General features: G+C 39.2%; 2 protein-coding genes across 2 annotated transcripts; both read left to right on the plus strand.

The window, feature by feature from the left end:
- The first annotated feature begins 6,331 nt into the window (after positions 1-6,331).
- Positions 6,332-48,014, plus strand: prelp (proline/arginine-rich end leucine-rich repeat protein). Its single transcript, XM_055160618.1, has 7 exons — positions 6,332-6,899; positions 29,211-29,664; positions 33,651-33,836; positions 42,842-42,999; positions 43,611-43,807; positions 46,194-46,269; positions 47,348-48,014. The coding sequence occupies exons 2-7, from the start codon at positions 29,215-29,217 to the stop codon at positions 47,436-47,438; spliced, it is 1,158 nt and encodes a 385-aa protein (XP_055016593.1). The 5' UTR covers positions 6,332-6,899; positions 29,211-29,214; the 3' UTR covers positions 47,439-48,014.
- A 2,690-nt stretch (positions 48,015-50,704) lies between these two features.
- il19l (interleukin 19 like) lies at positions 50,705-55,156 on the plus strand (the record flags this gene model as incomplete). The annotated part of the gene is made up of 5 exons (XM_020937037.2): positions 50,705-50,812; positions 52,120-52,182; positions 52,461-52,613; positions 53,307-53,369; positions 54,862-55,156. Coding segments are annotated over 5 exons (486 nt in total), but the record flags the coding sequence as incomplete, so codon positions are not given.
- Between the last annotated feature and the right edge of the window lie 16,933 nt (positions 55,157-72,089).

Below are 72,089 nucleotides of genomic sequence, written 5' to 3' on the forward strand. Positions count from 1 at the left end.
CTGCTTTTTTTATGTTAATGTGAAATGAAGTTGCAACAGTTTGGAATACATCTGGCAGACAAACAAAGTAAATGAATATAACGTGTTTAGTTTATATCAAATGATCCCCCAGAACAAGAGAAATTTATTCTAGAGTTCATCTGTGTTTTCCAGTTCTTTTCCAGACATGTAAAAGTCACATTTTACTTCACAATTTCATATATTATTCATTCTCTCCACACTTGTTGGTGGTGTTGTTGTCACAGCTGTCCTTGGGCAAACTGATGGAAGAGAGGCTGCCAATCTGTGTCATTGCACACCACCAATAGCCAGGCTGGCGCCACCTAGTGCCTCTGCTCAATTTCATTTCTCTCCAGCGACTAGGTCAGGAATCAGAATACACTAGAACATTTGCAAAAACCCCAGGAGTGTGAGTTTCGGGCACCAGCCATTCAGTGAAGAGCCATATATTCTGTGTTGTCAACGATTCCCGAGATCGAGGATTTAAAGCTGGAATAAAGAGAATGTTTGGTGAATTTTATCAAGTGGAAAGACATTATTGTCCTTCTTCCTACGGGATTTGGGAAAAGCTTAATATACCAGTTAGCCCCGTTGGCAGCGCATTACATACATCTCGACCAAATTACAGCGATTGGTTAAATGATAAAAAATACCCGCCTACTGTCAAGTGAACGAATTCTAACACTGTGAGGTCAGACGGTTTCTATGAAGTGAAACTGGCTGATGAATCAGGCTACACCACCAACACTCAACGGATGAACTTCACACATCAAGTTGAGATGGGTGCGTGGGAGGAGAGTGAGCAGCCCAAGAACATAGAGAAAAATCCAGCACACCTCTTACTTGCAAATTGTGAGATTTATTAGAACAAACCGTGCAACGGTCCAATGAGATTAATTTGATCTTCCGATATTTTATTATTAGGTTCTTTTTACGGACCAGGAGTTTGTTTTCATACCTGACAGTTTGGACTGCTCACTAGCGCTCTTCCTCAGAGTGGTCACGTGATGTTGCTGTGACGTGTCGCTCAGCTGATTTAAACAGGTTTTGGCGCCGTCTTCCTACCAGTGGAGGCAGGACGACAGCGCCATCTGCAGTCCGACTTCCTCAGGACAGTATCCCAGGTGTGTGAGAGTAAAAAAGCCCCCTCTTCCCGATTTATCGTCCCGTGGGCACATTTCCGTATTTTGATTGCCTCTTTAATCCAGCTGAGATATTTGTTTTCCTCTGTCCCAATGATGTCGGCTCCGTCCCAGAAATACATTCTGTTCTTGTGTACACCACCAACACTCACATACACCACATTCATACTTGGCATTATGGGTAAGTGTCTTGCCTAAGGACACAACAACTGTTTCCACTAGAGCCACAGTAGCACCTGATATTCCCACAGGTCCGAAGTACAAACCAGGCCCAGTTCTGTTCAGCTTCTGTGATCTGACATCAGGAGATTTGGCAATTCTGTCGATATGACCCACCCTCGAGGAAAAGAGAGCAGCAGAATAAACGTGCCTCAGAAACACACAAGACTCCTTTGTTTTACATGTTTGGGTTGGGGGTCTTTAGGAAAATCAAATCTTTTTAAAAAACCTGCTTTCTCTTTTTCTTCATCTGTGAATAATTAACATCAACCACGAGACAGAAGCAAAAAACTTCACCTGATCACACTGGAACTGCAGCAACTCAGGAATAAAGCTGCACTATGTCACTTTTCTTGTGGACAGTCGGCAACCTGCTCGTCTCCATGGAGATGTTGTTGCTTTGCCTTGAATGTTGAGCAGATTCTTTCTTTTTCTCCCTTCTTTCATTTGACTTTACTTCGCCTCTTCCTCCTTCTTTCTCTCTTCTCTCTCTCCACCCTGTGGCTGTTTATCAGTCTGTCTCTCTCTCTCTTTCCCTTCTTTTACTTGACTTTACTCTGGAATGTCCCGCAGTATGGCATTAAACTTGTCTCTCTCTACACATTTGTGTTTGTTCAGCCCTAAAAACAGCTGCCTATAAATCGATCAAATCTCCATGGAAACGAGCAGAAACACCAGAAAAGTTACTTAGTGGATCTTTAACTTTTCGTGCAGATGAGTTTGAGATTGCAGCAGCTGTTTGGTGAGCTCATCCCGCTGAAGAGAGTAAACATATTAAAGGATTGTGTTTTTATTCCCCCTTTGGAAATAAATGAAGTAAGAGAGAAAGAGAGAAAGCGAACACCCAAAATGACTCATCTGTTTCTGGGTTGAAAATGGTTTGGTGTGATGTGATAGTGTCTGTCTCTCTCCTCTTTCCTCTCTTTCTTTTTCTCTCAACGTCAACTTTACTCAGAGTCTTTTCTTTCTCTTCTCTCTCTCCTCCCTCTGTATGTTTATCTGTTTGTCTCTCTACCCATGATCTTTCTTTTTCTCCCTTCTTTTACTTGACTTTACTCCGCCCCTCTCTTCTTCTTTCTCTCTCTCCACCCCATTACTGTTTTCCTCTCTCTCTCTTTTTCTCCACTCTTTCACTTCACTTTACTCTGTCTCGCTCTCCTTCTCCTCTCTCTCTCTCTCTCTCTCACTCTCTGTCTGTTTATCTCTGTCTCTCTCTCTCTCTCTATCCATGATCTCTCTTTTCCTCCCCTCTTTCACTGGACTTTACCCCGCCTCTCTCTCCTTCTCTCCCTTCTCTCTCTCTCCACCCTCTGTCTCTCTCATTATCTCTCTTTTTCTCCCCTCTTTCACTTGACTTTACTTCACCTCTCTCTCCTTCTTTCTCTTCCCTCTCTCTCTCTCCCCTCCACCGTTTGTTTATCTGTCTGTCTCTCTATACTTTGCCTCTTTCTCCTTCTTTCTCTTCTCTCTCTCTCTCTCTCTCTCCATATTTTGCCTGTTTATCTGTCTGTCTCTCTCACTATCCATGATCTCTCTTTTTCTCCTCTCTTTCACTTGACTTTTCATCACCTCTCTCTTTTTCTTTCTTTTCTTGCTCTTTCTCCACCCTCTGTCTGTTTATCCGTCTGTGTCTCTCTCTTCCCATGATCCTTCTTTTTCTCCCCTCTTTCACTGAACTTTATTCTGCCTCTCTCTCCTTCTTTCTCTTCTATTCTCTTATCTCTGTCTCTTCACCCTCTTACTGTTTGTCTTTCTGTCTTGCTTCCCATGAGCTCTCTTTTTCTCCCCTCTTTCACTTGACTGTACTCTGCCTCTCCTCCCTCTTTCTCCTCCCTCTCTCCTTCTTTATCTTCCCTCTTTCTCTCTCTCCACCCCATCATTGTTTATCAGTCTGTCTGTCTCTCTTTCACTCCCATGATGTAGTTCACTTGGAAAAAGCGATAGTATCTCTCTTTTTCTCAGTCTCTCAGTCTCACTTCTCCATGATATAGTTTTCTCTCGTTTTTTCTACTTTCTCTCTCCACCCCTTTACTGTTTATCTGTTTGTCTCTCGCCCCTGATGTGGTCCACTTTGATGCAAAAGGTAAAAGTATCTCTTTTTTTTTCTCTCCTTTTTCTCTTTTCTTCAGCTTTATCCTGTCTTTCCTTCTTTTCTCTCCTCTCACTTCTCTCTCCCCACCCTTTTCTCTCTCTCCGTGATCTCTCTCTTTTTGTCTCTCTCCTTCAACTTTACTGTTCTCCACTTGTCCATTTCTCTCTCTCTTTCTCCCTCTCTCTGTCTCTCTCTTATCTATCTATCTATCTATCTATCTATCTATCTATCTATCTATCTATCTATCTATCCCCTTTTTGTGTCTGTCTCTCTCTCTCTTTTTCTCTCTTCTTCACCTTCACCTTGCATCTCTGTCTCTCTCTCTTCACCCAGTTTGACTTGTCCTCTTTCTTTTCCCTCTCTCCATCCTTTCCCCATCCCTCTTTTGCTTCTTTCTTCTTATCTCGCTTCTCTCTCTCTCCATCATGTGGTCACGTTGCATACAAAACGCGATACCACCTCTCTCCCCACAGCTTTACTTTGCTTTTCTTTTCTTTTTTCCTCTCTCCCCATTATCTCTCCTCCTTTCTCTTATTCTTGCTTTCTTATTGTCTTCTCTTTGTCTCTGTCTTTGTAAGATGTGGTCCAGTTGAAGTCATGACACACCCTCTCTCCTCTTTTCCTCTCGTCTCTCTCTCGTTGCTCTCTATCTTTTTTTTTTCTTTCTGTGGTCTGGTTTGAGTCCTGGAGGAAGGTGATAAACGGTAATTGCAGTGAGAACATTTGTAAAAACTACAGACGCATTGTTCCAAATGAAAGATCTCCCCTCTCATTTTCTCTCTTTTTCTCAATCAATCTAGAAGGAAAGTTTAGGGGGAGTTCAGACCTTTTACTGACAATGTGAACCCACATTTCTCTCTACCTCTCTCTGCCTCGCTCTCTCCATCTCTCTTTCACTCTCTTTCTCTTTCTCTCGCACAGATTTTCTTAATCAGGGAACTGCCCTCCCACTTCCTGAAGCAATCAGACCTGTGCCATTTCCTCAACAACATATTTCCACACTAAACACAGCAGAGAGAGAGAAAGAGAGAGACAGAGAAGAGAGAGAGAGAGAAAGAGAGAGAGACACAGAGAGATGGATGGAGACAGCGAGAGACAGAGCAAGAGAAGAGAGAGGCACAGAGAGAGAGAAGAGAGAGACACAGAGAGAGACAGAGCAAGAGAAGAGAGAGACAGAGCAAGAAGAGACAAGACAGAAGAGGAGAGAGGCACAGAGAGAGAGAGAAAGAAGAGAGAGAGAAGAGAGAGACAGAGAAACAGAGAGAGAGAGACAGAGGAGAGAAGAGGAGAGAGACACAAAGAACGAGAGAGAGAGAGAGAGAGAGAAGGAGAGAAAGACAGAGGGAGAGACAGAGAGAGAAACAGAGAGAGAGAGAGACACAGAGAGACGGATGGAGACAGAGAGAAACAGAGCAAGAGAAGAGAGGAGAGAGACAGAGAGAGAGCAAGAGAAGAGTGAGGTATAGAGAGAGAGAGAAGAGAGAGACACAGAGAGAGCAAGAGAAGAGAGAGACAGAAAGAAATAGCAAGAAGAGAGAAGAGAAGAGAGAGAGAGCAAAAGGAGAGAGGAGTGAAGAGAGAGACAGAGAGACAGCAAGAGGAGACAGGAGAGAAGAGGAGAGAGGCACAAAGAGAGAGAGAAGAGAGAGAGACACACATAGAGAGAGACAGAGCAAGAGAAGAGAGGAGAGAGACACAGAGAGAGCAAGAGAAGAGAGAGAGAGAGAGAGAGGCACACAGAGAGAGAGGAGAGAGACACAGAGAGAGAGAGAGAGAGAGAGAAGAGGAGAGGCACAGAGATAGAGTAAGAGAGAGACAGAGCATGAGAAGAGAGGCACAGAGAGAGAACAACAGAAGAAAGACAGAGAGCAAGAGAAAAGAGGAGAAAGGCACAGAGAGAGAGAGAGAGACAGAAAGAGAAGTGCAAAACAGAGAAAGAGAGATGTTGATGTAAATCTGTTCTGTGTTATCAGTTAATACTCCATAGAAGTCAAATAGTTCATTTTAACCAAATCATTTTACTCATAAAACTTGATTAATTCCACAGGGCAATTCTGAAATCAATCAAGATTTTTTTTTTTTTTTTTTTTTTCTTTTTGCTGGTTTTGTTTCTTTGTGATTTTGAAACATAGAAACCAATGGTGGAAGAAGTAAAAATAAGTAAAAGTGCAACTACAGGAACAAATAATAATAATAATACTTGAGTGAAAATATGACATGAAAAAAATCTACCCAAGTAAAAATATTGAAGTAACTGTTTTAAAATTGTGTAAAAAGAGAAAGTATTTTTCAAATATAGAAGCTTTTGGTGGAAGAAAGACTCAATTTTGTTACTTAAGTAAAAGTACAGATATTGGAACAGAAAATACTCAAGTAAAAGTAAAAGTATCACTTGAATAAAAAAAAAAAAAAGTAAAAGTACTGAAGTAACTGTTTAAAAATGTACTTAAAGTGTAAAAACTGAAGGTATTTAGAAACCAGTGGTGGAAGAAGGACTCAATTTTGTTATTCAAGTAAAAGTACAGATACTAGAACAAAGAATACTCAAGTAAAAGCAAAAGTATCACTTGAAAAAAATGTACTTCAAGTGTAAAAATTTACAGTATTTCATGCAGATTTTAAGGTTTAATAAAGCTCCAAATGTAGTAATTTTGATTTTTGATTTGTGTTCTGTAGAGATCATTGAATTGGTAGTTTTGTCTTAGCTGTTTTTAGTTTTTTATTATTTTATTTGCTCAAATTATGAACTTGAAAGTATATTATGAAAATACTTTTACTTTTCAGCCCTGTTCAAAAATGTAGTGGAGTAGAAAGTGCAGATATCTTCGCTCAAATGTAATGAAGTATAAGTAAAAAGTATCCTCTGTAAAACTGACTTAAGTAAAGTACAAATATCTAAAATGTATACTTAAGTACAACTACCTTTACCCGATTACCTTCCACATTTGATAGAAACTGTCTACGCCACTAAAACACTCCAAAACGTCTTGTGTTTGTTGCGGTCTCTTTGTTCAACTTAAAACTTCTTCTTCTTCTTCCTTGCTTTTTTCCCAGTCTATCTCTTTATTTATTTATTTTTTTATTTATTTATTTACTTTCCTCCTGACCCTCTTTCATTTCTGTTTCCCTCTATCCAAACGTTCTCACGCGGCGTCACAGTCGGAAAACCGCGGCGACACAAACACAAACAGCCCCGCTTTGAAATCCACTAATCTCCCCGAGCCGAGCCTCCTCCTCCTCCTCTCTCAGACCGGTACGATCTGACCTTGACGGAGAACAAAATGAAAAAAAAAAAAAAAAAAGAGAGGCAGAGAGAGAGAAGAGCGAGGGAAGAGAAGAGGAGAGGAGAGAAAGTAGAAGGAAGAGGGGTGGAAGGGAGTTACTGGAGGAGCACACAAGAGAAGGCAACACAGGCAGAAGCTGAATCAAAGAAGCAAAGAGGGCAGGTACGTCTAACTTTACACCGCATTTATTTACACCTTTTAACTAGCATGCAAATTCACTTAGGATACAATCATTTCAACTTTTTTTTGAGCTTGTAGTGCATTATTATATGCATGAACCTCACACATCTTTATCTTTAATATTCCTGGATGAAAAGTTGTGTTTTTACCCAAAGAAATTGCGTAAAAGTTGCACATTTTAGTGATTGCAGAAGCTATTTTGTTGTCTTGGATCTAAAGGACACGCTGGATGTCAAGGCACTGTTAACTCTAAACTTTTTGTTGAATTCAATTAAGTTAAGCAAAGCAAAGAAAGTGAAATTTTAAGAGTTGCAAAATAAAAATAAAATTTGTAGTGAAGGAAAAGAGACTGTAAAAATACTTGTTAGGAATCATGTTAGGAATATTTGTTTATGTTTTTATTTTTTAAGTTCAAATTTTACCTCATCACGTTGCGTCAAATTCTGTTGAAGAGTTTGGAAAATGTATCTGAAATTTTGGAATATTGCGAAGGGAGAGATGTTTTCCAGATGGGATAAATCTGATGTTGTGGAGATTGAAGAGTGCCCCACCCACCGAGGAAATGTCTCTGGCAACTGCAGGGCTGCAGTCTGCTGCGCTGCGCTGCTCAAGAGCACAAACACACATTATATAACATGTTCAAATAGGAGACATGACATATTTATCTGAGTATTTTTGGCGTGTGTTCAAAATAGCCAAAGTTGGAAGGAATTTTCAAGAGTTACACTGCAAAAACTCAAGCCAAGTGAAGAAGACTGGAATTTAGAAAGATTTAGTTTTAAGGCTTTTTGTACTTAAAATATGAGATGTTGTTGCTCTGTCTGGAATGTTTCACAGTATGGTATTAAATGCTTTTATCTTCATGGAGACCAAACTAGACCAAACTACAGATCAGATCTGTGGAGAGGTGATCCCGCTCACAGTCAGAAAGGTATTTTTGAGCATTAGAAACACCTGTATTGGAATAACTGAGAAGTAGAGCTATTACTGTGGAACATTCTAGTCAGAGCACCGTATTTTTCGGGCTATAAGTCGGTCCGGAGTATAAGTCGCACCAGCCAAAAAATGCAGTATGAAGAAGAAAAAACATATATAAGTCGCACCAAGCTATAAGTTGCATTTGTTGGAGGAAATTTATTTGATAAAATCAGAGACCAGGAACCGACATTTGATAAAAGTAATAACAGAACAGAGAACAACAGACTGTTAACGTCACATATGAACAGTTCTTCAGATAACTGTAACATAAACAACAGAACAGAACAAGTTTACCAAACTCTCCATCTCACTCCAGATCACTAAATCCATTAAATTCTTCATCCTCGGTGTCACTTCTGAGCAACTCCACGACATCTTGAGGTAAACAGAGCACCGCTTTCTCTTCTGCGTAGCTTGCGTCAAACTCAGCATCAGTTTCAGTTAGAACTATTTCTGAATCCCGACAGGATGGTTTCGGTGTCACTGAAGTCCAGGCTTTGTCCATCCATCCAGTGACTTCCAGTGGCTTTCCGTCAGTCTCTCACAAGTTTCTCGCTCACTCCAAACTTTCTTTCTGCTGCTCGATTACCGTTTTCGGCTGAACATTTCACTACTTGCAGCAGGACAGAGGCTTTTTCTAAGGAGACATGTGCAGTAGAGCGATGTGACAGTTGTACAGGAGTAACAGGAGCAGCAGATCCTGACACACAAGCCTAGAGCCTCTCATGGCTGTCAGTGTGAAAATTTTAATATGTAAGTTGCATCGGAGTATAAGTTGCAGGAAACACCCAAACCATGAAAAAAGTGTGACTTATAGTCTGAAAAATACGGTAATGACACATCCATAGGAACAAACAGGTGACGGATCCCCCACCGAAAAGTTACACAATGAACCTTTAAGATGACTTTCACTTGACGAGTAAAAAGATCCACCAATGAGCCAGACTTTTGTACTTCAAATATGAAAACACATCTTGGTACATTTAAAGGTGCATTGTGTAACTTTTCCGGAGGAGGGTCCATCAAATGCTTGTCTCCAGTATGGTATTAAATCTGTCTAAACCTTCAATCTTCATGGAGACCAAACCAGACCAAGTTACAGGTCAGATCTGTGGAGAGGCGACCCCGCTCACAGTCAGAATGATGTTTTTCTAGATATTTTTGAGCTATAAAACCAGCTGTAATTGAATAACTGTAAAGTAGAGCTGTTTAATGTCATACTGTGGAACATTCCAGGCAGAGCAATGACATCTCCATAGAAACCAGCAGGTGACCAATCTCCAGTCGAAAAGTTACATATTGAACCTTTAAGATGACTTGAATTAAGAAAGTTTTATCATGATTTGAGTAAATTTCAATTGACAAGTAAAATGGAGCAAGACTTTTGTACTTCAAATATGAAAACACATCTTGGTACATTTCAAGGTACATTGTGTAACTTTTCTGGTGCAGGTTCCGTCAAATGTTTGTCTCCATGGAGATGTCATTGCTTTGTCTGGAATGTTTCAAAGTATGGCATTAAACCTGTCTAAACCTTCTATCTTCATGGAGACCAAAGCAGACAAAGTTACAGATCAGATGTAAGATAGATCTGTTTAATGTCACAGTACTGAACATTTGAACAAGCAGGTGATGCTCCGCAAACCAAAAAGTTACTCACTGCACCTTTAAAATGACTTGGATTAAGTCATTTGAAAGTTTTATCCTGTTTTGAATAAATTTCATTTGGCAAGTAAAATGATCTACCAATGGAATGAGACTTTTGGTACTTCAAATACAAAAACACATCTTGGTACACTTCAAGGTACATTGTGTAACTTTTCTGGTGCAGGTTCCGTCCAATGTTTGTCTCCATGGAGATGTTACTGCTGTGTCTGAAATGTTTCAAAGTATGGCATTAAACCTAAATTTAAACCTTCTATCTTCATGGAGACCAAAGCAGACAAAGTTTAGATCAAATGTAAGATATTGACCATTTTAGGCAGAGCAGTGACATCTCCATAGAAACAAGCACCCCAAACCAAAAAATTACACATTGCACCTTTAAAATGACTTGAATTAAGAAAGTTTTATCCTGTTTTGAGTAAATTTCACTTGGCAACTCAAAAGATCCTTTGGTACTTAAAATATGAAAATACAGCTTGGTACACTTAAGATAAGAAAAACAACTATTTGCACTTAAAATAAAAAAAGAGAATCTAATATTGCTTGACTTAAGAAAAACACATTTATTTTATTAGTAAATCCTTTTATTTGACAAGTGAAATTTACTAAAATCACAATAAAAATGTCTTAATTCAAGTTACTTTAACTTAAAACTTAAAGCTGGATTTGAGTTTTTGCAGTGTACAAGTCAAATCTCTCTGGTCGAGGTTTAGGGCTGTAAATATTTGAAGATTTGAGAATTTTGAAAAGGATTCAAAAATTCACAAATGGCAAAACCAGAGCTCTTTTTTTCTCAGAGGTTATTTTCTTTGTAAAAATGACAGAAGCTGTAGCTCTTCAAGGACAAGGTTTAAAAGAAAAGAGGGAAATTGGGCTTTAAAATGTCAAATTGCACAAAATGACTTGACAAAAACCCAACTGTCCACTTTGTTGTTGCCATGGACATGTTACAGCTTTGCACTGAATGTTCCACAGTAGTACGGTGGCCTCTGCACAGATCTGACCTGTAACTTCAGCTAGGAGTCACCTGCTTGTTCAGTGCCATTGCTTTGTCAAAGAAAGTTGGTCTTTAATTTGATCTTTGTTTTAGCGAAATCTGACCACAAACGCATTTTCTTGTCTGTGTTCTAATGTCGTTTTCTCATCACAAACAGACCTGGAGTTGTTTTGTTTCATTCACACTTGTTTAACACACAAACCCTGCACATTTAGGCTGAGTTCTTCTCTCAGATGTGTAAATGCTGCGTTCATGTGCTCCTCAGGAACTGGGGAAAATGTTTTTACGAGCTGAAAAATGCAAATTAACGCAGCGAGTCGGAAAAACAACTCAGGCCATAAACGTCTGCTCGACTTTCACACCTGACGTCACAGCTCCTGCAGAGTGAAAATCAGCTGATCTGTCTCTTTATGTAACATGTCTGAGCTCTTGGATTAAAAGTGATTACATTTAGGAGTTTATTGTCAGTTTCCACAAGAAACTACATCTGTTTAATATTGATGTAATGTTAGGTAAAGTAAACCAATAACCCGATGTTTAATTTTGAGAAGACTACAGCAACCTCCGCTCTTAAAGGGCCCATCTCATGCAAAATAACTCTTTTAACATTGTATCTTCTGCACATATACAAGCACAATTTGGGTTTTGGTACATCTATTACACAATAGTTATGAAATCTTACTGATTTCTTGGAGGCAGTGACAGACCAGGAACTATGAAAGGCCGACTATTGCTCATCTCCCCACCCGTCCTGAGAAAGCACAGGCTCCGCACTCCAAACGTGACGTAGGCTCTGAGTGAGTCGCTCTTCCTCCGCACATCTCAGGGAGGGAGGGGGAGACAGGCGTGCACCCTGATAGCAGTAGGAATAAACTTTTATTCATCATGGAGATACAGCGCGTTCAGCCGCAAGTGTTGGACCCGGAATCAGACGAGGACTTTGAGGTGCACGAAGCTCAAGCACTGCGTCGACATCAGCTGAACATTACTGACTGGTAAAGTATTAATAAACACTAGTAGATCAACTTATTATATCTTGTAAACTGTAAACTGTAGAACAGGGGTGCTCAATACGTCGATTGCGATCTACCAGTCGATCGCCAAGGTCGTGTGGGTAGATCGCTGTGTCTTGTCTCGGACTCGCGCTTAGACTCGGTCTTGTCTCTCACTCAAGGTCTGACACTCAACAAGTGCGATCATATTTCATTACAGCCGCTGCTGTTGGCAATAAACTTGTACCGGGGTGCAGGAGCGTGTGGGGCGTCTCAGTGCAGCCTGTGCGCTCATTTGAAACCTGCGGAGACTCTACGGCACATCACTAATACACACGCTCCCTATGCACGGCTCGTCTGCAACAGCGTGTGCCCTCGTGTACCAGCGTGTATCACAGGGCAGGTTAAACTTCCTAAACATCCTACCTGTCCATCTGCCTCACGTCAGCACGCCGCCCCTCGCCTTTTCACGCTCTCGCTCCTTCCTGCGTACATACAGCGAACACAAGCCCCTCCCACAGTGCGGCTGATTAGAAGAGCAAGACGAAACGTGAAGCAAAAACGAGTCTAAATTTGTGTTACAGTGTTGGCACAAAGCAGGTCTACAGCATAGAGCAGATCTACAGAACAGACCTACTGCCACATTTGGCTGAAGTTTGCCTAACGAAAGTGCACAAATGCATCTGTGTTTGTCACGATGTGCGTTTGGTTTGGTAAACGTGCAGAGGCTGGTAAATATCACTGCAAAACCAGAAAAGAATGCAACTCCAGTTTGGAACTTTAAAAAACAGGTTTAAAAATCTTCCTTCACTTTTTTCACAGTTTTGTGTAAAGTGCCAGAGGAAGTTCTCTTAAAGAAGGGGTTCTCAAACTGTGGGTGAGGGTCCAAAAAAGGGGCACAGAGTGTTTCAGTGCAGTTTGCTTGGCTTTGTATTAGGTAGATCATTATGACTTGGTCATTTTGTAAGTAGCTCGCATGCTGAAAAAGTGTGAGCATCCCTTCTGTAGAACAATGAGCTTATGCTGTCGCTTTTGTTTAGGTGTTCATGTGGGGATTGTCAGTCGATGTGGAGTGGAGGCAGGGCAGAGACGGTGGAGCGGGGGAGGGGAGCGGGAGCCTTCTGCTATGTCAAATGTGTCATAGGTGTAGCTGCTGCGTCATCGTTGTAGCAGTTTTAGTTCGTTGTCACGTGGGAGGGTGGAAGAAATACGCTGCAATTTGTTAAAAAACAAAACAAAACACAGAATCGATCTAAAAACCACTTCGACGACATATACAAGGCCCACACATCACTCTTAGAAGGTAGAAAAGTTGATTTTGCATGAGATGGGCCCTTTAACTGGTGAGCGCTGTTAAACTGTGTATCGATGGAGACTTTCTGAGATAAAAGCTCATGAACACAAACAAGTCTGGACCCCAACATCTCATCTCAGAACCCAAAGTTCCCGAGGACGCAGCATCAACTCCAATCAAAGGATTCTAGTGAAAGTGGATGATTTCAGACCTGGAACTGACAATCTCTGTTAAGCCAAAGTTAAAAGGCAGCTGTTAACCTAGAAACTACCACTACATGACATCACAAGGTGGAACATTTTGAGTTTTTGAAATGTAGACTACTGTATTTTTTGGACAATAAGTTGCACTTTTTTCATGGTTTGGGTGCTCCTGCGACTTATACTCCGGTGCAACTTATATATTAATAATAATATAACAGCCACAAGAGGGCGCTCTAGGCTTGTGTGCCAGTATCTGCTACTCCTATCATGCTCTTACTCCTGTACCACTGCCACTTGGTGCTCTACTGTGCATGTCTCCTGCAGAAAGAGCCTCTGTCCTGTCTGGGATTGTGTCGGTGTCTTGGAGGATTTCAGCTGATTTCTGTCTCTCCTGGGGGTGGGGATAGGTGCATAGATCAGGTATGAGTGGATGTGTGGCTGCTGAACTTTGAGATATTTCACCTTATCATTTACGCACCCACCTGCATTTAACACATGCGGGTAAACTGATAATCATTCTGCTGATTATAAGCTGCAAGTAGTGAAATATTCAGCTGAAAACAGTAATCAAGCAGCAGAAAGAAAGTTTGAAGTGAGTGAGAAACTTGTGAGCTCAGGATACTCAGGATTTAGTGATTTGGAGTGAGATGGAGAGTTTGGTAAACTTGTTCTGTTCTGTTGTTTATACTATAGTTATCTGAAGAACTGTTTATATGTGACGTTAACAATCTGTTGTTCTCTCTTCTATTGTTATTACTAGAACTTGACTTTTGAGATGAAATGTCGGTTCTTAGTCTCTGATTTTATAAAAAGAAATTTCCCCCAAAAAGCGTGACTTATAGTCCGATGCAACTTTTATATATGTTTTTTTTCTTCTTCATTCTGCATTTTTTGGCTTGAGCGACTCATACTCCGGAGCGACTTGTAGTCCAGAGCAACTTATAGAGGCTTTGCACCGTCACGTGACCCCTATAACAACGGTACCTATGCCACCATGACACCGGGCACACTATGCCATTGACTTCAGCAGCATCGGAGAAACATGGGCAGGTTTTGTTGTGTATTTGGTTGTTCTAGATGCTCTGAAAGGGATAACATGAATAGTTTCTTCACTATTCCTCTAGAAATTACTCATCAGGAGCTTAAACAAGGGAATTATCGAAAAAAAGACACGCATTATGGCTAGAGAACATAAATCTCCAAGAGATTTCCTATGGTACCATCAAGACACCCGAAGTTTCATCAAGGTAGTTGCTATTTAAATTGTTTCATAGTTTATTTAATGAGAGAAGCACATTTACTGAACTAAAATTTCATTAATTTATCCAAGAAAATTCATACTAGTTTACGATTCAATGAACCCACACTGGGCTCCTATGATCAACATGGCACACGAGTCAAAAAGCTCTGTGAGCAGAACCTCGAAAGAGTCGGCCATGAAAAGATCCTCGCGAATGTTAGAAAGATCCGCTCACAAAAAGCGATTCATTCTAGAAGACATAGTTGTGGTTAAGCAAGGCAATAAAGAAAACATGGGTCCTACGACGAGTGACATGTTTATATGTGCGTTGGAAGATACAGTTTCTACTGCCACTCACACTGCAAATGTTTTCTTTTTAAATTTTAGTTCAGTAAATGTGCTTTTTTTTGGATAATTCCCTTGTTTGAGCTCCTGATGAGTCATTTCCAGAGGAACAGTGAAGAAATGAATTGTTTTATCCCTTTCAGAGCGTCTAGAACAACCAAATACACAACAAAACCTGCCAATGTTTCTCCGATGCTGCTGAAATCAATGGCATAGCGTGCCCGGTGTCATGGCGGTGTAGGTACCGTTGCCATGGGGGACACGTGATGGTGCAAAGCCTCTATAGTCCGAAAAATACTGCAGGATTACTCAAACATGTTTGAATGAAACAAAACGCGACTGAAAGCATGATTTTGCTGAGGTAACAACTTTACAACATGGTAGAAAGCTAAAAAAAAAAAAAAAATCCACTTTGCATAATCTCCCTCTTTAAGTCGCAGGGAGACAGACGGGGTTTGTGTGCTCGTACCTTTTTGGTTTCCACCTCTCGATGATTATTTCCTGCAAAAACAAGCGTAAAAGTTTGAATAACATTTGCGGTCGTGAGCGGTGTTTTCATTTGTGACGTCATGGGGGAAAGTTTGGCTCTGAAACAAAGACAGCTGTTAAATTTAACCAGAGAAGAAGAAGAGCAGATACAGGTTCAGGAAATGAACAGAGCGAGGGAGGAAAGGAGGAGGAAGAAAGAGGCTATTGTCTGCTCTGGCCCATAGGGGGAGCTGTGGAGGATGGGAGAGGGCAAAGGGCTAAATCTCAGTGGGCTGCGCTCACGTGACACTACAAAAAGAATTTAAAGAGCCTATTTTACACACAGAATGTTGTTTCCTCATCACAAACAGACTTGGAGTTGTGTTTTGTTTCACATGCTTAACACTCAAAACCTTGCATAGGGGCCCGGTCAAGCAGAAGTAAACAGCAAGGCCCAAAATTCAAGTTAATGCATCTGATATAAAAATGTATTCAACAGATAGCATATGTACTCTAGTTTATGAAACTGTTGACCTTTTTTCTGTACCATTTTTGGTTCTAAAGCTTCATATGTTTTAAACAGACCATGTATGAAACATGGAACAAAAATTATTTCCCAAATTTCAAAGACCTGCAAATCATGTAAATAAGATGATGTATTTCATCATATTTTGTTTTATTTGATCTTTGAACTGTTGATGAAGGTACATGATTTAAAAAAAAAAAAAAAGTATTTAAAATGATAAAAATTTGCTTGGAAGGACTGACATATTTTACAGAAATAGTTTCCTTTCATTTTGAAGTAATATTAAAGTATTCAGAAGAAAAAAGCTGACAAATTATACAAAATCATGCTGCACCTTCTACTTGTGTGCACAATTTTCTCTCCGTTACCATGACCTTTCTTAATAAAAAAAATCTCATGACTCAAAAAGTAAGAGGTTTTTCAACCTAATCTTGTACCATATGGTAGAAAACTACATGAAGCAAATATTCAAACCAGTTTGTTAAGGATATGTAAGTGAAAACCGCTAGTTATCACTGTTTGTATTTATTGCCCAAAAAGTGCTGCATATTTCCTTCCCTCCATTACCGACATGAGTTTTTAAATTTTTTGTCAACAACTTGAAAGAATATCACAGGTTTAACTTTACCCTGTTGGAGTGTAACTCTTTCCTACATTCTGATACTTTACTTATTTCAATAATCCCTCTAGTTTCTGAATAAGAGCTATTTGAATGTAAAAAATCTGCCCCTGTTTCCCTCCGTTACCACTTGACCGGACCCATATTTAGAGTTCTTCTCTTGTGATGTGACCTTGTGATGTCATGTGGTAATACAGGAAGTGCTCTACTGTGTTTTTAAAACTCCATACACTTCACTAGAATCATTTGGTTAATTTCAGCCTTGGCGTTGCTGATCTCCAATGAACAAAAAGTAAAAGGTAACTGTTCTTTTGAAAACCACTTCATGACATCACAAGGTGGAACAGAGCATTTTGAGCTTTGGAGATGTAAAAATAAAGGATTACTCAAACATGTGTGAATGAAACAAAACACAACTGTGGTTATGTTTGTGATGAGGAAATAACATTCTAACACTCACAAGAGACAATTTTGCGTAATCAGTTTTTGAGGTCTGGAAATCCACTGTGCACTGTCTGCATTTAATTAAAGTGGTGTATAGTCTGACAAATCAGGAATTGCACTGATAGCATGTTAGTTGTTGTTACTGTTACTGCTCTGGTTTTAGAAAGTTGTAAAAAGTGCTTATAAACTCAATGTGGTGAGTAATTAGGATGCTCAAATGCTACAAAACAATACACTACAACTTCACAAACCTGATGCGATGTGTAGCACTTTCATTAGGATGATGCTGATGATTTCAAAGAAGAAAGAACACTTGGACTTTTCCATGTATTATTATTTATTTTTACACTTTCAAGTGAGAAACACAATTTTGATTCTTCAGATGTTTTGTATGAAGATTGGACAATAAACTTTTTTGAACTTTTGAACTTGAACTGATTGTAATGTGATAGCGCTCTGAAGGGGGAGTTACTTAGGTGGAGAGCAAAGGGATGGGAGACGTATAAAACATGGTAATACCTTGTTTTTGGAGTATAAAGCATTTTCAAAACGCTCTGTTCCACCTTGTGATGTTATGAAGCTGTAGTTTTCAAGTTATCATCTCCTTTTACCTAGCCTGATTCGTCAGCCGGTTTCACTTCATAGAAACCGTCTGACCTCGCAGCGTTTTGTTCGCGCGACATTAGGCAGGGACTTTTTATTTAACCAATCAATATTTAACTATTTGGTCGTAACGTGTGTAATGCACCGCTAACGGGGCTAACTGGTATATTAAGCTTTTACCAATTCCCGTAGGAAAAAGGACAATAACGTCTTTCCGCTCGATAAAATTCTCCAAACATTCTCTTTGTTCCGTATTTAAATCCTTGATCTTGGGAATCGTTGCCAACACAGAATGTATGGTTCTTTGCTCGCACTTCTGGGGTTTTTGCGAACCGTCTAGTGTATTCCAATTCCTGACCTTGTCTGTTCTATAAAATGTTTATGGAATCAGTTTTAACTTTTTCATTGGGAGCTTCTCTGCTAAAAACAAGAACTCCCTGAATCAGTTGGTTAAATGGGTGAGTGAGGTGATTGTCCATCCTCAGAGCAGCCTGGACTCACTGTACTCAAAACAGTTACAGAGGATGTCCCAGAGTATTCTAAAAGATGTGCAACATCCACTAAACTCAGAGTTTCAGCTGCTTCCCTCTGGTCTGAGGCTTTTAGTCCCAAGATCTAGAACAAACCATTTTAAAAGGAGCGTCGCTCTGGCTGCTTTGTACTTATGAATAAATTGTCTCTATGAAGTAAAAGTTGTAATTTTTACATTCAAATAGCTCTTATTCAGAAACTAGAGGGATATTGAGTAAAGTAAAGAGTTAACACTCCAACAGGGTAAAGTTAAACCTGTGATATTCTTTCAAGTTGTTGACAAAAAATTCAAAAACTCATGTTGGTAACGGAGGGAATGAAATATGCAGCACTTTTTGGGCAATAACTACAAACAGTGATAACTAGCGGTTCTCACTTACATATCCTTAACAAACTGGTTTGAATATTTGCTTCATATCCTCCTGACTACCAGAGAAAAAAATGTATTCCAATTAAATTTTTTTTTAGTTTCCCCAGTTATTTAGAAGACAGTGACTATACTGAAAACTTTTTTTTTCTTTTTCAAGTTTTTATTTGAAAAATACAGCATGTCCACTATAGCGGACATCAGAACTTTATTGATGTACAAATTTAACAATTTCCATAGAATTCAATTCCATAGAGAGTAACTGAACTCAGGATTTATGTCCCTCAACAACCTCAATACGATGAGGTGCAAGATGTGTAGTGCATTTATTTTGGAACATTGCACTTTGAACTTTTTCTGGTTTACTTTGTGTGATATTTGAGGAAGCAATTCCCCTTTTTTGAAACACACAGAAAGACTTGGCACTTAGTGCACATCACATAGGTTTTGCTGTTACAGCCAGATCTACGACACCTTGATGCATGTGGTTCATCCACCATTTTTGCAAGATGTAGCGCTCCATATTGTCTTTGAAGCCCAATACATTTGAATGTTTGGATAACCCAGTTTTCTACCATGTGGTACAAGATTAGGTTGAAAAACCTCTTACTTTTTGAGTAATGAGATTTTTTATTAAGAAAGGTCATGGTAACGGAGGGAAAAGTAATGGAGGGAAAATTGTGCAAGCAAATAGAAGGTGCATGATTTTGCATAATTTGTCATCTTTTTTCTTCAGAATACTTTAATATTACTTCAAAATGAAAGGTAATTATTTCTATAAAATATGTCAGTCCTTCCAAGCAAATTTGTATCATTTTAAATACATTTTTTTTGAAAAATCATGTACCTTCATCAACAGTTCAAAGATGGAATAACACAAGATATGATGAAATACATCAGTTATTTACATGATTTGCAGGTCTTTGAAATTTGGGAAATAATTTTTGTTCCATGTTTCATACATGGTCTGTTTAAAACATATGTAACTTTACAACCAAAAATGGTACAGAAAAAAGGTAAACAGTTTCATAAACTAGAGTACATATGCTATCTGTTGAATACATTTTTATATCAGATGCATTAACTTGAATTTTTGGCCTTGCTGTTTACTTCTGCTTGACCAGGCCCTGTCTTTTTTATATATTTAATATTCATTGTGATTTTAACCCAGCATGATGGATGAATTTAACAAATTGTTGATGGAACAAACCATTCTGCTCTGGAGCTCTGTAACACTTTATTTTTCTAACTGTGTTTAGTACGTGTTTATTGATGATGATGTGGATGAGTGAAATGCGTAATGTGGGACCTGTCTCTCAAATCTGCAAAACTACTGGGTTGAGTAGAGACTGACAGTTCCAGGGCTGAAATTATCCAAATGATTCTAGTGAAGGCGTATCACAGTGAACACTTATTACCACATGAATCATCAGCCATGGAACTGAGTGTTTTCCATTTGAAAAACTCATTAGCAGATCACAAAACTCCAACTTATGAGGTTTTAACATTAATAACAAGACATTGTGATGGAGAATGAAGGCTTGAGACTGTGGACAAAACTCCATGAGAACAATATGATGTTAATTATAAAATCATTAAGGAGAATATAATAAGCACTAAGGGTGTTAGACTATTTGGGACTTTCAGCAGATTTTTTTATTATAATTTCCAGCACATGTTTGGGCAAAGACAACAAAAGAGCAGAGAATTATAAAGCAATACATTTGTGAGTTATGGGCTGGACTCCCCATCTGTGCTCGTGTGGCAGAGTGGTTATCTTGTCTCCTGCCTCTCACTAAATCCGTTGTGGGTTAGTCTCCTGATCTCTGTTTCTGCATGTTCTCTCTGTCCCTGTGGGTCAGTCAGGAGTTTGAGTACACTGGTAGTTTAGCTGCTGTGCTGAAATGGAACTATGAAGAGAAGTCAAAGTCAATGGAGGTGCTACATTACATGCGTGACCAGCCAGTCTCTTTTATTGACACTTTGCAGCTGATGACATCAACATTCTCTGGGGGTGTGAAGCTAACTGTAGGCTCTGTTCTGTCTGAAGTTACTCAAATTAGGCTTTAATCTGAGCTTTGTTGTAATACAATCTGACCATAAAGACCTGACTTAGTTGGAAGTACAACAGGTGAGAGGATTTGTGCTGTTACACATGTCTGTCACACATAAAATTACAGTCACAAACTATCTAGTATTAGCCAACAGTTTTTCAGTCTCTCTCATCTTTCTGTTGAAAATCAGACTCCTGAATCAGGCTCCTGAAAAAGTGTTGTTTAAATCCATTTTGTATTTTCTCTTGAGTTTTCAGACCGTCTTAAATCTTTGTTGGCAGTGTTTACAAATGTGTACAATGTGTCACCAGGGTAACTCTAAAACATTCCACCATGATGGTATGTTCGATTATCCATCCGTGTTTCCCACTCGGATCTTGGATATGATGTCACATCCACGCTTCAAGTGTTTTATTATGTTTTGCACATAGACCGTATATATAAATGGACGTAGCTAAAGCACTAGTCACTCCGTTTCAGTTTTGTGTATCCAACTTGGAGAAAAACGTGTGTTGAACGTGTGTTCAATATTGACCTCACTACAACAATGACCAAACCCACAGACAGTGATACACACGCAGTAACGTACTGCAGTAATACAGATGCAGTAAGGTACTGCAGTAACACTACCAAACCCACAGACAGTGATAAGGACGCAGTAAGATATTGCAGAAATATGAGTGACTGAAATTGTCTTTTAAACCACCAGAGCATTCATACTTAAAAGTGACACAGGCACCACCATCCTAGATTCTCTGGAATCTCAGAATCCTTCCTTTGCTTCCTCAACATCCTTGGACCTCTGAGTCAGATATTCAAACACACCATTAGAGATACATGTAGAACACACCCAGTGTGATGTCACTGCAAAGTATCAGTTCTGTTGGGAATCAGACCACTGAGAGTTGGGACGGTCCAATCACCACTGCTCATTTGTAGCATGTGTCAAATGTATTCAATTTAAAATAAAATATATAATATACTTCTGTTATCTGAGATTAACAGAGTTTGGCTTCTCCATTGCTGATTCAGCAGAAATCCCCTTTTTTTCCTTGTCCTCTGTGTTGTTTTTTCATCCTTTTTTACTTGTAAGCAGCTGTGTTTGTTTGATTCAAATGGAGCATGCGTCTCTCTGATTGGTTAATCCAATTGTTAGTCACTGCCTCTGATATCAGGGAGACAGGATACAGCTCCAGACATCTTTTTTTTGTCAGAGTGTGCTTCTGGGCTTGGACGTTCCAGTCTGGTCCCTGTAGTCTGTTTGATAAACTGTTTGGAACTCATGGAGCTGGAATGACGCTAATGTTGGAAAAACACATTTGGTTACTTCCTTTAAACACATTCACATCTTACTCAGACTCGACGAGGACTAGACCGGGTCTAGAACTGGAATAAACCAAGTCTTCATCAGGACTAGACCAGGTCTAGAACTGGAATAAACCAAGTCTTCATTAGGACTAAACTGGGTCTAGAACTGGACTAAACCAAGTCTTCATCAGGACAAAACCCGGACTAGAACTGGAATAAACCAAGTCTTCATCAGGACTAAAACAGGACAAGAACTGGATTAAAACAAGTCTTTATCAGGACTAAAACGAGACAAGAACTGGACTAAACCAAGTCTTTATCAGGACTAAACCAGGACTACAGCTGGACTAAACCAAGTTTTCATCAGGACCAAACCAGACCCACATTGACCAGAGCCATGTTTTGGTTTGTATGATTGAAACTGTATTTTGGCTCTATCCAATAACAACAAATTGCTCAGATGATTCATGTATCTGAGTGGAAGAAACAAAGAGGTTTGTTTAACTGATTTTAATGAACCCGTCATGGTTTGACGATGAATGAGTCATCTTGTTCTATTTTGAGGCCAATCCGACCCAGCACATGAACTTACCGTCCTGCTTAGAGAAAATACAGGTCACAGTAAACTTACAGACACCTGGTACTGATGTTTCAGTATTGATTTTTCTCTGCTGTGAGATGATCCTTCTTCTTCTAGCTGGAAGGTACATTGATGTTACAAATTTTATTTTATGTTGTTATGTTATTTAATTCATTTTATTTTTTTTTATTTTTTTATTTCATTTCATTTTATTTTGCTGCCTTATTGAAATGAACAAGAAAGAATGTTTATATCAATACCTGGGGGCAGAGGTGTGGATGAACTTAGAAGTTGTGACTTGAACTTGGGTCAGATCTGAGTTACTCATTTGATGTGCTGTAACTTGATGTTTCTCTAAAAACTAAAAAAAAAAAAAAAAGTATTTGTGGAATTTTACAGGAACAAACTGGAACATGTCCCTCCCCAGTTCTTCACATGAATTCAATCAATTGGTAGGCTATAAAAACCTGAAAGAACTTGAATCTCAAGAGCTGGGCAAAAAAAAGATTTAATCAATTAATCAAATTTGAAGTTCAAATAGATTTGTCTGGAAGAAAATCAAATTTTATTTTCCCCACTTTCGTGCAATGAACTCAGTGACTTTATGTTTAATGCAATAGTTCAGTTTTTTCAGTTGTGACCTTTTTCTATAGAAAATTAAGTAGTAAAAATTTAGTAAAATTATAATATAATAATTTTTAGTGCAGAGGGAGGAAAAAAAAATTAAATTGGCAATTTTATTTTCAGGTAAAATTCCAGCCTTATCTCGAAGCAGAAGAGACACTGGACAATAGAGTAGATCAGGGTCACTCCTAGGCATCTGGAGGCCCTAAACAAGATTTGAGTTGTAGCCCTCTAATGAATTCACAGTTTAAAAAAAACTGATATGCGAATCATAACAAAAGAATGATTAGAAAAATAAATAGAAAGCATATTGTATTAATCAAAAACTAAAACATTATATTACTCCAATTGTTTCTTTATTCATCCTCCAGTCCCCTACACCTACACTTTTTTAAGGAGCCATTCCATATTTGATAACACTGATACCATGTTCAAGTTGTTTTCTTTTTATTTCAAGTACATGTGATGTGAGGTCAGTCCACAGTAGTTTTCTCTGAGGAGAGGTGTCTCCTCTGGTGTTTGTGTTAACATGTTTATGCCACGGGCCCTGGACTTACTTAGAGACTTACTTATGACTTAAACTTTACACAAGGGGTGTGTACAAATAAGCTCATGCTGGGCTACTTGTACTTGTACTTTTTACTACAGCCTGTTAATTCTAACTGCAGACAGAAAGTGAGACAAAGCCTGCACACTTACTCTAGTGTGACCAGATGTCCCTATTTACCTGGAACAGTCCTAGTTTTGAGTCCTGTGTCCCTTGTCCCAGCAGATTTATACAAAACCAGTGATTTGTCCCAGTTTTATACAAGAAATGTCTCTGGTGTCCCTATTTTTAACCACTTTGATACAGAGGCATAAATTATCCTTTGTTTAGGTAAAATATAGAAAAGCTGCTTAAAAATGACCAAAACACAAAGAAAATGTTACTATACTGACTCAAATGTGAGTCATGAATGTGCTGAGTGCCTAACAATTTTCCTTAATTATGTAATTTTTCACTGTTTTTATTATGACCAGCCACCCCAAGACCGGGGTGTCCCAGTTTTTAATTTAAAAAAATGATCACTCTAACTTACTCCCAAACTGCTTTTCAGTGCATCTTCAGATGCACTGATCGAAACCTTGTCATTCATTAAAAGCAGTTGTATGCAGTTTCACTTTCTATGTTCACTGTAGTCGCCCTGAACCGGTGATGTGCATATATCTACACCTTTTACTATATTAATTCTAACTAAACCTGGTATAGTAAATGGTCACATTTTTATATAACACTTTTCCACCTTCAAGACACTCAAAGCTTTTTACAACAAGGAACCACTCACCCATTTACACACACACATTCATACACAAGTGTACACAGACACTAGGGGCGAGGTGGGTTAACTGTCTGGTCCAAGGACACAACAGCAGCATTCATCTGACTGCTCAACCAGTGATGTTTATGTCGAGACATTGTGTATAACATTGTGATTTAAAAAACACACAAAGCTGTTACGATTTCCATAGTCGTCATTATTCTCAACGTGGAGCTTCTCCCTCCAACAACACACTGTTAAGAATCTACACACAACTCTACACTATTAGTCATGTATGTTTACTGATACTGAAACTTCACACTCTTACTCATACATACACACTCTCACACACACACACACACACACACACACTTTACACCTTGTCTGTTGTGGCGGTGTATGCATTTGTATTGTATTGTCCTATCCTGTCTAATGTCTGTTTGCATGTTGATGTTGCAAAAGAAATAAAAAATAATTAATTTAAAAACACACACACACAAAGTATGCTGAATACTGATTTAATGTATAATTGATAAAACATTGAAAACACATTTTGGGTTCTTTTTAAAGACAATATTAAGGATTTTGCGTGATGACGTGGCAGTCATACAAGGCACAGCCATACTAGAGGTCAAGGTTGGTCAAGGTTCAGTTACTACTACTACTACTACTTTAAAAAGCAGTATAAGTATTTGGGCCTACAGCTCGACCACAGACTGAACTGGTCTAAGAGTACAAACCTGCTCTATAGAAAAATAGAGCAGGATGTACCTTGTCCCAATTCATATGTCCTAAAACTCAGTTTTGGCTGTTCTTACACAAATAAAATGCCTTATTCTATGACATTACAATACAAAACAAAAAAAACAAAAACGTAAAACTGTAAGAAATTGTCAGCTTGTTAGATCAGCCATCATTAGAAAGATATAATGCTAAAGTCATCCTCCTGATTCCTGATTCCTCCCACTTCATAACACGCTGATGTGCAGCCAGCAGTCCAAGCAGAGGTAAAATGTGGTCTGGGCGCAGTTTGGGAGTGTTCAGGTGCCAAGCCCCTCCCTTCACCTGTAAAAACATACAAGTGTGAGCTTTCTCCACTCAGAGCCATTAGTACAGCAAATACTAGTTTAAAATAGTTTACAATTCACACTTTGTTTAGTAATGGCCCCACCTTTTGCAAAATATTAAAAAGATTAGTAATATTAGCTTGGTTTAATATGTAAAAGAAAATTTGGGTTTACAGTGTGGGTTGTGGAATAGATCCCTCTGTGCCCAACCTCCAGTATTCAGATATTTAGAACTACTTAATTCATTCGACATCATCCTACACCAACCAAGAACTGAAAAAGTTACAAGAGGTTAGCGGCTCATAAATATTTTGTAGTGGGATGCGTGAGAACTTTGTGGATCACCGAGCCATTACATCTGCTCCTGATAACAGCCAGGGGAAATAGAATGGGGGTCAAAATCAGAACCGTAGCTATCCCAGGCACTGGAAATTATCGGGGGAGATTCCATGCTGGTGAAAGTGAAGACCAGGGCGGGCAGGATTCTGTGCCGCCGAAAGTTAAAACCGCACAACGCGTCCTTATTTTATCACACACAAATACTACACATTGGTCGAGATAGATAGTTTAACCTCCAGTATGGTGGCATAAACAACAGGTCACGTGCTTTTGTGACATAGATGCAGATACCTTAATAGTAGGAGACTTAGGCTACGTTCAAATCCGATTTTTTGGCTTCTATGTGACCTGTATCTGATCTTTTAATGACAGTCTGAATGACACAGATCCCATTTTTTCAAAAGCCACCCAGGACACTTGGATATGTGGTCCTGAAACCGATACATATCCGATCTTTTGACATGCGACTTCAGTGTGAAAGGCCAAAATGCATTCATCCGACCTACACGTTATCAACAAGCCACAAATGTCACTATTCTGCGGTGAAGTAGGCCAAAATTGTTAATGAACTCCGTGTCACTGAAGTGAAGCACATCACCACTCACCATTCTTGGCTAAGTCTGCGCATCCACACGTTCCTTTTCAATAGGACGTCGCTGCTGCTGTCCCACAAAATGCCATGGCCAAAATCCTCGCCCTTCTCCTTCTCAATCTCCTCCTTAAAACAAGTAAGTAAGTTGTGGTTGACGTCATCGTGTCTCCAGTGCACATGCGGGACACTTTCGGGCCGTTTAACGTTCACACAGGGGATAACATACAAGTCGCATTTAATTGGAAATGTGAACGACCTCACAAAAACATCGGATTTCACAAAAAAATAGGAATTGAGCGTTAAGCCCTGCAGTCTGAACGTAGCCTTACTTACCTTCTTGCTTGTTGTACTTACTGTGACGTGTATCAGCTGTTGTTACTTCCTGTAGGTGTGGTCAGCTGTTGTTTCTTCCTATGGGCGTGGTCAGCCTGATAGACCTGGCAGATCACTCAGACTGACCCCGCCTCCCGTCGCCCAGTGTTCTCTAGAGGAGGGTGTCCCATGTGCGTGAAAGAAGGAACGCCACATCCTCACGGTTAATGTTGTCCGTGCCCAGTTTTCTGATTCTTTACAAAGTTAATGTACAAAAGAAGACAAAATTTAATTGGATTAATTGGATTAGCTCTGAAGACTCATTAAGATGTAATAAAACACATGCAGCAGTCAGGGTGGTGCAGCGAGATAAATCAAAACATTTGTCTCATTATATCTGGACCTGTTTTGAACCATCATCTAAGAGTTTTTCTAACTCTTCTAATCTCACGTCAAAACTCCAGAGAGTGCCGTTTTATAAACTAGAAATTTATGAGCGAAAAAGTCTTTTAAAGTTTTAAAAATCAAGCGCAGCTCATTTATCTCCCTCGCTGCTTTCTCATACTCTGAGAATGCAGCTTCATTTCCAACTCCTGCTTTTCTCCACCTCTTTCTTGAGGTATTCGGTCTGTCTCTATTAAAATGTTAGCTTTGTCCATCCGTTTTTGATTCTTTACAAAAAAAGAGGTTAATGCACAAAAGCTGACTAAATTAACTTGGTGTAACTAACAGGCCAGTGTCCTGTCAATTTGAGCTACCTAGTGCTATTGAGCACGCACACAACCCCAAAGAGCTGTTACAGTTTAAATGCTGTCGATTTGAGCTCCCGAGGCAGAAGTGGAGTAACAAGTCACATTTTAAAAGTGTATTGGTTTTGTTGTATGTTTTGACCAGTTAAGCAACAACATGTGCGTGTTAGATTTGTGGCAGAATACCCATGTTAGATGATTGAATAGTTCAGATTTAATATTTGATTTTATAGTTGTCATTTTATTACATCGTATTTTATTTTGTTACCATGGGTAGAAAATACTGTAACTTTGTTTAGAAAGGCGATGTATAAATCAAATACCACTATACTACCTACTATCTAATACTACTGATATTAAATTCACTACTATACTATTTAATATAAAGGTTATAGTGTTTCCAGTAATGTCTTTCTCTATAGTGGGAGTCTTATTTGATAGAAGATACATATGATAATATATATATATATAAATTCGTGATGTATATACATGTTTGTTACCTATAAGTAACACTGAGCACCTTCACCCGTCACTAAGACATTTAAAAACACAGCACACAGCACTTCAAACATATTTGCACACATTACAAAACACATAATTGGTTTTAAAAATGTATTCATTGTCTTTGGATTAGCGCTGAAAACACATTAAGAGTGTCGAGTGGTAGAGAGATAAATCAAAACATTTGTCTCTCTCTACCATGCCGTCTCCATCTCTTTCTCATGGTCTTCAGGAGTTGAGGGGGAGAGAGAGGAGGAGATATCAATTCTCTCTCCATCTCTCTCTCTCTTCCTCCCTCAGCCCCCGTCAATTCTCACTCTCTATCTCTCTCTTCACTCTTTCTCTTTCTTCCTCCCACTTTCTCTCTCTTCCTCCTTCAACCCCCGTCTATCCTCCCTCTCTAGCCCGCTCCTTCTTCTTTCTCTCTCTCTCTCATCTTTGGGGGGAGAGTGGGACAGAGGATACAGGGTTGATCTCTCTCTATCCCTCTGATGGACCTCAATATTCGGCAGACCTCTGACCTCTTCACGTGACTTCACAATATAGGTCAGACCTGAGGTGGTGATGACCTGATGTTGGAATTTGCCATTTGACTGTCAGATTACAGATTTGTTGACCTGGTTAATATCTCTGTATTTCCTGGGCTTATCCACATGAAAGAAAAACTGGGATAAAGTTCAGCATCTTTTCTGTCAGCACAAATAAACAATAGGCTCAGAAAATGGTGCCATTATTCTATTCTAAAGGCGTGATTGTTGTCAGATGAAAGCATAACAAAATTTGTGGATTTCTTGAAGATATTATAATTTCATCTGGAAGGCATTTGACTAGAATCCAAAACTATGATCCACAAATGTTGAAACTATTACTATTTGTTAAGCACTGGCTCCACAAACTTGAATATATGAATTGTATTTATTTATTAATTTCTAAATGTATTATTATTATTATTATTATTATTTTTTTTTTTTTACTTTTTTGCTTTTTACTTTATTATTATTATTATTTTATTATTTTTTTTTTTTTACTTTTTTTGCTTTTTACTTATTATTATTATATTATTATTATTATTATTATTATTATTATTATTATTAGCATTATTATTATTAGCATTAAATTTATTTATTTAAAAAAAAAATTTGCAGGTCAGCTGTACAGAAATTAAACTTGAATATATGAATTTTATTTATTATTATTATTTGTATTATTTTATTTATTTTTACTTTTTAGCTTTTTACTTTATTATTATTATTATTTATTTATTTATTTTTGCAGGTCAGCTATACAGAAATGAAACTTTAATATATGAATTATTATTATTATTATTATTTTTATTATTATTATTTTTCTTTATTTTTTTTTGCAGGTCAGCTATACAGAAATGCAAAATAAGAGCATGCATCTTAATAATAAATAATTAGGCTGAGAAAAATTTAAGCGACATTTATTAAACACAGAACCATCACAAAGTTGTACTGGACACAAATAATCCAGAATGTGAAGAGAAGGTTATTTTAAAATAGGATTTTTATTATTACTTTTTACATTTTTGTATAATTTTAATCTGTATTCTTTTGTTTCTAATGTGTTCTTGCAGGAAGATGAAGGCGGGTGCAGGACTCCTCTCTGCAGTAGCGCTGTTCCTCCTGGTGGGGGCAGTGTTGAGCCAGAATCCGCCACGAAAGAAACCCACCAAGCGCCCGCCCCCCTCCAGGAAACCATCCGTGGCCCGCCCACCACGCCCACCTCGACCCCCTCGCCCCACCCTCCCCGAACCCGTTGAGCCCACGGACCTGCCCCCTGTCATCTTGGGCACCGCGGACATGTACGCGGACTGTCCCAAAGTCTGTACCTGCTCCAGGACTTACCCCAATACCCTGTTCTGTGAAAACCATAACCTCCGGGTGGTCCCTGTGATCCCGGGAAGGACGCATTACCTGTACCTGCAAAACAACTTCATCTCCGAGCTCACCGCGGAGCCCTTCGCCAACGCTTCAGAGGTGCGCTGGATCAACCTGGCCAACAATCGCATCCACCGCATAGACAAACAGGTAAGAGCAATAGGAGAGTTTCAGCTGACGTCACTGTTATTAAAAGCCCGTGTTGCATGCTGGGAAATATTTTGGTCGGAGGCAAGAAACACGGTAGCGGTCAAACACAGTGCGTAACCTTGCGTATTTATCCCTGATAATGGCAAATTCCTGCTGCATTATCGGATGCACAAATAGAAGCACGGAAGAAGGAAAATGTCTTTTTCATATTCCGAATGGCTTTCAAACATTCGCAGAGCAAACGTAGAAGATCCTAGCAAACTGTGGACTCCAACAAGTTCAACAACGCATCGAGACTCTTGAAGGCTTTCATCTTTTCTGCTGTGAATGGCCCAGGAGTTTCCACCAAGTCATTGTGGATATTGCCGAAGTGAATATTTAGCCAGGTAGTTGGCGATTCTGACCAGAAATTTGGTTTGGTCCACTTTTGTAGGGGCTGAAAAGGGTGACTTGGCGTCCATCGATGCTTATGACCAATTTCTGGTCAAATCGTCTTGGGTCCTCTGTCGTTAGAGTGGATAAATAACCAGGATCAATACCCTTTACGTGCTTTCTCACTCCGTCCGTCATGTTGGATTAGAGTTTCTTGCCGTCGACCAAATAATTCCCAGCATGCAATGCACGCTTTTGTCAACAGTGAAACTCGTCTATTTAATTTAAATTACTTAAAGGGCCCATCTCATATAAAATCAACTTTTCAAAGCTTTCTACCTTATAAAAGTGATGTGTGGGCCTTGTATATGTCGCAGAAGTAGATTATAGATTGATTCTAAATTTTTTAACAAACTGCAGCGTATTTCTGCCACCCTCCCACATAACAACGAACTAAAGCTGCTACAACAATGACACGGCAGCTACACCTATGATGAGAAAACGCTTCGCACCTGCCCTCCTCCCCCACTCCACCGCCTCCGCCCCGCATCGTCTGACAATTCCCACATGAACACCTAAACAAAAGCGACAGCATAAGCTCATTGTTCAACACTGCAGTGTACACTATATAATAAGTTTATCTACTAGTGTTTATTAATACTTTACCAGTCAGTAATTTTCATCTGATGCCGATGCAGTGCTTGCGCCTCGTGCACGTCAAAGTCCTCGTCCGATTCCGGGTCCAACACATGCGGCTGAATGCGCTGTATCTCCATGATGAATAAAAATTGATTCCTACCACTATCAGTGCGCACGCCTGTCTCCCCCTCCCTCCCTGAGATGGGCGGAGGAAGGGCGGCTCACTCGTCGCCTACATCACGTTTGGAGGGTGGAGCCTGTGCTTTCTCAGGACGGGCGGGTGGATGAGCAGTAGTCGGCCTTTCATAGTTCCTGGTCTGTGACTGCCTCCAAGAAATCAGTAAGATTTCAGAACTATTGCATAATGGATGTTCCAAATCCCAAATTGTGCTTGTTTATGTGCAGAAGATACAATGTGAAAAGAGTTATTTACATGAGATGGGCCCTTTAAGAAAAGTTTACAGTGGATACTTTTTACTTCTACTTCATTAGTGTACATTTGAGAGCAGATTTCTGTACTTTCTACTCCACTGCATTTTAGCCCTGGACTAAAAAAGTACTTTTCTTTAAGGTTTGAGACCTGCTGAAATAGCTGAGATTTGTTTTTAGCACATTTAGTTTGAGTTAATGTCCCAACTTTGAGCAAACCAAATGCACAAAAAACACAAAAACAGGTAGATGAATTAAGAAATCAAGTGAATCACTTAAAATGTACAAAATTCTTTATGTGTTATATGTGTTGCTTTAATTGTTCAAAAATCTCAGCAAAATGCTTTTTACTCTTAAAGTACTTTTACTAATCATTTTACGTAAAGCAGAACTAAGTAACTCTGGCAATAGCGCTCCCCCAACAGGACACTTGTGAAAATGCACTCTCTCGTAAATACTCTCCCCACCTGAGTGCTCACATTTGTTAGCGTTACACAAAGCTCATGAACACTCTACACAACAATATGTCTAAGGTGGGTAATGTTATTTTACTCTTTAAATAAATAATGTCATTTTAAATTCCCCTCAAAATTCCAACACAAATGCGTTACTGTTAAACGTTCGGGCTGATTTTACATCTGGGCTAAAGTTCGTTGCTCCTCTTACAGACGGACTGACAATACTGACAAGAAAGAACACGTCACACTGTTAAAACATAAATCATTACTACAACGTGCAAATGAAACATCAGTCTGTCAGTTACAGAAGTGATGCCAACGTGACACTTTGAGCGCACGCAAATGCCTGATCCCGTTTAATGCTGGCGTGACGTTAGCCATAGTCACATATCACGTCACTGTCCAAATTACAGTTACATTTTCTTGCGTCCTCGGACAAAGGTTTCCACTGTCTCTTAGCTGGTTGTGGCATGGCTGATAGGTCACAAATAAACACTAGATATTTATTCTGGCAGTGAACTGTGAAGAGCACCAGTAAGGGGTGTGTCGTAGCTTGGTTACCAGTGTGTATGTTGAAGTGCCATAAAACAATCTGGCTCTCGCGAGAACGAGAACAGAGCCTCTCTTCCGTATAAACAGTATATAAATTGTAAGAAGTAGTAAACATAAACTTCAATATAAACTCAAACATCTCAAAGGAATGATAAAAATATGAAACAAAACTGTACATTAATGTTACTCTAAGATGTTGTGATGTTTCCTCATCACAAACAGACCTGGAGTTGTTTTGTTTCATTCACACACACGTTTAACACACAAACCCTGCACATTTAGTTCTTTTCTTAAATGGAAAACACTCCGCCTGAAACTTGTGATGTCATGTGGTCATACAGAAAGTGCTCCACTGTGTTTTTAAACTCCTTCACTAGAATCATTTGGATCATTTCAGCCCTGGAAATGCCGATATCTAGTGAACTAAAGGTAAACGGTAGCAATTGAAACGTTCTGCTTCATGACATCACAAGAGCATTTTCACTTTTGGAGATGTAGACAGACTAATACTGCCCTATAAAGACAGAACATCATGTTTGGTCACCCTAACATCATGTTTGGTCAAAAATGAGTTCATGTTATTTGTTTGTATTTCAGAGCTCCTTTATCATGTGAATAAATATTGTGAAAAATATTGAGCTCAGTTCCTGTATCTGCCCTTGTATCATGAACTAAAAATAAGGAGTCGTGCAAAGACAAAAGGCAGTAACAGTGAATGTTTTGTTTGTGATTTAGTTCATAAATATATTTTGTTTTAAAATCCAACCTCTCGCCTCCTTCTTTTTGTTGCGGCCTTGGTACAGAGTCTTAACACATTAAATAAACACACCTTTTTTATTCAATTATACTTCAATTATTTTTAAAGAGAAAGGATTTTGTGTATTTATTCATACTGTCCATACTTTACAGCAAAGTCACTTGTCTGTCAAACTGTTTAACTGTAAGTGTCGCCGCACGATCCCGATCAGCAATAAATAGAAAATCCAAAGCTCTTCTGTATCATTTCAAACAAACTCCATGACGACTGGGCTTTGGTGAGGTGTTTTTCTTATAATGGATGGAAGTCTGGAGAAAATCAAGCAAATAATAATCATGTCAGTTACTGCCTTTTGCCTTTGCACCAGTCCTTATTTTTGAGTACAGTAGTACAGGAACTGACAAATAAGGATCAAAGGTCAATTTTGAGTTAATTATTTTTAGCATACAAATATTTCTTCATATATTTCTTTTCAAGTATAATAGGTAGGGCTCTCAAAATTTGACAACTAGTTGTTATAAACTAGTTGTCAAATTTTGAGAGCCCTACCTATTATACTTTTGTCTGAACAAAACAGAAACTTTGAAGTCATTTTTTCCAGTTTCACACTGTGGAGAGTTAAGCTCTTTTGCCTTTGCAGATAAAGACTTACTTAAATGTGTGAATGAAACAAAACACAACTCCAGGTCTGTTTTTGAGGAGGTAACAACATTAAAACATTTGACTTAAAGCTCACAAAAGTGAAGTTTGCGTAATATAGGACCTTAAATCTCTGACAGGTGTTTGAGCACCTGCCGTCGCTCCTGTACCTGTACGCTCAGAGGAACCAGCTGAAGGAGGTCCCTGCTGGTATGCCCGCGAGTCTGGAGCAGCTGAGACTCGCCAAGAACCGTATCTCCAGCATCCCCTCAGGAGCCTTCAGCAAGATGGGCAACCTCACCATGCTCGACCTGTACCACAACCAGGTACTACACATCATACAGGAAACTTAAACACTAATCAAATCAAAGTTATTGTTTTTTGCTATTAAACTGTGTGAATTGTGTTTTGATAATGTTGTGTACTGTTCCTAGTGGTTTCGTGTCAATTTTTGTGCAACCTACGTATATTAGCAGCTTTGTGGTCAAAATGTATAAAAATGAGTGTGTCCTACTCCACTGGATACTGCAATTTCAGATATTACACCTGTGTAACACCACAGTTTCTGATACAACACCAGGCTGCAGAGGAGTTTGAAGTGTGGATACCTGTTAGACCAATCACAGTGTCAGTCATATGTACAGACTAGAGTATACAAGAAAACATGATGACGCCATTGTCCGGGGCAGCAGCCATTTTGGTAGGCAAAACATCATCAACAGTTATCGGCGTACAACATCAACAATCGTCATACATCAGTACAACATCAACATCGTCAAAAGTTATTGCCGAGTTTTAACTTTTCATAGTAACATTTTTGATACTCAACATTCAGTGACTTAGAGTAAGATGATGAAGTTATGTCAGAGCAATTAAATGCAAAACCTACTTCAAAATAAGACGAGTTATCTCATGACAGACGCAACGCAAATGTCAACACAAACGAGGGGCCCCACTGACTTTTTGCCTACCAGCCACTGCACGTGCGGGAAAGCCGGATTTAAACAAAAACGTTTTCTCGTATGGATCGGGATGAATTTTTCTGTCCGAGCCCTGCCCACATCAGACAGAGGAGTGATCAAATCCGACCTGAACCTGATAGACATTAAGATATCTGTGTCCAAACCCGACCGAACCTGACACAGTTAAAATCACACTATTTCCATTGGCTTGCTAATGACACACGTGGGATATAGTTTGTGTGTCCTTTAATGAACACAGAGACACAAAATACAAACTCAGGATATAGTGAAAATAATGAGAAGACTTTATTCCTCACCTCTCATAAAGTGGTAAATTTAAAGTACAGCATCTCACCCACAGCTAGTAAAGGGTGAGAGTAGTTCACATGTGTCTGTTTACATCCACACAGCGCAGGGATCAAGATGAAGCTGTGGATTAATGATAGTGACTCCACTTCTGGTGTATTTTATCAATCTTTTATGCTTTAAAAATCATGGATCTGAAGTTTTGCACCACATTTTACATATAATAATAACACAGTTTTCATTGCCTCTTCCCATCCATTACTGTGCACTAGAGTAAACCACGTGTAAACATCAAACATCTTAATGAAACTGAATATATGAACAAGCAGTTGGTAGGACACTCAGTTCAAATGCTAAGTTTAGCTGGATAATTATAATGACTATCTTACCTTCATGTGTCCTTTCCACTACGACAACAGGTATGCTATCCAGATAATAGCTTCTCTCCTGATAAAAAAAAAAAAAGTTGGCCATGTAGCACAGCAGATGCTCGATGCAGGGGGCACTTGTTGTCAAGACGGACGCTTTAAAGGTTGTATGGAGGATTTTTTTTTGTTTCAAATTGTCAATGATAGCATTATAGTGATGCAGTAGCCTTGTAATTATGATGACCAAAAAAAAGAGAATAAAAATTCATCAACTCTGGACGTGGTGGGGCCAGCTAAACATTTGCCAATAGATAACAACACTGCCTCGTTATCTGTGAGCTGACAGGCTGTCAATCAATCTCCCTACGTTTCTAGCGTGCCTGACTTGCCTGCGCGCCGCCGGTACGTGGTTTACGTACGCCTGTCACGCAGTCCAAAGACGCAAGCCGCACAGACGCTGTTTACTCCACCAACGCAACAGTTCTTAGCGGCTTTTTTTGACCTATATCTTCCTCGCAGTTAGCACAAAGTTTGTTGCAATGGCAGACAAGAATCCAGGAGCAGTTAGCCGCAAAAGAAAGTCCGTTTTTGAGGTCGCTGAAAGAAGAAGACAAGGGGAAAAGCAGCGAAGCCAAACTAAGGTGATTCTTGAAGATTCATTCCAGCGATGGCGCGACTGAAGCAGACGCAGGGTCTAAAGACTGACGCATTGGTCGCCAAATTACTCCTGGACAGGTCACTTCTGCTTATTATGAAAACATACTTTATTTCCAAGAGCTAGACAAACGTTTTTCAGGACACGAAAGCGATATCCTATGTCTGAAAACGTAATTTTCAAGGCAAAGAAAGAGTCCGCTTGCTGCTGCGTGTTGTAGCTAGTTCATTCGCACTGAATCTCCGCGCAACCTTCTCTGCACCCCTTTCCTGCTCCTGTCCCCGCTGCCCGTTCCGCTCTTCCCCCTGCTCCTCACTTCTCCGGGCACGGAATCTCCGCGCACCGCTCCCCTCTCCTCTCTCCTCTCCCTGCTCCCTGCTCCGCTCTTCTCCCTGCTCCTCACTTCTCGTCCGCGCACGAAATGTCCGCGCACCCGCTCCCCCGCTCCTCACTTCTCCGCCTTGCCTAACCAACACTGTAGTTAGTTGTTTACAAGTCATGTGCAGCGCACCGGCTGTAAACAAACCTGTTTCTGGCGTAAGGAGGAGGCGGGAGGAGGCGTTTCTACGTAGGGAGCTGTAGGGGGGGGGGGGGGGGATGGTTTCACGCATGCGCAACATTTGAAAAAGGACAAACAGTCGCTGGATTTCTCGTTCCTTGGAAAATCCTCTATACAACCTTTAATTATAAAGCGCTGCGGGAAACACTGCTTAAGAGTCTCAAAGTGCGTGGTTTTGTACTTGTACTTTTTCTGTGACAAGAAACAGCTGATGCGCTGATGTGTCTGAGTTCGACCTGAGCCCAAACATAAGTTCTAAAGTCATTCTCGTCTTTAGTTCTCCAGACTCCGCCTCCCCATCCATCACTCTACCCTTTAGTCCTGCAGACCCCGCCCCTCCTCCTCCCCCTCACTCTCCCCCTTTAGTCCTCCAGACCCCACCCCTCCTCCCTCCTCACTCACTCCTTTAGTCTTCCAGACCCCACCCCTCCTCCTCCCTGTCATGCTCCCCTTTAGTCCTGCAGACCCCGCCCCTCCTCCTCCCCCTCACTCTCCCCCTTTAGTCCTCCAGACCCCATCCTCTCCCTCCTCACTCACTCCTTTAGTCTTCCAGACCCCGGTCCTCCTCCTCCCCCTCACACTCCCCTTTAGTCCCAGAGGACCCCGCCCCTCCTCCCTCCTCACTCTCCTCTTTGGTCCTCCAGACCCCACCCCTCCGCACCCACCCCTTTAGTCCTCCAGACCCCGACCCCCCCCCCCCCCCCACTCTCCCCTTTAGTCCTCCAGGTTCTGCCCAGTTTCCAGCTCTGTTTGTAATGTAGTTGTGGGAGGAGTTTAGGTGTGAGTGTCCAAAACAGTTGTGAAGAACTCCATTCACCTTTTACTAGAACCATTTAGATAATTATAGCACTGAAATTGCCAGTTTGTAATAAACAAAAGGTAAATGGCAGATGTGAAAAAAAAACAAAAACAACTCAACTTTTTTTTTTCTGCTTTTGATTAGATAAAAGCTTACAAGAATCCATTTTGTTTAACAATAACTTTTACGGACACACCTGCCAGTCTAAATTTGGACTACTGGAACACTGCATTATTTCCACTCAACACACACGTATGCACACACACACGCACAGATGCACACATGCACACACGCACACACACATGCACACACACACGCACACACGCACACATGCACACATGCACACACGCACAGATGCACACATGCACACACGCACACATGCACACACACACATTGCTCATCAGGTGAAATGAGGTCAGGTGTTTGGTATTTGAAGTTAAGATTCACCAGATAAGAGTGAAGCATCGGAATCATCTGAATGCACACGGCTAGATATAAAAACAGCAATGACCAGTGTAACCGGTATTTTTATTTTAGTATTTTTAGAATCATATTTCTTATTAACCCTGGCAAATGCCCAATGAAAGTTCCCGGCGTATTATTTAAGTGTCATTAAAAGTAACAACGAATACTTTCCTGTCTGCGATTTTCCCTGGGGGTGTGATGCTACATGTAGGCACAGCTCTGTTACTAAAATTAGACTTTAATTAATTTAGCACAATCTGACTAGAAAGAGTTGACTTGGTTGGAACTAGAACAAGTGATCTGATCTACGCTACTAAACAAGTCAGACATCAAATGACAGTATTGGAGTTGTGTGTATTGTGAGAGCATAGTAGCTTCTGAACATTCTGCTATCGAAATATGGCTTCGGAAAGCGGTTTAAAGTGCTCAGAAACAATGACAGCAATAACAGCGTTAAAATAAAATGTTTTTCAGTAATGAGTAATCTAACTAATTACTTTTTCTATCGCTGTCGTTGCAGTTACCAACGTGCCGTTACTGTGCGTTACTAAAGCTACTCAATTGAAGCTGTCATCTGACTTGTCTCACACTAGGGCTCACACAGGCACAGCACAACCTTCACTATACAAGCCCTGAGTGTGTGTGTGGGTGTTGGCGTTACTCATACGAGGAAAACAGTGAATAAAGTCCACTCTAAAACATACGACAAATCCACCCTTACCCTCAATAAGGACTGTGACAGAGACAGAAGTTCTCCGGGTGTCCTCACTTCTCTGCACTGTTATTATCTCCATAAACTCACAGGGGGGCATGTATCACAACAGGACTCATATTGGTCTCACTACTGAATAGATATTTCTGCTGCTGGACTTATTTCTCCGCTAAAGCGTTTGCTCTGCTGTGTGACATGTAAACAAACAGCACTGTGTGATGACGTCCTCAGCTGTGGCCTGGTTCGGTTGTGCAGGTGTGAGTGCAGAACATAGAATCCTAGGTAATCACGGCATGGTTCAAAAGACCTAGTGTGAGTGCGCCCTTAAAAAAAAGAAAAAAAAAGTTACACAATAGTTACTTTCCCTAGTAACTTTTTCAACGTAACATGCCCAACATTGTTCATAAACTCTTGGTGAATAATTCAGATGTTCAGATTGTGTGAGGTAAGTGAGGAATCTGGTACAGCGCCTTTAAGTGGTCTATGATGTGTCAAAAACACTTTTCCCCACCCATTTCTCGGATTGATCAGCCCCTCTCATGTTCGGAGTAAGTGAAATTTAACCAGTGAAGCGTATGTTCTCAGAAGCCAGCAATTTTACTCTGACAGGCTCCACTCACGCTTACGCCACAAACCAGGAAGACATTTGGAAACATGCGATGACAACTTCTGGCGGCTCCGTTCGCAGTTAGCCAGGCTGGCGCCACCTAGTGCCTCCGCTCAAATTAATTTCTCTCCAGCAACTATGCAAGGAATGAGAATACACTAGAATCAAATTTTAGTTAATTATAATTCAGAAATTCTTTGGCAAAATACTTGGAAAGAGTTGAGGATCTGCTGGTCTCTGGAGCTACAGGTTGGAGACCCCAGTCATAGAGTATTCACCTTCGGGTATTCATTGTTCAGGTTGTATTATTTTATATGGGGCTGCAGTTAATAAGCTCAATACGGATGATAGAGCCATTTTAAAGCCTCCCAGAGAATCAGTGAGGTGTTGACTTGGTAAAATTTAACATTTTACACAAATGAACTGACTTTTTGTCATATTTAAGATGCAAAACGTCCCAAAATTCTCCACTGATATGAATGGGAATCCTTGTTTAACCGAAAGTGCCTCCATAAAAAAGGGCGGTTTAAGAGCATTTACAGATAATAATTCAAATTGTGATCTAAACTAAATGATATGAATATTTCTGGTCAAACTGTGCACTACCTGATGTTTCTCATAAGAGGAAAAAGATGAACTCTGTACTTATTGTATAATGATTAAGAAATGTGGACAGCAGCAGACGTTTAGAGCCTCCTTATTACTTAGTAGCTCAAGAATTTAGTATTGACATTTTCCAGCTGATGTCATCCACATTCCCTGGGGGTTTGATGCTAACTGTATAGGCACTAATCTGTCGCAAAACTGGCCTGGGATTATGTCCAGTTTGATGTGGTGTGTGCTGATGTATAACCAATTATCTCAACAGCCACTTACTCACCAGTTGCATGTTGTTCTACTGTGTTATTAGTATAATTGTCATAGCACCAATGTAAACACACCAGACATGAGCTCAGTGAATACTCAAAAGCTTTGGTGTAAATTTGCATGCTACATTCTCTTTTAAACACATATAACTTCACCCCATTAGAATGTACACAGTAAGTACTTCTCACACTCTCACAAGAAGTCATGTGTGTTTATGTTTTCTGAGTAAAGCAGGTTTTGTTCCCGGAGGCTATACTATTCTGAGTTGACATCCCAGAAGTCACAGAGAGAGGGTGGGGGGTTTGTGTTTTCTTAGGGCATGACCAAATCAAAAATGAAACTAAACAAACTTATTCCCCTATTACCTGATGTATTCCGAGCATCCTAGTTATTCACAGCGATGAGTTTATAAATTATAAACTCTTATATTATATTATATTATATTATATTGTATTATAAATGCTTTTCACAATTCTCAGAGACAAGAGAGGAGTCGATAATAATATATATGTATTTTTACATCTCATTCTATTACAAGAAGCTCCTCTGTGTTTTTAAAGTGCATTTTCATTGTTGTCTGTAGTCATTTAGTCAATTAATCGGTCAATAATGATTTAGTCCAGGGGTTATCAAACTTTTTGAGGCTGAGGACCAATTATCCGTATGAAAATATCCCAAAGAGCCCCTGTAGTCCTCTGCAATGGCACTGCAATAAAATTCAGAAGTTCAAACTCTGTTTATAATCTAATCCTAATTATAGGCCTTATTTTTTGTGTAGTTGTGGCATCAAAAACACATGTTTGAGATTGTATATCATACGAAACTGTATTATTTAAGTCATAATCAATTGTTATGACAATTTTTTGGGGGGACCCTCAACAAATGGCCCAGGGAACCCCAGAGGTCCCCGGACCTCACTCTAAGAAGCACTGTCCTAGTCAACCAAAATGTGTATTAGTCGACTCATCATTTTATTTTGGATATAAGGATTTATGGAACAACAGCAGTGCCAACAGGGCATGTGGCGAGTTGAAGTTTTGTGAGGTGAATTATGAGTTTAATTTATATTTTTATATAAAGACATTTTCATCATTTTCTGCATAGACAGAGTTACATTAACTCCAGTGGAGTTGTTCTCTGGTTAGTGCAGTTTTGGTCAGATGTATGGTCACATTATAGAGAGATTTGTTTGGAGAGAGTTTTTGACACTCTTTAGTCGAGCAGCAGTATCTGTAGTCGGCTCCACCTCTATTCACCACACTCACTTTAATAAGTCCAATAGTTCTAACAGCAAACACTATGGAAGGTGTAGATTTCAAAGTTCTATGGTCTGCATTCACACAATAATTGGGACCAAACTGGACCTAAACGTTTGTCTATATGTAGTCTTCATCAGGGCTAAACCATGACCAGTGTGATCAGGACAAAACCAGAATCAAACCAGGGCAAGTGCATGCGCATAGTATAAAACTACGGAGCTTAGCGAGAGACTCTTCCATTTCACATGTTTCCATTTCGCATGTGTTACACACTGTATTGGCTCTGGATTAAATAAATCGAGGGGTTTCTTGTCAAACTGTTGTGGCCCTCTTTATTTTTTAGCGTATTATTGTCCAGCATAGCGTTAGATTTACGAAATGGTTATTACGTGGTCGTTGGCATATAACTTCATTTCGATGCTAATCGCTTCGTCAATGAACAATGCAAAAACAATTCTACATGTGGCAGTGATTTCTATCAGGCTCTGGTGTTACTCACGTGTAGTTGAGTGGTTGTAAGTCTTCAAAACAGTCCTGGTATTTCATAGTTTGTGGTGATAGATGGCTAACGCTAAGACGAAATTGGGGCTAACACTGGGTCTATACAGGTCTATTCGCATTTCATCCAAATCGGTATCTTACATTCTACATGGATGTGTGTTTGGCACTTGTATTGTAGGCTATAGATGTTACGAGATCAATGTTCTGAGGTGGAAAAACAAAGAAACTTACATTTTCATCCTTCAGTGTCTGGATGACTCCCTCCTCTGTGTTACGCTCCCTCAAAAAAGCAGCAGTTGAGCATCTATTGCTACATGAACACACGGTAAACAATTAGGAGAATTTTACTGTCACTTTACTCCATAACATTTCCACTATAAGCAAGCAGCATTAGCTCGCTAGTATTTAAGCTAGCATTTTGTTTTGTTTTTTTATTTAGCTATAGCATGCACACTATGCCACGCTACTACACGATCCTGGATTTTATATAAGCCTACATTTACATAAGCATACATTTGAGCAGGGAACAATATACGTTGTCAAAAGTGGGGGGTGGGGGACATATAAATAATGATATATCTTACCTTTATTTGTGTCTGCTGAAGTCCGAGGTCCAGCTAGCCATGCAAGAAGCACTTGCCAAATCAACCGAACACCACGCCCTGTTTGTTTAATTGGCGGCATTTTCTTAATTCGTGGGAACGATTTAGCTAAAATGTGGGAACGATTTAATCAAAATGTGCGAACGATATATCTAAAACGTGCGAACGATTTAGCTAAAGTGTGGGAACGAATTATATATTGTGGGAAAGAAATAGTAATTTCAGGCCACGATTTAATATCTTTTTTCGCGTACGTGATCGGGATGTCATCGGGGGGGCTCCGTATAAAACAGAGCTGGAGGACAGATCAGAATTCTCAAGTGGAATTTGCTGTTCGACTGTCAGATTGGAGATTTGCTGACCTGGTTTGTGGCATTTTGCTGTAATTACTGAATTTATTCACATGAAACACAAACTGACAGAGTTAAATGACACACAGAGTTAAGTGTCTGTTGTTTCTGTTAGTATAAAAAAAAGTTAAATTCTTTTTACTACTTTTTTGAGAATAGTCTCCATTATTTGGTCCATTTTTCAACTTATATTGATATATAAGTTATATAGTTATATATTTTAGCACGCCATGACCTCAACTTCCAGTTACACTTGTCTGTCTGACAGGTGTCATAAACCCTGCATAGTTTGTGAGTGAGTTTTTGCTTTCTCTTACAGCTGAGTGACAGTGACCTGGGGAAGAACACGTTTAAAGACCTGCACGGCCTGATGCAGCTCAACCTGGCCCATAACATCCTGAAGAAGATGCCCTTAGGAGTGCCCAAAGGAGTCATCCAGCTGTTCCTGGACAAAAACCGCATCGATGGCATCCCAAAGCAAGTACACAGGGACTGCCACAGCACTAAAACACACACAGGACAGTCAGGTCTGTCAGTTTGTTTTTTTAAATCAGAAGTCAGCAGACTTGTTTATTTTATTAAATCAATTTTGATGAATATTGCAACTTTAAATGTACTAATCATAACATAATGATCTGTGGGTGTCAGAGATTTTAAATCTCACAAAATGTTTGAATATTTTAGAGATGTCTCCTGGGCTCTATTCAATCCCTCCTTACAGTTAGCTGTAAGATTCTGTGCTCACCCCACAAGACTACATCACCCAGGCTCCCACCATAAATATACAAAATATGATACAACACTGTACACAGCAACTTGATAAACCTGAAACCAAGTTTCAATGGTGGGATGCAGGGTGTTTGTGTGTGATAGCGCTCTAAAGGGGGAGCAAAGGGAGGGGAGACTCAAAGCATCAAAAACAAAAGTAAAACGTTATGTTAATATGTTTGTTAATACATTGTTTTTGGCGATTAGAGCATTTTCAAAACAATCAAAGGTAACATGGTAGTATGTTATTTCTAAGCAGTTAATACCTCATGGAGGTAAAATACCCCCATATAAAATATTCCTTTTGTCTTTTTTTCCAGAGATTATTTCAATGACTTCTCTCACCTGGCCTTCCTGAGGCTCAACTATAACCAGCTGAGTGACAAGGGCGTCCCAAAGACAGTCTTCAACATCTCGTCTCTGTTGGACCTTCAGCTCGCCCACAACCAGCTCTCCTCTGTGCCCATGTTCAACAGCCACCTGGAGCACCTGCATCTCAACCATAACACCATAGAGAGTCAGTACACAACCACAACAACCACTATAACACCATCGAGACTTACTACACAACCACTACAACCACTATAACACCATCGAGACTTACTACACAACCACTACAACCACTATAACACCATCGAGACTTACTACACAACCACTACAACCACTATAACACTAACTTTTTTTTTTTCCACATTGAGAGCTGACGTGTTTTCAAAGTGTTCCTTATTATTATTTTTATTTATTTATTTTGAGTAGTGTATATTTGTAAAGAGGAAACATTATAATATAGATTGAAAATTGTGCATTATACATAGGCCCTTTAATATATCACTAGCTGTAACCATTATCTACCTGTAGAGTTACCTGTTTGAAACAGATAAAAAGGATATTTATTTTGATATCATTTTGATCCAAATTAATGACAGAATCATGTTTGTCACCCCCTGGTGGAGACGGTGTGGTATTGCACACTAAATCCCAGTTTCCTGGTTACTGCCATGAAGTCACAAGACCTAATGCCTTCTTTGTAATGACATTATAATGTGACAGTGATGTAATCCACAGAGCGGTGAGAGTGACGTGGATTACAGTTTGTGTTTATTGTTATACAAGTCTGAGCTTCCGACAGCTATTCAAGAAGTGCTGACTTTTTTAACACATTTTCAATAAAACATTTGGCACCATTTCAAAGTTAAAATTAGAAACCCTCTACAGGAAAAGAAAATTAGGGCAATGCCTTTTCTTTGATTTGCCTTGATTAGTGATTGTAAAAGGCTCATGTTACGCTGTTTTCATCTCTATGTTATTAGGTTATTTCCTCTTCATTCCTGGAGTTGTGTTTTGTTACATTCACACATGTTTAACACACAAACCCTGCAGATTTAAGCTGAGTTCTTCTCTCAAACTGGAAACACTTTCACCCTGTGATGTCATATGGCAATACAGGAAGACCACTGTGTTTTTAAATTCCATATACTTTCACTAGAATCATTTGAATGATTCAAATGACCAATCCCCACTGAACAAAAGCCAATTCATGACATCACAATTTGGAGCTATGGAGATGTAGATATACTGATAATAAAGGATTATACAAACATGTATGAATGAAACAAAACACAACTCCAGGTCTGTTTTTGAGCAGGATATATTTTGTGTAATAAAAGAACTTTAAAGTACAGGGCTGGAGTAAGAAAAGAATACAGATGTACAAAACATTCAAAGTAAAATGTCTAAGATATTTGACTTTCTTAGCAGTAATGGTGGTAGTAGTAACAGTAGCACTACAGTAGCTGCAGTCTTTTAAGTATTAAGTTAATATTAACTATAAATAGGACTGTTTGTCTCTTGAAAAGTCCTCAGCTGAAGCAGAAACCCACAAATAAAACTTTAACTTCAGCAGTGGTGACAGTGGTGACACTAACCCCAAGGATCCCAGTTAAATTTCTATCTCTATCAATTTCTGAACACTGTTGCTTTGTCTTTGAGCAAGACATTTCACCCTAATGCATGTATGAATGTGTTGATCTGACAGAGTCATTGATGGAGTTGGACGATTGCGTGTGCAGGAATGAAAACAGAAAAGTGAAGTAAACGGTATAGGAACCATTTCAGTGGCAGAAGTTATGAAGAATTTTAAAAGTGGAATTTTTTGCAGTAGCACAGCATGTGTGGAGTTTACATGATAAAAAGAGTATTTTTGTATAAGATTATAATATTCAAGAAGACAGGCTACTATTTTGTGTTGAAAATGACATTTGCATCTAGAAACAGTGTTTTGTATCACTATTGTGTTATCAAACTCTGCATCACTGAGCCTTTTAGTGTTGAAAATTATTTTTTTGTACCATGATGACACTATTGATACTTTGCGGCTGATGTCGTCAACATTCCCTGGAGATGTGGTGCTAACTGTAGGCACTGCCCTGTCTGAAGCTCTGTTTCTCAAACTAGACTTTAATCTGAGCTTTGTTGTACACAATCTGACCTGAAAAAGCTGACTTAGTTGGAACTACAACAGGTGAGATCTTTTGTGCTTTTAAACAAATCTCTCACTAATAACATTCACATTCAACATTTTTTTAGTTAGTCACTCGAATCTTTTTGTTGAAACAGAACAGAACCATGAACGCTTGTATTGATTACAGGCTCCTACAAATTTGTTGTCTAATTGCATTTTGTAGTGAATTTTTTGACAGTTAATTGCTAATGTGTACATTGTGTCACCATGATAACTCCTAAACACCACCATAGAGATACATGTCGAACACCCCCAGAATGATATCACTGCAAAGTATCAATACCATGAGCAGCCCTTTTACATTGAGTATGAAGCGGTGTCCCGGGTCCATCAGGTCTATGGTTTGAGAAAGTCCTGGTTCTAACTCGTGTGTTTGTGACAGGCATCAACGGCACCCTGCTGTGCCCCTACAGCCTGGAGGTGGAACCTGAGGACCTCAGCCTCATGCCCCGCCTACGGTGAGAAAAACACACATCGTCCCCAAGACATCTGACTTTCCCTTTTTTACTTTATCAAAAACATACCTGAGTTAAAGCAAAATCACCTCTTCAGAGCTTTTAAACACATTTCCTCTTGTCATTTAAACTCTTCAAGTTGTATTTGGTCAACAGTCATGGTTTTCAGCACCGTCAGTACACGCCCACTGTGCCGTACTTAATTCGATCTTCTTTTTTAATTTTATCTTATTATCTTTATTATCTTAATTGGTGATACATGAAGGATTCAGCAGGGATGCATTGATGTTTTGGTCCAAATAAAAAAAAAAAAAATCTGTAACTCACCTGTGTGATCTGCAGCCATCCTTCGGAGAAACTAGTAACTTCACAAGTCTTTGTTGTGATGACGTTTGCCGTGACGTCAGCTCCCATTGGGCACTGCTTATTTCTAACGTGAAAGTCAAGACTGGTTTCTTTTATAACATAATTTTAGATCAATATTGCATTTTAAAATTAGCAAATTATAACATAATGATCGAAAGGTGTCGACTCCACAAGAGGGCTTCTTTAAGATTCATTTGTGTGTGTTATCTTGCATGTTCAGGTTATCTAATAAAACCCCTCAACTTCACCTGCTTGTCTCCATGGTGATGTTATTACCTTGAAATTTCCACAATATGGCATTGAACTTATACTAGCATTTTTAAATCTTATTATGAAGTTGATTTTTTTTTATCGTCTCTTAATGTTATGTTATCAGTTCACAAATCTTACTTGTAACTTGGCTGGGTGGAGCCCCCAGCTTGTCTCCATAATGTTCCACAATATAACATGGTGTTTACTTGTATTTCTCTGCATGTATTGTAGTTTTTGCGTAACAGCCAAACAACTACAGCCCCAGAGACGTGAAATGCGGCTAGAGTACAGAGCAGTACTACTTAGGTCTGATTTTAACCATAGTAGTAGTAGTTTCAGTATTTTCGCTGATTGCAGTATTTCTCTGTAGTAATATATTGTGCTTGAGAAAGTGTTAAGGTGACAGGTCGAATCCTAGTTTTGTAGCTCTCATGTGTTTATCTAAAGTTCTGTGGTGTTTCAGATACCTGCGTTTGGACGGGAACCACCTGAGTCCCCCCATCCCCATGGACGTCATCATGTGCTTCAGACACCTGCACTCCATCGTCATTTAGACTGGGACTAAACCGGGTCTGAACCAGGTCTAAACCAGGACTGAACCAGACTGAATCAGGACTGAAGCAGTCCAGGACTAAACCAGGACTAGGTCTGAAACAGGACTTAACCAGGACTTAAACACAATTCAAGCAGGACTGAATCACGACTAAACCAAGACTTAATCAGGACTTAACCAGGACTGAATCAGTCCAGGACTAAACAAGAACTAAACTAGGACTAATGAGTGATATAAACTTGAACTGCAAAAGACTCCTGTGCTTCACTGGCAGGACCTGAACCACAATTTTGAGAATCGCTGCTTCCAGCACCAGCTTGGAGAGGAAAGCGCACCGCATCGACTTTAAGTCTTTTTTTTTTTTTTCAGTAATGTTCTTAATATGTGTAAAATAGGTAAGAATAAAGGTGACATTGAGGACAGCTTGATGCAAAACAAGGAAAAGGAAAGAACTTAAAACTACCATGTAGTTAATGAGGTCCTGAATGCACCTATGATGTTCATGTACTCCATGTAAAAAACCTTTCGGTTAGTCTTCTTTTCTGTATAAAGCCACTTTGTACAAAAATAAATACACCTTTTGCTCTATGAATTGTTTTTATTTCACATTTTAATTTCAGCAAGGCACATGTTATAAATGACTCTACAATGAACACAAAACACACATGAACGTCTTACACTTGGCCTGTCCAAACCTCTCAAAGCACCACACTGTGTCATTCTTCATTCACTCCACACTGACGTAAAGACACTGGTGTAGCCACAGTTGCCCTGGGACAGACGGATGGACCTGCCCCTCTGACCACCACCAGTCATTCACAAATACACCACTTTCATACTGAGCAATGCGGGTGAAGTGTCTTGCGTAAGGACACAACCACAGAACTTGGTCCGAGGTGAAATCGATCCTGAGCCACTGTTATTATTATGTGAGCTCAACAGTGTCTGTGATAACTACAGACCACAAGATCTATAATCTGTAAAATCTGTTTATCAAACTTTATAAAGCATTTTGCTGGATCTCTCTTATGTGTTTATTCGGATTTAAAGATCCAATGCATCACTTTTCGGGTAAATGTAGAAAAAAAAAACACTGAATGAGAGGGTGGGTCCAAATCTTTGATTGACAGTGTATGTTTCTGTCATGTTGATACTGTATATGGCAAACGTTCTGTATAAATGCACTGTTACATTCACAATGGTTCATGTAGAACAGATTTTCTTGAACACACATTATAACAGGGTAGTAGACCGGGGGGACAAAGGAGGGGTCTGTTGTCCCGGGTCCCAGGGTTTTACTGGCCCAGAATTGGACCCACTTCTTATTCATTTATATTAGGGGGGTCAAATCTGAGGCTCTCAGGGCCCTCAAAATTCTGTCGACCTGCCTGCATCAAAGCATGGGGTACATTTTAACATTTACATGTGTGGTGTTAGTGTGTGTTGGTGTTGATCGGAGGGGCTGATGGAGCAAATTGGCAGCCCCACTTTTACCCGTCTGCCCACATCTGTGGTTACACTAACTTACCGTATACTGAATATAACGTCCAAAAAGTGCTCTAAAAATCAAATGCATTATTAGAATTCTTTAATGATAAAATTCAACAAATCAACCAGATATAAAAGAAACAATAAAATAACATAAAAACAACAATATTTCAATTTGTGTGTATGTGTTTTTAGGAGACTTAAAATAACTTGGTCAATTAGAACAGTCAATTAAACATAATTAAATTTGTACATCTAAAATTATACATGAAGTCCACATCGCAGAATTCCCCAAGTTTCATGAAGCCAGCATTAATCTCATTCATGATTTCCAGTGGGCGTTATTTTCTCTTTACATATTTAGGTAAGCTCTTCTTTTCTTTGCTTTCTGCTTCCTGGTGAAATTTCTCAGCTTCCTACATTTGCCCTTTCGCAACATTCTTGGGTAGAAACGCTCAGGCCCTGACTTTAAATGAGCTCCGCAGCGGTTAGTCCTGTTATTACGGATTTCCCTACACACTCTGACGTACTAACCCTAACCCTGATTGGTCCAGCAGGAGTTCAGGCGGCCGGGCGAGTTCTGAGCGATCACAGTACAGACCTCGCTGAACCTGTTGTCCAACTACAAACGCTATTCTCCAAAAAAGATGACGCAAGCCTAGCATTTGCCAAGCATGACACATTTACACATAATAAAAACAATCACCCTTTTTAAGTGCTTTGAAAGATCACAATAAATGCCAACTTTGATTGATTCATATTTGAGAAAAAATTACAACAAAACAGGACTTTCTCGCTTGACAATTGCAGAATTCTCTTTTCCTGATATTGGCAGTTCCGTTTTTCCGTTTCACGCCAGGTTACTTCCTTCTCCGGTTAAAGGTGTTTTTTTTTCTCTCTCTTTTGTGGGCATGTACGTGTGCATCGCCTCTCCGCGGATCTGCTGCAAAAATTCCCTGCTCTTGGGTATAAAAGAGGAGGCAGTATGGAGGAGCAGACACACACAAGCACCTGGACCCAAGCCACTACTACAGGTGAGAGAAACCGATTGATTTTTAATGATTATTTAGGTTTGACGTGGTTAGTAGTTCAATCTTCCAATCTCCGCTTCAGGGCGATGCATGCTGTTTTTGTGTCCTTGGGCAAGACACTTCACCTGCCTCCTTGCAAAATAGCTTAAGAGAGTGGTAGATATTTAAGGAGGTTTTATCATGCAGTTTTAATAGAAGAATTAAAAGAGAAGAGAGCAATAAAATTAAATATTTAAAATTAATACAAAAAAATAAAAAAAAAGGAAATGTGATAATAATTAACGCACATTTTTTATTACATTTTGTCCAGTCAGTGTAATTTAACACAAAAATGAATTGCACAGTTTTAATTATAGCAGTACTACTACTATTACTACTACTACTACCACTACTGCCACTGCTACTAGTAGTGGTAGTAGCAGTAGTGGCATTAGTAGTAGTAGCAGTAGTAGTGGTAGTAGTAATAAAATTATCCTTGATTGTCTGACATAGGAGAAATGTGTCTTAGGACTGGGGGTTACATGCTTTAACATGGTAGTATTAGTAGTAATAGAAGTAGTAGTAGAAGAAGAAGAAGAAGAAGAAGTAGTAGAAGTAATAGTCGTAACATTTCTTAAGAATATTTCTGTAGTATCGTGAGCACGTACATAACCTGTTCGTGTGTCCTCAGCCCTGTGCATTACTGAAGAAGACCACGACGATGAAGCTGCAGTATTTTGTCCCTCTCTGTGTCCTGTTGGTGTTGGGATGGCTGGGTCAAAGGTCAGAGGGCCGCACGGTCATCCTGGACAAATGCGTGGTGAACATTTACATGAGCGAGCTGCAAAAGCACTACGCCAGCCTGCGCCCGTCTGCTGTAAGTCTCACACAAAAACACACTCAGTACTGAATTACAAAAATATACTAAAATACCAAATTAATAGCAAAAACAGCAAGAGACTTTGTCAAAATAAGGTACAATTATTCCGATTTGTACACAGACAAGATTAAAAAATACTATATTATATACAATATTATCTGTTACATGTACAGTTGTACGGAATATTATCTGTTATATAAAGGTGAGTTGTTGTACAGTTGTAGGGAGTATTAACTGTGATATAAAGGGAAGTCGTTGTACAGTTGTATGGAGTATGTTTCAGATGACGTCACTACATTTTATAGGTCCATAATATTTAATATATGAGGAAAGATAAAATTATTGTAATAGACTGAGTACTTTGGTTTAGTTCCTAATAAAATGGATCAGTTTCAACATTTGTGCATTTCACTTTTGCTGGGTGTCAAAACATTCTGTAAGCCAATAATATTTAATACAGAGTTTTTGTTTATTTGTTTAGTTCATTCATAAAGTAAAAAAAGACATTAACAGACACAAGCACTGCAGAAAGAAGAGTTATGTTATCTGCCTATTTTTCCCTTTTCCAGAAAATACATGAACACTGATAGTTACTTTGTAACAGACAAGTCAAATTCAGGCTCGGGGACCAAATTTGGCCCACGATACAATTAGATTTGTCCCACGAGATCATATCAAATGTGTATTAGAGCTGCCCGCCGGCTACAGATAGACTATAGAAACATTAGTTATTTAAAATTGTGTTATTATTTTATATCGTGCTTGTTCTGGATTCAGTGTTTAAGCAAAAGTACTATTACACATTTATTTGAATAAGAAATGGTTTAACATTACATATGTCAAAAGAAGAGAAAACATGCAGATGCTGTTTCCAGTTTTAGTCCCAGTTTTTAATTTTGGCCTCTGTGAATTTGAGTTTGACACCCCTGCTTTAAAACATCATTACATTTCATTTCAATCACAAATATGAATCAATTGCAAAGAATTTTATATGACTTTTTAACGACTTAGTTTTCTTTTTCATACATACATACATACATATTGCAATGGATTTTATCATGTATATTTTCCTTGTAATACAGTGAGTTCTTAGAAATGACCAGATCCAGAATTTGTGACTTGACGTTTTGGATATTTCTCGGTAAAATGTAAAACGTCAATAGGAAAAACTGACTAACCTTCATGTGGAAATATGACATCATTATTTTCTAGGATCTGAAAACTACCACAAGAATATAGTTCTTTATTATTTATTGTACAGTCTATAATATGTTTTAACCTAAATATTGTATGTTTTTTTTTAGATTTCTGGAGACACCGCCATTGAAGTCAGACTGCTGGACAAAGCACTGAACAAGAACGTTAAGGTGAGTCGAATAAGTCTGATTAAATTTGGAAAAGAGAATAATAATCAGATGTATTTAAAAGACTCTTAGAATGTTGTTACCTCCTCAAAAACATAGCTGGAGTTGTGTTTTGTTTCATTAATACATCTCCAAAGCTCAAAATGCTCTGTTCCTTCACAACATCACAAGGTGGAAAAGAACATCTTGAACTTTGGAAATGTAGATAGACTAATAAAGAGTTACTCAGACGTGTACATTTTGTTTCACTTGCTTCATCCTTGATTACATTTTTGTTTCAGGAGGGTCAGAGCTGCTGTTTCATTCGTCTGGTTCTCCGATTCTTTGTGGAGCGAGTCTTTGTGAACTTCTCCACGGCTGAAGCTCACGAGCAGAGAGGAGCCAGCGCTGTTGCCAACGGCTTCATCTCCTTACGCAACAATATTCACAAATGTGTAAGTCAAGTTTGTGTATCGAAAATTTGGAGTTTAACAAAAACAAAACATGTAAAGTCAGAAAAGGAAGACATTTTGACTTAATTTGCTTTATAGTTTTACATAAATCAAGAAGCAATTTGTGAAGAAAAGTTGAAAATTATGGAAGTTCTATTTCTGAGAGTTCTATATTGATCCCACAAATGATGATTTACATTAGAGGAGTAGCTAGGTAACTGTTATGGAATTCCCTAGTGTGACATCATGATTTTCCAAATTCCAAAATTGCCAAACTGGGAAATGTTGTGGTCCAACCTGTCATAGGCACTTTAAAGCTGCACTACGGGACTTTACTGGTGGACGAGCCGTTACTCGCACGTCACCATGTCTTTGCCTAGAATGTTGTCATCAAGTTACAGGTTAAGTTACAGGTCAGATCTGTGATGAGGCAACCCCGCTCTTCAGTAAATGGGCAAAGTTATTTATAATGATGTCAAATTCTAACTGTGAGCTGGCTTGCCTCTCCGTAGATCTGATCCCAACTTGACCTGGTGGTGTCACATACTTTTCTTCACTGAGATTTCCATAGAGACAAGCAGAAAAGTTACATAGTGCGCCTTTATTTTAGTTTTGAACCGTACAACCCTAACAAGTAATACTATGATTTGATATGATTTTGACAATAATTCACAACATTATTCTGTTCCTCTGCAGCACTGTCAGTGTGAAGAAGAGACTCAGAGACTCTTGGACTCTGTCATCGCTGAGTTTGATAAGGTAAAAACTTTTGAAATTATGATTCTATTTTGAAGCAGCATTCTTCAAAACTTTCACCCCCCAAAAAATGTCATCATAATGGGGGAAAATTTGCCGCCAACATCAGTATTTTTAAAATGAATGAGTCATTTGGTGATTAGTGACCAGAGAATAGAGCCAGGTATCATTAAGAATTTGCAGATACGATACATACCTCGATACACAGGCCACGATATGATACATACCTCGATACACAGGCCATGATATGATACATACCTCAATACATAGGCCATGTTGTGATACATACCTCGATATTCAGGCCACGATACGATACATACCTCGATACATAGGCCATGATACGATACATATCTCGATACAGTGCACTTTCATTTCAATACTATATATAACAAAAGGATTCGATACGGTTCAATAAATAATAAAAGCTAAATCATGGCTGTGACACTAAAAGTCTTTGTTTAAACCACTTCTTGTGCTAAGTTCATATGAAAAATGGCAATTTTAATCATCAAAACAGTGAAAATGTCAAGTGTGTTGCATAAATGAGTTTCCTTCCTCTAAACAAGCAGCAAAAGTGTAACAAAATAATACGATACGATATAGCGATATTTCAATATTTTTGCACAATCCTACCAGAGAACTTAGGCACGGTCTGCACTCTGCCACAGGGCGGACGTGGCTACACAACCAGTCCTGAGTAGGAAATGGAGCAATGTTCATCAATGCGTTATTAGAAGATGTAAAAAAAAAAAAAAAAAGAAAAGAAAAAAGAAACAGCGAAAAATTAGCCATCAACCTCAGCATTTATCAGCTAGACCATGATAAAAATAAAAATAAATAGATAGACAGATAAAAGCTCATATAAACGGTACCAATGAATGATTGTGATTAAGTGTGATTAATTACAAAACTTTGGGCCAAACATCAAATCAACTCAAATGCATTATTAACAGACCAGAACGTGATCAAATGTGAAATAGATCGATAAATAAATACACGCCCCTATGTATGAATCTCGAAAAATAAACAGTACCACTTCATGAAAGTGCGGTTAAGTCAGATTCATTCATTCCAAAGCTTTTGGCCAACATCAAATCACACTGGAGTAACCGATATTATGGAACCGATATCCGACCCAGAATTTTGTAGTAGATTTTTCACCGATGCAACATTGGTACTGTCTTGTATTCATCCCTAATAACATGTAATAAATAAGTTGTGTTAATAAATAAGGTTCAACCAATTAATTACAAACTATAACTTAACTTGAACTTTTTCCCCTTATACTTTCTTAAATGTCATGTGGGAATAAAATAACAGTGACTGAACAGCAGAGGGCGCTAGACAGTTTTATAATACAACACTGGACATAGGTTAAACTGACGCTTTGAACACTGACACACATGCAGTCAGGTTATAGTGGATCAAGTGAAATGTGACGTTTTTGTGAATGTTTAGATCGAAGTTTTAATGAATTCTTTATTTTTATTTGCAGTTAGAGATCGCTGAAGCTGCAAAGAAAGCTGTTGGAGAATTGGATACTGTTTTGGAGTGGCTTGAAGAGCACAGTCAAAGATCAAGAACCAGGAAATAAACTACTACTACTACGTCTACTATGTCTACTACTACAGCACTTATTATGTAGAGTCAAAGTGAACTCACATTGAGTTAATGTTTAGTGCGGTTAAGCATTTCATTTATTTTATTTATGTTAAGTTAATATATGTATTTATTGACTAAAAGACAAAAGAGTAAAATGTGGAATTTGAAGAATGTATTTATGGCCTTAATTTCAGCAGCTTCAATAAAGAGATATTTCAAACAGAGTTGGCTTTTTACTGACTGCAACACTGCCCCCTGCTGGGCTGTACTGTACTTTTTTCTTTTCTTTTTTCCTTGAAACTAAGAAAAGCAATAATATATAAACATTTCCTGACAAATAACCAATGAAAATCAGACACTGTTTTTGAATTGTTGTTCAACAGAATAACTTTAAAAAACAAACTAATGAAACTGGCCAGGACAAAAATGATGATACCCCTAGAAAAGATTGTAAATAACCAGACAACAGGGACATGTTAAACTTATGTGTGTCCTCTAATTGGCATCACAGGTGTCTTCAAACTTGTCCTCAGTCAGTCTGCCTGTTTGAAGGGCGACATGTGTGATTGTGCTGTTTGGAGACATGATGAACACAACACTGAACATGGACCAGAGAAAGAGAAGAAGAGAACTGTGCCAGGAGACTAGAAAGAAAATGATAGACAAGCAGGTTAAAGATAAAGACAATAAGACCATTTCCAAGCAGGTTGATGTTCTTGTGATCACAGTTACACGTTATTCACAAGTTTAAGGTCAACAGGACTGTAGCCAACCTCCCTGAACGCAGCTCCAAAACAAATATTTAACAAATTGAAGAGATAGATCATACGAATGGAACCAAAGAGCCCAGAACAACCTCCAAACAAATAAAATGTGAACTTAAAGGCCAATTTACATCAGTGTCAGATCGCACAATCGGTCACTGTTTGAGCCAAAGTGGACTTCACGTGAGGACACCACTGTTGAAAGCAAATGATAAAAAAGTGAGACTGGAATTTGTCACAGTGCATATGGACAAGCCACAAAGCTTCTGGGAGAATGTCCTTTAGACAGATGAGACAGAACTGGAGCTCTTTGGCAAGACCCATCAGCTTTATGTTCACAGACGCAGAAATGAAGCAGACAAGAAAAGAACACTGTCCCTGCTGTGACACATGGAGGAGGCTTGGTTTTGTTCTGGGGCTGTTTTGCTGCATCTGGCTCAGGGTGTCTTGAATCTGTGCAAGGTACAACGAAATCTCAAAACTATCAAGGTATTTTGGAATGAAATGTGTTGCCTAGTGTCAGAAAGCTTGGTCTCAGTCGTAGGTCATGGGTCTTCCAACAGGATAATGATCCCAAAACACAAAGCTAAAAACACCCAAGAATGGCTAAGAACAAAACATTGGACTGTTCTGGAGTGTTCTTCTGTGAGCCCAGATCTCAATTCTGTTGAACATCTGTGAAAGGAGCTGAAACATGCTGTCTGGAGAAGGAACCTTTCAAACTTGAGACAACTAGAGCAGTTTACTCATGTGGAGTGGGTCAAAATACCTGCTGATCAGTGCAGAAGTCTCATTGACACATACAGAAATAATTTGTTTGCAGATTTTGCCTCGAAAGGTTGTGCAACAAAATACTGAGTTAAAGGTACCATCATTTTTGTCCAGGCCAGTTTCATTATTTTGTTTTTTCTAATAATTCTGTTTAACCACAGGTCAAAAGCAATGTTTGATTTTTGTTGGCCCAATGTGGGTAACTACACCAGAGGTCTGTTGTCTTGTGATAATCCATCATGTCCAATCTTTTTGGAATAAAAAATATTTCATGATAAAAGTATTATTATTGGAATTAAAAAATATTTCATGATAAAAGTATTATTATTGGAATTAAAAAATATTTCATGATAAAAGTATTATTATTGGAATAAAAAAATATTTCATGATAAAAGTATTATTATTAACGGTAAATGCTGTATTTCAACATGTTTATCTCATTTCTGGGAACACGTTTGTGAAATTTCACATAAAAATGGAGGCTTACCCCGCCTTCAGCAACAAAAGCATTCAAATTCAAATGTAATATATTCCATGCTCCGAAAGTCACATGAAGCACTTCCTATGATACAAGTATGGCACATTTTAGACACGTGTTAACCCACACGCTCAGTTTCAGTCTTTATTTATTCAAAACAGTTTGTTTTTTTTCTGAAACAGAAACAATGAACAGTGATGAATTTCTCTGTAAACTAACCACAGGAATCAGAGATAAGGCCGTTCACACCACCTCTACCCTCTTCATGTTTCATAAAGTTTAGATTTTCACTCTTACACAACAAGATACAAATTCTTTCTAAACACTGAGATAAGCAAAGAAATGCCTAAATGAGGAGTTTTGAAATGTTCTGAGGGAGATTTGTGCGTCACTCATGCACGGGGGTTAAGATAATATTAATATTTCACACCCGCCCTGTTTACAAGTTTAGTTTTTTCCACGTATTTGAGCTAAAAGTGGCCCCAGAACAGAGATATTGCATACTCAGCTTTTGAGGTTAAAATAAGTACCACTGTGTACTTCCTGCATCTAATTATAACCTATTTTCCCATCCGTCCATTTTCTTTCACTTTATCTGGGCTGATAATCAGGAAGTGCACGTTAGCATGCTAGTTGTAAAAAGAGGTCAAACTCAGGTATAGCTCTTTTAACCGAGGTTGTCCTTGGAGCTAAAGAAATACCTTGACAAACATATTCTCTTTCTGTAAGCAGACTGGCCTCTCCATAGATCTAACCAGTCATTTGAAGTCATGGAGGCTTTTTTATCTCCATATTGATACTTTGTAGCTGCTAACTGAGTGGATAGATGTAACGCTACCCGAGGCACTGCTTTGTCTGAAATTCTGTTACTCAAGTTAGACTTAAATTGGAGATTATTTTTAACACAATTTGCATTAACCAACAGTTTTTCAGTTGATCCCTCATCGTTATGCTGAAAATCAAACTCCTAAATTGGATCACAGATGCTCGTATTGAACACAGGCTCCTGAAAATGTGCCGTTTGTGAATGGTCTGCTCACTGGCCTCTCCAAACGAGCTGTGAGACGCTGCAGAACATCCAGAACGCTGCAGCTCGGGTCCTGACTCGAACTAGGAAGTACGAGCACATAAGTCCTGTGCTCAGGTCTCTGCACTGGCTTCCTGTGCCTCAGAGAACAGACTTTAAAGCAGCTCTTCTTGTACAAGAACTGAACCAGGACTAAACCAGGTCTAAACCAGTACAAAACGAGGACTACACCAGGACTAAACCAGGTCTTAACGAGGACTACATCAGGACTAAACCAGGTCTAAACCAGGACTATACAAGGACTACACCAGGTCTCAACCAGGACTAAACCAGAACTGAACCAGGACTACACCAGGACTAAACCAGGACTAATCTTGGAATTGAGAGCTTGCTGATGCCCAGAGTCAGGACTAAACAAGGGGAGTCAGAGTTTCAGGTTCATGCAGCTCAAACCTGGAACAGTCTGAACATGTGAGACAGACTCTTCTGTGACGCTGTTTAAATCCAGACTCAAAACATTTCTGTTTGACTGTACATATAACTGAAAGGTTTTCATTCTGCACTCTTCTCTCTAATTTATGTCTCTCTTTTTCAGTTTTAATCTTTATGATTATTTATGTTTTGATTTGTTTTTATTTTGATTTTAATGTATTTCTTATTCTGTAAAGCACTTTGAATTACTTTGTGTACGAATTGTGCTATATATAATAAATAAACTTGCCTTGCCTTGCCAAAATTTGCTAATGTGTGCTTTGTGTCACCATGGAAACTTGAACATTCCACCACAGACATACATGCAGACCCTCCCCCCAAACTTGATGCCAATATGTCAATAAAGTATCAGTCAAAATCCAGCTTAATGACATACAGTTGATCATTCCAGGCAAAGCAAAAAAGCAATCTCCACGCAAACAAGCAGGTAATGGATCCACTTCCAGAAAAGTTACACAGTGCAGCTTTAGCACAAATTTGAAATCAGACAAATACTATATTTTTCAGACAAATAAGTCGTACTTTTTTCATGGTTTGGGTGTCTCCTGCGACTTATATTCTGGTGCAACTTATATATTAAAATTTTCACACTGACAGCCACGAGAGGCTCTAGTCTTGTGTGTCAATATCTTCTGCTCCTGTTACTCCTCTACAACTGCCACTTCACTCTGCTGCACATGTCTCCTGTAGAAAAAGCCGCTGTCCTGCTGCAAGTAGTGAAACATTCAGCCGAAAACAGTAATCGAGCAACAGAAAGAAAGTTTGGAGTGAGGGAGAAACTTGTGTTCTCCATCCACGCTTTACGGGGATGGATTACGAGAACACAAGCTTCTCGCTCACTCCAACGCAGCACACGGCAACCAGAAGGGTGAACCATGTAACTTTCCTGGAAGTCACTGGATGGATTGACAAAGCCTGGACTTCAGTGACAACTGAAACTGTCCTGTTGGGATTCAGAAAGGCCAGAATAATTCTAACTGGAACTGATGCTGAGTCAGATGACAGCTACACAGAAGAGGAAGTGGCGTTGTCATGGCTGGTGCTTCCCTCCCTCTTTTCCCCCGTGTGTATGTGTGTGTGTGCGTGCGTGTGTATGTGTGTGTGTGTGTGTGTGCGTGTGTGTGTGTGTGTGGGCGGAGTCTCCTGGACCTGATTCGCCTCACCTGCAAGCAATCAAGAGTCAACTACTTGAGACCTGCTCACCTGTGAGACTCTGCCAGATTGTTTTCTACCAACACACGGTGAACCTCTTGGCTCCTCAATCTCGAGTTTTTTGCCACTTACTTTTTTGCCTCGACATTTTACTTACTTGCCCTCTCTGCTCTCAAGTGATCCTGCCGTCTCCAGCCCTGCTCCAAGCCCTGCTCCAAGCCCTCCAAGCCCTGCTCCAAGCCCTGCTCCAAGCCCTGCTCCAAGCCCTGCTCCAGCTCTCATTCTACCAATTGTAAAATAAATTCTCTTTGTTCATTTTTGTGAACCGGTCTTCTGTCCATTTTTTGGGTTCCTCCACTGTTGTGCCACATAACAGGCGCTCTGTTTACTTACGGAGATTGAAGAGTTACTCAGAAGTGACACAAGGATGAAGAATTGAATGGATTTAGTGATTTGGATCGAGATGGAGAGTTTGGTAAACTTGTTCTGTTGTTTATGCTATAATTATCTGAATAACTGTCAAATGTAACGTTAACATATTACCTTTCAAGATGAAATGTCGGTTCCTGGTCTCTGATTTTATAAAATACATTTCCCCAAAAGGTGCGACTTATGTTTTTTTCTTCATTTGCATTTTTTGGCTGGTGGGACTTTTAGTCTGAAAAATACAGTACATTTTATTGTGTGATATCTGCTGCTGTTACACTAGTACGCTTCGTCAGAACAAACACCCTACCAGGCCAAGTTACAGGTCAGATCTGTGGAGAGGAGAGCCCGATCAATGTAAGAACGCATGTTTTAAAAGTATTTTAGGAATACAAACACCTGCAAAATAGTAAAGTAAAAAAGTAATGCAATGTCTTGAAACATTCTAAGTACAGCTGTAACATTTCCATGGAAACAAAGTGTTGGACACCCATTCACAAGAAAAGTGACATAATAAAGCATAACAGTGAACACCCAAAATCCAGTTCTGGCACAACATTTTCCTACTCCTTTTTCTCATAGACATTCCAAGAAAAATATTGAAAGTGCGAAAGCTCAGGGTTAATCAGCTATGTGATGACAAATAAACACGACTTGTCATTTTTTTTTTAACTCTTCAAGGTGCATTGCCTAACTTTCCCTGTTTGTTTCCACATCAATATTAAACAGCTCTACGTTACTTTTATTAAATTACAGGCGGTTCAAAAATACCTCAAAAACGAACGAACAAACGCAAAAACCTAAAAAGCATGGGAAAAATGAATGTAAAATGTACTTCTGGATCTGGAGTGCACAGTCCCCGTTGAGCTCCACAGCTATTAAACATAATGAAAGTATAACGAGAGACAGAAGAGGTCAGCTCTAGGTCAAAGTCATGTGACCCAAATCTGAGTCAAATACTTGTGATCCAGAAATGACACCAAGAATATCGCAACAGAGATTTCAAAGTGCCCATATCTTAGAAACCAAAAAAACAGTCTTAAAAAAAAAAGAGATGATCTGATTTTTGGTTCAAATGGAAAAGCAATGTCATATGCTCAATCAAATCTTTGCTATAGTTCTTTTTTTGGATTTATCTTCTCATTTACAGTCTCTATGCTGTATTTGGAGTGTTTCGTGTGTCACAGGGTTGATTTTGTTGGGTGAAATTTGGGAAAATTGTGGCCAAAAAGAGGAACCAAAGTGGAATTCAAGTCACTGTGGTTGAGAGCAAAAGCAAGGTGCATGTAACAAAGTCGAAAAACATTTTAAACGAGTATAATAAGAGTAAAAAAATCATTAATGTCCATTCTTGGTTGGTTCGTGATTGGCCTAGCAGGTAACCACATAAAAAGCCGTGCCCACAGTCAGACGTTTGTGATAAGAACGTGGCGTGACTGTACTGAATTGTAATGACACTAGTCACGCAACTCTCACTTTCAGTACAAATGTAAAAGTGCTCGCCCGGTAAAAATCAGTAATATTTGATCAAAGTGACTCAAAGTGATGCGGAATCATGCTGCTCATTCATTATCACCTACAGAACATAAAGCATAGACTACAACACATGAACCAGGTCTAAACCAGGACTGAACCAGGTCTAAACCAGGATGAAACAAAGACTACACCAGGATTAAACTAGGACTAAACCGGGACTAAACCAGGACTAAACCAGGACTGAAGCAGAACTGAATCAGGACTAAAACAGGTCTAAACCAGGACAAAACCAGAACTGAACCAGGACTAAACCAGGTCTAAACCACGACAAAACGAGGACTACACCAGGTCTAAACCAGGTTTAAACCAGAACTGAACCAGGAATAAACCAGGTCTAAACCAGTATGAAACGAGGAATACACCAGGAATACACCAGGACTAAACCAGGTCTTAACGAGGACTATATCAGGACTAAACCAGGTTTAAACCAGGACTATACAAGGACTACACCAGGTCTCAACCAGGACTAAACCAGAACTGAACCAGGACTAAACCAGGTCTAAACCAGTATGAAATGAGGACTACGCCAGGTCTAAACCAGGACTAAACCAGGACTAAACCAGGACTAAACCAGGACTAAACCAGGTCTAAACCAGGTCTAAACCAGGACTAAACCAGAGCTGAACCAGGACTAAATAAGGTCTCAACCAGGACTAAACCAGGACTAATCTTGGACTTGAGAGCGAGAACCCCAAGCTTGTGGAGCAGGGTGTCCGCAAAGACCAACCAGGCGATCTGCGCCGGTCCTTTCTCCTGCAGTTACCCGACGGTCTATGTGGGCGAACCTCCGGGCCGGTCCCGGCACTCAGTCCTGGTTCAGTTCTGGTTTAGACCTGATTTAAGTTTAGTCCTGCGATCAGTCCTGGTCTCAGGGCACTATAGGACAGTAGTGCAGATATCATGAGTCTTTCAGTTTGTTTTCATCACTGCCAGTAGCTCCGGTTTGACATTTAAATTGTAGTTACTTTATATTTGTTATTTTTTTATATCTCATGTGGAGAGAAGTCGGTGGACTGTGTACCCCCACGTACCACACCCACCACACCCCTGTTCAAACCTTGATGTATGGACTCCCCATCCCGTCAAGTCCAAATGTCTAATGTCTTTAACTCTTTGTACTGTCTCTAAAATAAAATAAATAAAACACCTCGCTGTAATCTAGGCAGTCTTGTGTGATGTCACCGACTACTGGAAATTACTTGCCTCTAAAGGCAGCACAAAGTTCGATAAAATTTGCACTAAAGTTACCAAAATGAGAAGAAACACTAGATAATGCTATTCAGACACCACATACACTGTTCAGTAGCAAAAACGAAGATTCAGCGTTTGGTTTCACTTTCAAGATATTTCCAAGCAATAACAACACCAGCAATCAGAATAAATGTGTGAAAGATATGCTTAATGTAATTTTATTTGAAGATAAGAGTAAGCCTGTGACAGAAAACGAAAATAGAAAAGAATGACTGAGATGAACCCAAACGCTCACATATATTCCCCAATTTGCCATAAGACCAGATGGTGACAAAGACACACGGCGGAGCATAAGACCGGCTAGTGATGAAGTTTTGGTTTCACAAACAAAAAACTAAAACTCAATAAGACTGTTTCTTGAAATCACGAGGATATGGGATCATCGCTGACACTCCCCGAGTCGAGGGTGAGCGTGTGATGACCGCAAACTAAAAACATGCTGTGGATAGAATTAGACTTATGATTTAAACTACTGTGGTATGTGTCACACAAAAAAAGTCAATAGTTTCTAAAATCAGATAATACTAATGTCGAAACCAGACACTCATTGGAGCAAATTTCAGTACTAAAAAAATCATTTCCACAGGACAGAAATGAAGCTTTTTTGAACAGTTTTAGAATGATGTTGAGTTGCATCAGCACATAGACTAGTATACACCCAGGTACTACTATGGAGCATTATTCAGCATGTGGTGTTATATCTGTTTATCCATCTTATTCTTACAGTGGGTGGTGGGTCATAATAACATGATGACATTGTTAATGACCTTAGTTGCATTACGTCTTACAGTGTAAGGAGGCTATTGGGATTTCTGGTCCATTATCTAAATCTAGATCAAATCAACACTTTTGGGCAAGTTATTGGAAAATTGTAATGTGCCATTTATGACTTGTTACTGTCATTTCAAAGTCATTTGTTACATTACAATATTACTATATTTAAAATGTAAGACATTACACAACTATTGCAGCACTTTAAGTTACTCTCATCAAAAGAACTGCCGCTGTTGTTAAATAAAAATCAGCGAGCAAAGATGCCGAACTTATGCACCATATACGGAGTGAACCAGGACTAAACCAGGACTGAACCAGGTCTAAACCAGAATTGAACCAGGACTGAACCAGAACTGATCCAGAACTGAACCAGGTCTAAACCAGTAGTAATCTGGGACTAAGACTTGGAATCTAGGAGCGCCCCTGAGAGAACCCCAAGATCCTCAGAGCGCGATCGGCGTCAGCTGCATTTAGCCCCATGGAGCGCGGAGTTCTGAACCGGTCCTTTTGCTTGCGGTCACCCGATGGTCTACACGGGAGCACGTCAGGGCCCGCCCCGACACTCGGAACTGTAACAATGGCGTTTCACCGCTGCAGATATCGCGGTGAAAACGAAAAACCCACCACTTCAATCCAGGTTAAAAAAGCATTGTGACACACATTACTGACATTTGTTCCAAGTAAAATATTATTTTTTTTTCCCCCTGTAATGCCTTACATTACTGTGTTACTGCAAAAAGACATGCAGTACAGTAATCTGTTACTTTTATTACACGTTGCTCCCAACACTGCATATGAATACATAGAAGCATGTTTAATCCACTTGTACATGGCCCAACTAACTGAAAATAGTTCACTTTTAAATGTGACAACCTTTTAACTCAGATCGTGGTGTCAGAATCACATTGGACGACCAGACTATCACGCTGACGCCTGCAAACACACCGCAGAAACCTACCATAGACTTAACCTACCATGTCACCACTACTATGTTCCTTGTGTATTACAGTGTGTTTCTTAGTCCATTCTGTCATTCTCATATTACAAACTGAATGAATCTCTAATATTCAGCCAGGTCAGGGTTCAGATCCTGTTTCCTCTCAGACGTGTCCTTCTCCTGTACACCAGCTCCATCATGACTCTTCATATTTGAGTCTCTGTGCTGAATAATAGTCTGCTCAAAATTTCCTTCTTTCTTTTGAGTTTTCATGTCTCAGCAGCAGTTAAGTTTCTGTTGCATAAGATTATGAGGAACTTTACCTTTTAAATTTTTCTCTTTATTGCTTCACTGACTTCCACTATAGTACAGGATGATGCAACCCAAGATAATTAAAGTCAAATTCAACCCGTTGGTATGTTTCATAGTATTATTTAAAATATATATATATATATATATTTGTACACCATTGCATTTCAGGTTTTGTACATTAAAAGTCCAATATTATGCAAAATGAACTCTTGAACTTTAAACCGTGTTAGAATGGTGATACCTCCTCATAAACATACCTGGAGTTGTGCTTTGCTTCATTCAGTTTTAGTAAACCTTTATTATCAAGCAAACTACTCTGTTCCACCTTGTGATGTCATGTAGTGTTAGTTTTTAACTTCCAAATCCAAATGTAATAGCCTGGATAGTCGAGAGTCGAGTTGAACCGATTTGTAGTGCAGATCCCAAATGCATTTATTCTGTAACCAAAAAAAAAAAAAAAAAAAAAAACATTTTTTTTTACAAAACTGTAAAAGTTAAAAAAACATCCATGGCAGTAACCTGCCCTCCCACCCAGGATCTTTTTTTGACAAAAGTGAGGCCAAGCCCCAGGGTTTAAAAATGGCTGCCCATTCAAGTCAATGGGCCGAGCTCAATGGCGCATGATCCCAGATTAGCCTAACCCGGCGAGGTACTTCCAGTGGCTGTGGGCCGACTGAGCATGTGCAGTAAATCTTCACATAAGATGTTTTGTCTGCTAAAAGAAAATAAAAAGCCCAGACTTTACTTAACCAAATTAAAAATATTATTGATAGAAGAGGAGGAGACACGGTCCACACAGCATGATTTAGTCCTGTTAAATCCTGTTTTAGTTCTGTTTTAGTCCTGGTTTTAGTCCTGGTTTTAGTTCTGGTTTAGTTCAGGTTTAGTCCTGGTTTTAGTCCCGGTTTTAGTTCTGTTTTAGTTCTGTTTTAGTCCTGGTTTTAGTTCTGGTTTAGTTCTGGTTTAGTCCTGGTTTAGTCCTGGTTTTAGTCCTAGTTTTAGTCATGGTTTTAGTTCTGTTTTAGTCCTGGTTTTAGTTCTGGTTTAGTCCTGGTTTTAGTCATGGTTTTAGTCCTGGTTTTAGTCCTGGTTTAGTTCTGGTTTAGTCCTGGTTTTAGTCCTGGTTTTAGTCCTGGTTTTAGGTTTTAGTTCTGTTTTAGTCCTGGTTTTAGTTCTGGTTTAGTTCCCTGGTTTTAGTCCTGGTTTTAGTCATGGTTTTAGTTCTGTTTTAGTCCTGGTTTTAGTTCTGGTTTAGTCCTGGTTTAGTCATGGTTTTAGTCCTGGTTTTAGCTCTGGTTTCGTTCTGGTTTAGTCCTGGTTTTAGTCATGGTTTTAGTTCTGGTTTAGTTCTGGTTTAGTTCTGGTTTTAGTCCTGGTTTTAGTTCTGGTTTAGTTCTGGTTTAGTCCTGGTTTTAGTTCTGGTTTAGTCCTGGTTTTAGTCATGGTTTTAGTTCTGGTTTAGTTCTGGTTTAGTCCTGGTTTTTAGTCCTGGTTTTAGTCCTGGTTTTAGTTCTGGTTTAGTTTAGTTTGGTTTTAGTCCTGGTTTTAGTCCTGGTTTTAGTTCTGGTTTTAGTTCTGGTTTAGTCCTGGTTTAGTCCTGGTTTTAGTTCTGGTTTTAGTTCCTGGTTTTAGTCCTGGTTTAGTCCTGGTTTTAGTCCTGGTTTTAGTCCTGGTTTTAGTTCTGTTTTAGTCCTGGTTTTAGTCCTGGTTTTATTTCTGGTTTAGTTCTGGTTTAGTTCTGGTTTAGTCCTGGTTTTAGTCCTGGTTTTAGTCCTGGTTTTAGTCCTGGTTTTAGTTCTGTTTTAGTCCTGGTTTTAGTCCTGGTTTTAGCTCTGGTTTAGTTCTGGTTTAGTCCTGGTTTTAGTCATGGTTTTAGTTCTGGTTTTAGTTCTGGTTTAGTCCTGGTTTTAGTCCTGGTTTTAGTTCTGGTTTAGTCCTGGTTTAGTTCTGGTTTAGCCCTGGTTTTAGTCCTGGTTTTATTTCTGTTTTAGTCCTGGTTTTAGTCCTGGTTTTAGTCCTGATTTAGTCCTGGTTTTAGTCCTGGTTTTAGTTCTGCTTTAGTTCTGGTTTAGTCCTGGTTTTAGTCCTGGTTTTATTTCTGGTTTAGTTCTGGTTTAGTTCTGGTTTAGTCCTGGTTTTAGTCCTGGTTTTAGTCCTGGTTTTAGTCTGGTTTTAGTCCTGGTTTTAGTTCTGTTTTAGTCCTGGTTTTAGTCCTGGTTTTAGCTCTGGTTTAGTTCTGGTTTAGTCCTGGTTTTAGTCCTGGTTTTAGTCCTGGTTTTATTTCTGGTTTAGTTCTGGTTTAGTCCTGGTTTTAGTCCTGGTTTTAGTTCTGGTTTAGTTCTGGTTTAGTCCTGGTTTTAGTCCTGGTTTTAGTTCTGGTTTAGTTCTGGTTTAGTTCTGGTTTAGTCCTGGTTTTAGTCCTGGTTTTAGTCCTGGTTTAGTCTGGTTTTAGTCCTGGTTTTAGTCCTGGTTTAGTTCTGGTTTAGTCCTGGTTTTAGTCCCGGTTTTAGTTCTGGTTTAGTTCTGGTTTAGTCCTGGTTTTAGTCATGGTTTTATTTCTGTTTTAGTCCTGGTTTTAGTCCTGGTTTTAGTTCTGGTTTAGTTCTGGTTTTAGTCCTGATTTTAGCTCTGGTTTAGTTCTGGTTTAGTCCTGGTTTTAGTCCTGGTTTTAGCTCTGGTTTAGTTCTGGTTTAGTCCTGGTTTTAGTCCTGGTTTTAGTTCTGGTTTTAGTTCTGTTTTAGTTCTGGTTTAGTCCTGGTTTTAGTCCTGGTTTTAGTTCTGGTTTAGTTCTGGTTTAGTCCTGGTTTAGTCCTGGTTTAGTCCTGGTTTTAGTCCTGGTTTTAGTCCTGCTTTGTTTAGTTCTGGTTTAGTCCTGGTTTTAGTCCTGGTTTTAGTTTCTGGTTTAGTTCTGGTTTAGTCTGGTTTAGTCCTGGTTTTAGTCCTGGTTTTAGTCCTGGTTTTAGTCCTGGTTTTAGTCCTGGTTTTAGTCTGGTTTAGTTCTGGTTTTAGTTTGGTTTAGTCCTGGTTTTTAGTCCTGGTTTTTTAGTTCTGGTTTAGTTCTGGTTTAGTTCTGGTTTAGTTCCTGGTTTTAGTCCTGGTTTTAGTCTGGTTTTAGTTCTGGTTTAGTCCTGGTTTTAGTCCTGGTTTTAGTTCTGGTTTTAGTTCCTGGTTTAGTCCTGGTTTTAGTCCTGGTTTTAGTTCTGGTTTAGTTCTGGTTTTAGTCCTGGTTTTAGTTCCTGGTTTTAGTTTCTGGTTTTAGTTCCTGGTTTTAGTCCTGGTTTAGTCCTGGTTTTAGTCCTGGTTTAGTCCTGGTTTTTAGTCCTGGTTTTAGTTTTGTTTTAGTTCCTGGTTTAGTTCCTGGTTTAGTCCTGGTTTAGTCCTGGTTTAGTCCTGGTTTTTAGTCCTGGTTTAGTTCTGGTTTAGTCCTGGTTTTTAGTCCTGGTTTGTGGTTTTAGTCCTGGTTTTAGTTCTGGTTTAGTTCTGGTTTTTAGTCCTGGTTTTAGTCCTGGTTTAGTTCCTGGTTTTAGTCCTGGTTTTAGTCCTGGTTTAGTCCTGGTTTTAGTCCTGATTTAGTCCTGGTTTTAGTCCTGGTTTTAGTTTTGTTTTAGTTCTGGTTTAGTTCTGGTTTTAGTCCTGGTTTAGTCCTGGTTTTAGTCCTGGTTTTAGTTCTGGTTTTAGTTCTGGTTTAGTCCTGGTTTTAGTCCTGGTTTTAGTCCTGGTTTTAGTCCTGGTTTTAGTTCTGGTTTTAGTTCTGGTTTAGTCCTGGTTTTAGTCCTGGTTTTAGTCCTGGTTTAGTTCCTGGTTTTAGTTCTGGTTTAGTCCTGGTTTTAGTCCTGGTTTTAGTTCTGGTTTAGTTCTGGTTTAGTCCTGGTTTAGTCCTGGTTTAGTTCTGGTTTTAGTTCCTGGTTTAGTCCTGGTTTTAGTCCTGGTTTTAGTCCTGGTTTTAGTTCTGGTTTAGTTTTCTGGTTTAGTCCTGTTTTAGTCCTGGTTTTAGTTTCTGGTTTAGTTCTGGTTTAGTCCTGGTTTAGTCCTGGTTTTAGTCCTGGTTTAAGTCCTGGTTTTAGTCCTGTTTTTTAGTCCTGGTTTAGTCCTGGTTTAGTTCTGGTTTAGTCCTGGTTTTAGTCCTGGTTTTTAGTCCTGGTTTTAGTTCTGGTTTAGTTCCTGGTTTAGTTCCTGGTTTAGTCCTGGTTTTAAGTCCTGGTTTTAGTCCTTGGTTTAGTTCTGGTTTAGTCCTGGTTTTAGTCCTGGTTTTAGTTCTGGTTTAGTTCTGGTTTAGTCCTGGTTTTAGTCATGGTTTTAGTTCTGGTTTAGTTCTGGTTTAGTCCTGGTTTTAGTCCTGGTTTTATTTCTGTTTTAGTCCTGGTTTTAGTCCTGGTTTAGTCCTGGTTTTAGTCCTGATTTAGTCCTGGTTTTAGTCCTGGTTTTAGTTTTGTTTTAGTTCTGGTTTAGTTCTGGTTTTAGTCCTGATTTAGTCCTGGTTTTAGTCCTGGTTTTAGCTCTGGTTAAGTTCTGGTTTAGTCCTGGTTTTAGTCCTGGTTTTAGTCCTGGTTTTAGTCCTGGTTTTAGTTCTGTTTTAGTTCGGTTTTAGTCCTGGTTTTAGTTCTGGTTTAGTCCTGGTTTTAGTCCTGGTTTTAGTCCTGGTTTTAGTCCTGGTTTTTAGTCCTTGGTTTAGTTCTGGTTTAGTCCTGGTTTTAGTCCTGGTTTTAGTTCTGGTTTAGTTCTGGTTTAGTTCTGGTTTAGTCCTAGTTTTAGTCCTGGTTTTAGTCCTGGTTTTAGTTCTGTTTTAGTCCTAGTTTTAGTCCTGGTTTTAGCTCTGGTTTAGTCCTGGTTTTAGTCCTGGTTTTAGTCCTGGTTTTAGTTCTGGTTTAGTTCTGGTTTAGTCCTGGTTTTAGTTCTGGTTTAGTCCTGGTTTAGTCCTGGTTTTAGTCCTGGTTTTAGTCCTGGGTTTAGTTCTGGTTTAGTTCTGGTTTAGTCCTGGTTTTAGTCCTGGTTTAGTTCTGGTTTTAGTCCTGGTTTAGTTCTGGTTTAGTCCTGGTTTAGTTCTGGTTTAGTCCTGGTTTTAGTCCTGGTTTTAGTTTCTGGTTTAGTTCTGGTTTTAGTTCTGGTTTAGTCCTGGTTTAGTCCTGGTTTTAGTCCTGGTTTAGTTCTGGTTTAGTCCTGGTTTTAGTTCTGGTTTAGTCCTGGTTTTAGTCCTGGTTTTAGTTTTGTTTTAGTTCTGGTTTAGTCCTGGTTTAGGTCCTGGTTTAGTCCTGGTTTTATTTCTGGTTTAGTTCTGGTTTAGTCCTGGTTTTAGTCCTGGTTTTAGTTCTGGTTTAGTCCTGGTTTTAGTCCTGGTTTAGTCCTGGTTTAGTTCCTGGTTTTAGTCCTGGTTTTAGTCCTGGTTTTAGTTCTGGTTTTTAGTCCTGGTTTTAGTCCTGGTTTTAGTTCTGGTTTTAGTCCTGGTTTTTAGTCCTGGTTTTAGTTCCTGTTTTAGTCCTGGTTTTAGTCCTGGTTTAGTTCCTGGTTTAGTCCTGGTTTTAGTCCTGGTTTTTTAGTTCTGGTTTAGTCCTGGTTTTAGTCCTGGTTTTAGTTCTGGTTTAGTTCTGATTTTAGTTCTGTTTTAGTCCTGGTTTTAATCCTGGTGTTAGTTCTGTTTTAGTTCTGGTTTAGTCCTGGTTTTTCATGGTTTTAGTCCTGGTTTTAGTTCTGGTTTAGTTCTGGTTTAGTCCTGGTTTTAGTCCTGGTTTTAGTTCTGTTTTAGTTCTGGTTTAGTCCTGGTTTTAGTTTTGTTTTAGTTCTGGTTTAGTCCTGGTTTTAGTCCTCGTTTAGTCCTGGTTTTAGTTCTGGTTTTAGTCCTGGTTTTAGTTCTGGTTTTAGTTCTGGTTTAGTTCTGGTTTAGTCCTGGTTTTAGTCCTGGTTTTAGTTCTGGTTTAGTCCTGGTTTTAGTCCTGGTTTAGTCCTGGTTTAAGTTCTGGTTTAGTCCTGGTTTTAGTCCTGGTTTTAGTTCTGGTTTAGTCCTGGTTTTAGTCCTGGTTTTAGTCCTGGTTTAGTTCTGGTTTAGTCCTGGTTTTAGTCCTGGTTTTAGTTCTGTTTTAGTTCTGGTTTTAATCCTGGTTTTAGTCCTGGTTTTAGTTCTGTTTTAGTCCTGGTTTTAATCCTGGTTTTAGTTCTGGTTTAGTTCTAGTTTAGTCCTGGTTTTAGTCCTGGTTTTAGTTCTGGTTTAGTCCTGGTTTTAGTCCTGGTTTTAGTCCTGGTTTTAGTTCTGATTTTAGTTCTGTTTTAGTCCTGGTTTTAATCCTGGTGTTAGTTCTGTTTTAGTTCTGGTTTAGTCCTGGTTTTAGTCCTGGTTTTAGTTCTGGTTTAGTTCTGGTTTAGTCCTGGTTTTAGTCCTGGTTTAGTTCTGTTTTAGTCCTGGTTTTAATCCTGGTTTTAATCCTGGTTTTAGTTCTGTTTTAGTCCTGGTTTTGTCCTGGTTTAGTCCTGGTTTTAGGATTTAGCCCAAAATGTGAAAACAGGAAAATACCGCCCTGTAATCCATTTATTTCAACAAAGTAACTGTAATCCAATTACCACTCATTGAAACAGTAACTGTAACCGAATACAGTTACTCCTAATTAGTACTCCGATTACTTAACTGCAGTACTTGTAATCTGTTACTCCCCAACACTGGATGAGGATTACAACATAGATCAGAAAGTAAGAGTTATATACGGCCGTTTAAAGGTGGTGTACCTGATTTTCACACCATGAGGGAGTATTTAAATCTGACTGTAGTTCCTAGCTCTCAGAAGTACTGCATTGTTAGGATTCGCGTGTACTCATTTTGGCAAGTGAAACTGGGGCAGACCAACCAGCCAATCAGAGCGCTGCTTTCGACACTTACTTCGAGACTGATGACAAATAAAAATATTTTATTATTAGCTACAGACAACACATGCCAGTCTCATTTTGTTTGAAGTGTGGCTCTGAAAAAACGGAAATTGATTCTTCTACAAAAGTAAAGTTGGGTACCATAACTTTAAGATAGCCTGTATCATGCCTACTACTGCTACTACTACTACTATTACTACTGCTACTACTACTACTACTGCTACTACTACTACTATTACTACTGCTACTACTACTACCAGTGTTGGGAAGGTTACTTTTAAAATGTATTCCCCTACAGATTACAGATTACATACTCCAAAATGTAGTTTGTAACGTAATCCATTAAATTACT

This window comes from Boleophthalmus pectinirostris, unplaced genomic scaffold (assembly GCF_026225935.1).
Source record: "Boleophthalmus pectinirostris isolate CB_2022bp ecotype Guang Dong unplaced genomic scaffold, ASM2622593v1 HiC_scaffold_3, whole genome shotgun sequence".
Lineage (NCBI taxonomy): Eukaryota > Metazoa > Chordata > Actinopteri > Gobiiformes > Gobiidae > Boleophthalmus > Boleophthalmus pectinirostris.

Coding starts and splice junctions, on each gene's coding strand:
- prelp (XM_055160618.1), top strand. CDS start 29,215: ATGAAGGCGGGTGCAGGACTCCTCTCTGCAGTAGCGCTGTTCCTCCTG. Junction 43,808..46,193: donor CAACCATAACACCATAGAGA/GTCAGTACACAA, acceptor TGTTTGTGACAG/GCATCAACGGCACCCTGCTG. Junction 46,270..47,347: donor AGCCTCATGCCCCGCCTACG/GTGAGAAAAACA, acceptor GTGGTGTTTCAG/ATACCTGCGTTTGGACGGGA.